Below are 72,089 nucleotides of genomic sequence, written 5' to 3'. Positions count from 1 at the left end.
CACCACCTTCATTGTACCAGCATATTATACTGCACTTTAGAAACGCTGCATATTGTTTCTTCTTCTAAATTTCAGTATGACCAGTTTGGACAGTTCAAAAGGATTTATTTTATTTATTTATAATCTTTAAAATTTGGAATGAAATTACATTTTTTACTGAAACTTATCATTTTAAATTGTCTCTGTAAGAGCAGCCTTTCTCAAGACTTATTTCTTAAGAAATTATTTAGTGATTATTATGAAATATGATATTATTATGTAAGCTTTATTTAGTTATGAGTGAGAGATTTACTGTTTTGGCCAATGCCAAAACATTGTTAACTTCTGCCTACTTTTGAATGATAATATAATATAGTAAAAAATAATAAATAGTCATAAAAAGACTTGAAGAAGAGCAGTAGCATTTAGTAAATTTACTGTAGTCTTGAATTAATTAGTATTAAAGTCTATTTGTTTTATTATTTTTTAGTTAAGGAGCAATATTAAACACTTTTTAAAAATCTGATTTAAGGGTGCGTATCATTGCATTCAGGAGAAAAACAATTTTATCTCCATTTTGGTCTCCAGTTTTGTCTTTTTGTCCAAATTTGGGAATTCCAGTTGGACTTTGAAACATGTTACAATTTCACAATGAAGGGACCAACAGAAATTGTTCAGCATTTCTTGCAAATAAAGTTCTATTCAAAGTCAAGAAAGTTTATTTTATCTTTTTATGTAAAAGTATAATTTTATTCCAGCATGACAATATTTTTCATCTCCATACAGTAGCACTGTACAGTGGTTATGAATTATTAAATAATTCATTAAATAATTAATTAATTAAGTCTTTGGTTATTCAGTGGGGAATAATAAAGATAAAGCTGAAAGGAAAAAAGTGTTTTTAGAAGTGCGTCTCTAAGAGTTTAACTCTTTAATCTGCAGGCTGATTATTCGGTTGTTAAACATAAGACTTTGAATTTACTGCTATAAACGATTCAGTAACCACTGTGAAACTAATATGTGCAGAAAGTGGATCCACAAACAGTCCGAGAGAATTTAAGGCGTTAACAAAATGTAAGGCTGTGGAAGAACGTAAACTGTCATTCAGGGTGGTTTGGGGTGAAATGGTTGATTGTAGAGACTCTTTACAGTGATGGTGATAGGAACCAGGAATCGCCATGACTACAACACAAATATAGCCATTTTATTTACTATCCAAAACCACCAGTTCATATATGGAACATTGATGATGGTAAAATAGTGATGAATCGGGAGAAATAAGTTAACTTTGGGGACTATTTTGCCTTAGAACACCCTACATGTATCCCTCCACCATGAATGGATAAACATTTTAACTTTCCAAAACTGTCTCTCAAGACATCAGGCATCGTATTCATAACCACTTCATGTAATAACTTTCTGTGAGGGAGCTTTTAGAGGTAGACATCTGGTTCCTATCACCACCAATGTTTGCAATTCTGACTCTGTAAGTTTCTCTAGAACAGAGCATTTCACACCAAACCACTCTGAATGACTTCGTTTAACCACTTAATTATGCAGAAATTTTGAAAAGTCAGTGGAATTCCCCTTCAGCCCATAGAAGTCATAGGTATCAGATGCTGAAAGCATGTCTTTTTATATGAATTGTTTCTCATTTAAAAAAGCAGAGAGATTCTGTGAAAAGTGGAGATTCTAAACTTAGTTACAAGAGTGAAGAACTGTAATATGATTCCACATATATACGTATACGTATATAAAAAGAATTGTTCTGTGTTTTATTCATGTGGACATTCTGGACAAAATGGACCACTTCTTTTATAAGTTTTGTGGAGGTTTCTATAGAATTGGTTCTGTTGAATCTGACCATTTCTCTGAAGTTTTGGTCTGGCAGCTCCTGTTAGGCTAAGAGTGGATTTGTCTTGTCCTGTACAGTAAATTCCCCTTTAGTAAATTCTCGTTATCTCTACTATCATGAACCACAACCAGAAGCATGAAGCGATTTACCCCCGGCAGAACTTCACCGATTAGTCACATTCATAAAGCATCCTTCGGCTGGGTTGGCGACTCAGCAGTAGGTTTGATGTGGTTAAGATAAGTGAGTCATTTTTGAATTTAAGGAACCTCACTAACCACAACTACGTGCTCTGCGAAACTGACATTTGGAGAAATTGTAATTACTCTGAAATAGAACAAGCAGTGCAAGTACTGCTTATGGGCAGCTAGTGGAAAAAAAGTGGTGAAAGTATTCCTAGTTGAGAGAAAGTAAGTTTGTCCTTCTCGTTTTGAAATCATTGCCTCAAGTCCCCTCATTGTCCTCAGATCAGGGATCAGAGATGTGGACATCCCCTAAGAAACTAACCAAGCTAATTATTACGTGCACTATGTGTCCAGACTTGAAGTTGCACTGATAGCTTGTATAATCCCTATTCAAAAGCACTGAACAATAGAATGGGAGGCCCTGAAGCAGCTGCACATGTGGCCCAAGTGTGGGCTAGAGGGGTATAAAGCTCCCCCCGCAGGGAAACTGTGTTCTCTGGAGTGATGGAGCTCCATCCAATACCTTTGGGATGAGTTTGAGTGATCCAGAACTGACCATCCAACGTCAGTACCAAATCCTCACAGCAATGTTCCAACATCTAGTATAAAGCCTGCCCAGAAGAGTGGAGGCTGTTACTGCAGCAACCCATACAGAGAAGGAGCACAGATTTTTTTCTGGACTAAACTGCATTAGCACGACAGTTTAGTCCAGGACTAGGCTTAATCCGTGTCCATGAAACTGGCCCCTCAGTTGTAAAGAAACATAATAAGAAATGTTTCCCACTTAAATATAGACCATTCTACCAAATTAGTTTGAACGGCAATCGTATAGTAAAACAAAATAATAATAATGAGGTTTTAAGATCTTAGATATTAAGGATTATGTTATAATCTAAGATATTAATTGAGACATTAATAATCTAAATATATTGCTGCTGTCAAGTCAAAACCTTGTATTTCCACTGTTACTTTTTTCCAGTTTTCGAAATAATGCAACATCTTGTCTGTTTTTTTTTACGTCTTCCCTGCTTTAGTCATGTGATTTTTGCTTAAGTTTTTCCATGTGCTTTGTTGTTATTTTGGTCTCCTCCCTGGTCTTGCCCCTGGTAATTGTGTTCATCTGTCTTTAGTCTGTAGCTCCGCCCTTTCGTTTTTCAGGTGTTCCTTGTTTCCCTCTGTGTATTTATTGTTTGGTACAGTCTTTGTCTTGTAAAGACTGTACCTTATTTTCTGTTCCTTGGTTTCTGTTTTTGTTACTTTATGCTTTTGTTTCTTTTCTTGACATCTGTTATTCTCTGTTTTTGTTAATTTTGTTTTGAAATAAAGCAACTCGCATGTGTGTCTTCACCTCTACGCCTCCTTCGTGACACATAACAGTGAAAATGCCTGTACATTGTTTGTAAATTTCATAAGGAATGGACCAAATGAATTGGCCAACAAAATAATTGGAAAAAAGTCTGGTTCTGCTGACTTACATTAAAAGTATGTTTTTTCCTTCTCCTGTAAAGTTGACATTTTGGAGATACGAGGTTTTGCTTTGACAGCAGCGATATACATTATATATTTAAACAGAATTTTATATTTATATATAAGTCAAAATGTAAATAAAAACAGAATGCAATGATTTGCAAATGTCATAGACCCATATTTTATTCATAATAGAACACAGAACACATATCAGATGTTGAAAGTGAGACATTTTACCATTTCATGAAAAATATTAACTAAATTAGAACTTGATGGCAGCAACGCATCTGACAAAAGTTGGGCCGGGGCAACAAAAGGCTGGAAAAGTAAGTAGTACTAATAAAAAACAGCTGGAAGAGCAATTTGCAACTAACTCACATGACTGGGTATATAAAGAGTATTTTAGAGAGGCAGAGTCTCTCAGAAGCAAAGATGGGCAGAGGTTCACCAATCTGTGAAAAACTGCATCTAAAAATGGTGGAACAATTTCAGAAAAATGTTCCTCAACATAAAATTGTGAAGACTTTGGATATCCCACCATGTACAGAACATAATATCATCAAAAGATTCAGAGAATCTGGAGAAATCCCTGTACGCAAAGGACGAGGCCGTTGGTCAATATTGGATGCTTGTGATATTCAGGCCCTCAGGCAGCACTGCATTAAAAACAGGCTTGATTCTGTACTGGAAATCACTGCATGGGCTCAGGACACTTCCAGAAATCATTGTCTGCGAACACAATCCATAAATGCAAGTTAAAGCTGTATCATGCAAAGAAGTCGTATGTCAACACGGTCCAGAAATGCCGTCGTCTTCTCTGGGCCAAAGCTCATTTACAATGGACTGAGGCAAAATGAAAAACTGTTCTGTGGTCAGATGAATCAAAATTGGAAATTCTTTTTGGAAACCACAGACACTGTGTCCAGTGGACTCAAGAGTAGGGGGACTATCCAGCTTGTTGCTAGTGCACAGTTCAAAACCCATCATCTCTGATGGTACTGGGTTGCATTAGTGCCTATGGTGTGGGCAGCTCACACATCTGGAAAGGCACCATCAATGCTGAACATTATATCATTATTGTCGGAAGAAAACCCCATACCTCCAAAATGGTAGCTTTACAGGAAGAAGGAAAAACTATATTACCTTTAACGTAAGTCAGTAGAACCAGACATTTTCCCAAGTCATTTTGAGCCGTTTCTTTTAGACCATTCTTCATGAAATTTACACACAATGTAAAGGGCCGACATTGTCAGATTACGTCAAAAAATGATAAATGACCAAAATGGAGCTACGAGGTTTTCTTCCTCTCCCAAAACTCCAGCAATTGGTCTCCACACTTCCAAGACGTTAACAGACTGTTGTTAAAAGAAGAGTGGATGCTACACAATGGCAGACATGGCCCCGTCCCAACGTTTTTGAGATCTGCCATCAAGTTCCAAAGGAGTTAAGATTTTTCTGAAGTACTCAAACACATTCAGTGATGTTGAGGTCTGGACTCTGGGGTGGTCAGTCCATTGTTCAGCTTCTTTGTTTGATGTGTCTGTCTCCTTTTCTCAGTGAGGTTCTTCTTGACAGCTACACATCCTTTCAGACCCACAGCGCTGAGTCGTCTTCTCACAGTGGAAGGATGGACAGAAACACCTGTGGATGTTTTCAGATCTGAAGCAGCTTGATTTTCTCCTCTCTCTCAAAGATGAAAGCTTTAAGTGCTGTTTATCTGATGGGGGCGGTTTTGGTGTCTACCAGGTCTTCCAGGTGGTTGTTAAAAGGCCCATTTGCTCCAGTTCTTTTTTTGTTTTCACTTGTCTTTCTCTGACTTTCTCTTTTTTTATGCAAGTGAATCGTCTTATATCTAATCTCCTCAGAAACATCACCTGAAGCATGTAAGTGGAACTTGTACTTAATGGCTGTTTTGCCTGTAAATTAAATTAATGAAGGGTGGTCTCTGATTTTGTCCTGTACTATCTTTCAGTTTCAGAATTACAGAGCATACTGGCTGATCTCCACCTGCATTAAATCATAGTAATTCCAGTGATATAAAATCAACATTTCTGAAAAAATCCCTATGTTGCATAACCTGTTTAAAAGCAAACACTTGCCCGCAAGTACAGAAAACTTCCCAAGAACACGTGAGAAAAAAGAAGGCCAATAAAATGTACACAGTATGAGATAAAAGGTTTTTGCTGTACTTTAGATTATTGCATTTGTTGAAACGTGATCTCAGGGCCCTTACGCTAACTATATTTGTCACATGACATAAGATGCAGAAATTCCATCTCATCTTATTGGTCATCCTAAAAAGTAAAGGGAAAAAAGAAAGGGCCGTTTCCTTAATTAAAGGGTATTTTTTTTTTAAATAAAAAAAAAACACAGTTAAAAAATGAAAACATAAATGAGTTCGTGCAATTTGTAAAATAATTTTGTGGGTTTTTTCACTTTTTCTGTGTGAAATTTAAGCTTCTAGGCTGTTATTTGGAGCAAAAATGAGCTCTGAAAAAAACAAGGGTCTTAAGTGGTTCTTGGCCTTGATGTACATTTCTAGGAAAAACCTTCAGAACCTTTTCACCTACTGAAAGGCTTCTTAAGGAACGCTAAATAACTCATCCAGTTTTGGTTTTAAACTGGCATAAAAGCATTTAAGCAACATCACACAGGGGTGAACTCAGCTGTGTGAACTGTAAACTGGTATTTTAACATTCACCAAAACATTAAATTGTGATTTGCTTATTAGCTTGTTAGCTAACTGGATTATCTTCAGTTCCCTCTCTCCCTCTCTAGAGAGAGGAGCGTGGGAAAAGATTACATACAGAAACCATCAATACCCACAACATTCGAGTGAATGCAGTAAAACAGTCCCAGAGAGGCTTGATGTTGCCATCATCTCCAAACAGACGATGGAAACAATAGTACTATGGAAAATATTACATCATTGATTTATCAGTTTATTAGATTTCCCAAAGCCATGGTTCAATAGAGCCTTGATTGAATAATTAATGGTAGTTACTGAATAATTCGTATTAGTTACTGTATAATTTATAGTAGATACTGAATAATTATTAGTAGTTACTGAATAATTTGTAGTGGATACTGAATAATTATTAGTAGTTATGAAATAATTCATAGTAGTTACTTAATAATTCATTGTAGATACTGAACAATTCATAGTAGTTACTGAATAATTCATAGTGGATACTGAATAATTATTAGTAGTTATGAAATAATTCGTAGTAGATACTGAAGAATTTATAGTAGTTACTGAATATTTTATAGTAGTTACTGAATAATTCATAGTAGTGAATAATTTCTAGTACATACTGAATAATTCATAGTAGCTACTGAATAATTCATAGCAGATAGCAGATACTGAATAATTCATGATACCTAATGAATAATCTATAGCAGATATTGGATAGTTTGTAGCAGTTACTGAATAATTTATGGTAGTTATGAAATAATTTACAATGGACACTGAATGGTACGTATTAAGATTTAAATTAATCATGAGATTATATTAACATACTTTAAAGTTATACATTTGCTTGATACCGATACACCCCTAAAATCACAACACTTCAATAGAAATCTCTGTTGTCGACATTACTGAAAGTGTACTTCAATTGAACTTTTGAAACGAATTTCATAAGAAGCTTATCAGCACCTCAAGGGCAGAATATCAGGCTGGATATGTTATATGAGTGCATAAAGCAGTGGTTCAGTAGAGCATGACCTAGCAAAACATCTTAGGGGCCCTCCAGAGCCTCTGTCTGCCTGAGAAGTGTGTAAGAGAATTTTAAAAAAGGCACAGTACTGAGGAACTCCATCCCACTGTGGAGCAGGGTGGAGGCAGCGGTAGGTTATGGGGAATTTTAAAAATGATTTGATGAATTCTTAGTAAAGTAATAGAGTCAAATATTGCCAATGATTGGTCATGTTAGTGGACACATGCCAGGGTGAATTATAGTAGGAACTAACACTTTGTTTAAAAGAGACTGAATGGCATTGAATTATGCATTTAAACTCAAATCAAATCATGTTTATTGTCACATCATATTTACAAAGGAGTGAAGGTGAGTGAAAATAGGTAGTAGCCCCTCTGTAGTCCTTAAATACTGTATATATATATATATATATATATATATATATATATATATATATATATATATACCAGAATTTTTTCCAAGTCATTTTGGGCCATTTCTTTTTGTCCATTCATCATGAAATTTACGTACAATGTAAAGGACAACAGGCATTTTCAAATTATGTCAAAACCTGAAAACAAGCAAAAATGGAGATATGGATGGATGCGAAATACACATATACAAAATCAACACTAGTATTGCGAAATGTACAGTTGTACAGTAATAAGTTATGAAATGAAACTGTGATATGTACTGTTGTACACATCACCGTATGTGCAATTAGTGAGTCTAAGGTAGATAAATAAATGAGATGCTGGGAACACAGGGAAGAGAATATTGATATAGAAATCTTCCAGATCATACAAGATATGGATAGAAGATGTACAAGATGTCAATCTATATGTGTAAGTACAGATTTGTTAGATTGAAGGTACAGTAATAAGTAAAAAGTAAATACTTGAACACCTAAAAAGTAATACTTGAGTGTTTATGAACAGCTTATGTCAGTACCTGTACGACGTCATAAGATCTGTTATATGAAGTGAATTATATGTTGACATAAGGGATTTTGAACTAAAGTGATGGACATTTGTTCTATTTACAGCACTGTTTATGAAGCATCATTCCCAAGCAATGGAGCATATAAGACAGAGTTCTATTTAAGATCACCATATAATGGTTGTATACAATTCATACATTATTTAAAAGTACAGTTTGTATTAAGGGGACTAGCAGGCCTCAAAAATGATCAAAATGATAATTATGTAAGTTTAAAGGCATCAAAATCTTCTATAGAACTGTTAAAGGAGCTCTAAAATTGGCCTCTTCCTTATAAGCTCCATTACTTTGTTATGATGCTTCATAACAGTGTTATTAAATAGTTTAAGGCTGTTTATACAGTGTAATTTGCTTCATAAAACACTTGTACTAATGCATGTGTTATAAAGCTCATGTGTAGTTATCCATCAAATAAAGTGTTACCAACAGCCTGACACTGTAACAACAGAAGAACCTTTTTTTGTTGCCATATAGAACCATTTTTATTTATTTATTTTTGTATTGTATAGTGTTCTAATAAGAACCATATACAATATATTCTCCATTAGTCTGAAGAATCATTTCACCATGCAAATGGTTCTTTGAGCGTTCATGGTTAGATATAGAATCATTGTCTTTACTAAAGAACCCTTGAAGAACCATCTTTTATAAGAGGGTATAATATTGCCGTAATAATAATAATAATAATAATAATAATAATAATAATAATGTAGGGTACTTTTCATGCAAAAATAGAAGAAATACATTTGTTCTACAGTTGATTGTAATTCATTTTCTATTATATTATTATTCTATTATAGTTACTGTTTGGTAACAGTAATAGAACGAAAAAATGAACAAATGGAAGTTGAGTATTCATTTATACAGTACTATAGTAAATTATATACTTATAGTGATCTGTAATAGTTGTGAAGTAAACTATAGATTATATATATATCTATCTTATAGATCTATATAGATCTATATATGTATACACACACAAACACACACTATAATCTTTAGTTTACTTATATATCGTTTATATATAGGTTTAAGCATATCATCTGCGCCATCTGGTGGCCGTGCTTTTTAAAAATCCTTCACTGTTTGCGCGCTATCCGTTCAGAGATGAAACACATTTTCTAACCACATGGTTTCCCACCGCCCACCCCCCACCATAAAGAAACACACGTTACAACTGATGTTGATGAGTCTCTACAGAGAGTGTTATTTCCAGTTTCAGTCCATTTCAGTCTTAGAGCTGCAGACTTACTCGTCTTGTAGTCATCCACGCATTGAAGGTGCTCGTGGGAAATCCCTTCCATGGGATGCCTATAAAATAGGGCATCACATTACAGCCCTCTAAACTGCTCCAAGGCTCAGCACAGGAGAACAGGACGAGAAGACCGAAGAGATCATGACACTCTCACTAACCATGTCCAGTGAGTACAGTCAGCTTTGTCCGCTTTTTCTCAGCTCCACTCAGAGCTGTAGTGCTGTTTGAGTGGAATGGCTGCTTTAGGATAAACATTCGTTTAAGTGTGTTTACAGCTTAATAAACAAACAAATAAATGAATAAATAAATAAATAAATAAATAAATAAATAAAGACTGTTTTGCTCTGTGCGCGCGCAGACACGGCTGTGTGTCTGGTCGCTGTTGCGCTTCTCTGCGGAGGAGCTTTGGCGACTCCATTACGCAGCAGCGCGCCGCCGGGGCCGGACGCAACGCTCTGCACCAAACACGCCAGATCTCTTCTGCTCAGGCTGAGGAGCGTCCTGGATTCAGTAAGTAATCGGAATGAGGCCGCAGTGATGAAGCAGCCAGTGTTTTTACAGTTCAGACCTGTTGCGCTGGATGTTAATGGGATTTTACGCACTCAGGCGCTGGAGGAACAGAGTGGAAGCGACGCTTTGTTCCACGGCTTTAACTGCACGGATCTGCGCGCTGAACTGAGGCCGGACAGCCAGACGGTCGCCGTGTGCCAGCCCGACCAGGTACGCCTTATTAATTAGAAGACGTATTATCCAGTATCAGCGATAGATAATTCAGTAACTGCAACGAAAGCAATGCGTATGTTATATAGTTATACGACGAATTGAAGTGTGGACCTACATACTGACCCTTTGGGTTTAGGCATGATAAGGCACGTTAACCGTGAGTTAACTTGAGTAACAACCTTATAACAGCTTGAGAGGATAACATTACAGGACAACAGCCTGATAAAATCACAGCTTTAGACAATAACTGCCTAATAGGACGAGAGCCAGATAAAATAACAGCCATATAGGAGGACAGTCTGATAAAATCACAGCCTGATAAAATAACAGAAAAACGTTTGATGAAATATAAGATTTAGACAATAACAGCCTTATAAGACACAGCCTGATCACAGCCTGATCAAATAGCAGCTTTAGGCAATTACAGCCTTATAGGACAACAGCCTTCTAAAATAACAGCCTTAGAGGATGACAGCCTGATAAAATGACAGCATTATATAAAAACAGCCTTATAGAACAATAGCCTGATAAAATAACAGCCTTATAGCACAACAGCCTGATAAAATTACAGATCTACATAATAACAGCTTTATAATACAACAGCCTATAAAATAACAGCCTCATTATAAAACAGCCTGATAAAATAACAGTTTTAGATAATAAGAGTCTTATAGCACAACAACAGCTTTAGATAAGAAGAGCTGTTGTATAGGATGAAAGCCTGATAGCACAGCATTCTTAAATAAGAGCTTTAATACAGCCTGATAGAATAAGAGCCATATCAGCTGAGCACTTTAAAGGACATTGCCTCCAAAAGAAAAACCTTTAAGATTAAGTGTTCTTTCAGCCTGAATTTTCATAATTCTTGTGGGACTATCCCTCTGACAGAGATAATATGTGTCTATGTGTGTTGTTTTATATCTTTAATACCCTTTTCCTTTGAGTGATGTGGCTTTTTCATCACACTGTGTTCTGTGTGTTGTCTACAGTATGTGACATGTTCTGACCAAAGCAGCTCTTCATTCAGCGAGGTGAGACCACTTTTCATCAACTAACAGTTTTTAATGTGATGACAGTCACACATTCATACAAAAGACATAATGAGGCATAAAAACATAAAGGCTTTGTTTCATTTTTACCCCAAACTTATCATTCAGTTATTAATCTTAAGTGATATTATTCAGTAATGACTATGAATACATATTGTAAGTATGGAATTATGGACATGTGGACCAACATACGGTCCATTAGGGTCTAATATAGTGTAATAATAGTCAATCATATCACATCACACACTGCTCGAATGCAAGTTAAAGACCTCACAGGAGGTTTGGGCTTGTCTGTATTGTGCTGACTCTCATCTCTCCGCAGCCTGAATGTCTGAAGAACGTCAGAGGAGACCTGCAGTATTACCAGCTGATGCTGAGAGACTACGTGAAGTCTCTGGATCAGAAGCAGAAATCTCGATCCATCGCTGAGCTCACCTCCATTACCAAACTGATACAAACCCTTCAGGAGGTATAAGACTGCACTGCCATTCTAAATGCATTATAGATAGCCTATAGGGGAATTCCACCAATTATCCAAGATTTCATTGAAATGTAAACAGTCATTCAGAGTGGTTTTGTGTGAAATAGTTGGTTGTAGAGGCTCAGGTTTCTTTACAGTGGTGGTAATAGGAACCAGAGTTCACCATGACTACAACACAAATCTGAAAAAAGTGTTTCTTTGGGGGCTATTCGGCCTTAAGTCTGCATGTACCCCTTCATCATGATTGCATTATAAGAATAAGTTTTAGGCCAAAACTTTCTCAAAACTAAAACATCTCATTTAAATTCATGGCATTTGGGAGACGTACAAATCAAGAGCTACGTACAATTAACATTAACACAGGTAGTGTTAGGAGTCTTGCCCAAGGACTCTTATTAGTATAGCATAGGATGGCTGCCCAGGCAGAGCACTGAACCGAACACTGAACTGAACAGTCTACAGCATAGAGAGCAGAGGTATTACTACACTGTACCAACCACAAGCAGTGCATTTATAACCATTTCATGTAGTAACTTTCTGTGAGGGAGCTATTAGAGGTGGACATCTGGTTCCTATCAACACCATTGTGAACAAATCTGACTCTAGTTTCTATAGAACAGAGCATCAAAGAGATGTACAAAACACTGAGCCCAAGCTTTGCCGACCATATCTGTAGCGGACAGTCGATTACCACAGAAACTAATTCCAACATTTCCCTGAACAGAAACCCTGAAACATTCATCAAAGAAGTCAGTGAGTTGCTGCTTTGAGTCAGAGGGCTTTCTGTTCTTTTACTAGATATAGAGAAATGCTTCAAGATTACTCTTTGTGGTTATCAGTACAGTACAGATGCAGTAGATCGAGATGTGGTCAAAACTGAAGTAGTACTTTAACCCCTTCAGATGGCCAGGGCTCGTCACCAGGCCCAACGTTATTACACACTTCTATAACCTAAGAATAGCTCAGCCAGTTTGCATGACGTCCCTGTTGCTACTCAATAATAAGCCTTAGTATGTAATAAACCTGGGATTATAAGAACTTTACCTCTTTAGCTTCTACGTCCGCATGAAGGCTTATCATTCTGTAGCCACATGACTGAGGATAGTGATAGTTACACTCTTCAAAGATCGTTCTTCATGCGTTCTTTAGTAAAGAAAGTGGTACTGTATAGAGCCATGAGCACTCAAAGAACTATTTGCATGCTTAAATGTTTTGTGGTATGGTTCATCAGATTGATTGGAATTATGTTGTATATATCACAATGTCAAGCTTGTATACACTAGCAGAACCCTTTTTGGGGTCATCATATAGAATGCATTCTCCATGAATTTAAAGAACCAGTTCTTTGAGTGTTCATGGTTCTATACAGAAGAACCACCGTATTCACTAAAGAACCTAAAGTGTGTAAGACTGAGATCCATGAAGATTAAAGAGTTAATGATGATGGTACATTTGGTGAATATATATATATATATATATATATATATATATATATATATATATATAGGGAGAGAGAGAGAGATAGATAGATAGATAGATAGATAGATAGATAGATAGATAGATAGATAGATGAATATTGTTTGTTTGTGTGATGATTATGAATATGTTTTGCGACCCTCATCCATGCGCTCTGTTCCTGATAGGAATGTCCACTACTGCCAAAAACCGAGGAGCCCCCAACGACAGTAAGTGTCTCTCTCTGTTCATCCTCAGAAAAGTAGATTGGACTTACACAGAGGGGAAAATGACGTTTAGTTGATTTACAGAAGTGAAAAGTTGAAGTTAACACATCCTCTGTAGAGATCACACTGGCATTTTACTGTCATATAAAATGTGCCATAACTGTTGCACAGGCCATATTTTATTAGATTTTTTTCCTCAACATGTTAAACAAATAAACAGTGATTAAAATGTGCAGAAGTGTGAAAATCAACAAAACATGAAATATGTCCTGGGTGCCCAAACTTTTACATATGACTGCGTATTGTCACTATTCAAAAAAAAAAGTGGCGACTTTACAGGAGAAGGCAAAACCATTGTTTACTTTTAATGTTAATAAATGTAAGTAGCTTTATTTTACTTTAGCTTCATTTATTAAGTGGCTTTGGACAAGATTTTTTTCAGGTTTTGTCCTAATTTGAAAATTCCTGTTATCCTTTATATTGTGTGTAAATTTGATGAAGAATGGACCAAAAGAAACAGCCCAAAATGACTTGGAAAAAATTCTGGTTCCATTGACTAAAGTATTTTTTTTCCTGCTCCTGTAAAATTACCATTTTGGAGATACAAGGTTTTCTTCCAACAACAGCGGAAGAATGTATATATATATATGTTGTTTCCAGTACAGTTGTGAACATGTTGGTAAGAATTAGATGAGCACAGGTTTAGTTCCTGACTTCAGCCATCAGATGAATTTGTTCAATTACGTCAGCAGCTAGAAATGTGCTGCCATACATCAAATCACAATGGACAGTATATTTGTATGTATTGTTTTTATTTTTTAACAAATAAACACCTACTGTCCGAATAAATAGCTTTACATATTTTCTCAGATGCCTTCTGTGCAGTACTGTATACACCGGTATGTACGTGTGAGCTCTCATTTAACCCTTTTTTCTTCATCCATATCAGACCTGGGTAGCCAAAGACCCGTTCTATGACCGCATGGATCTGTGCAAGCAGCTGAAGGGTTTCCACATCCGCACCATCACCATCAACAGAGTGCTCGGCTACATCAGCACTGGGGAGTACAAGAAATAAGCCTGCATTGTCACTACTATCATCATCATCATCATCATCATCCTAAATCTCATTTCCTAACGTTCTTTATTTTAACCCTAACCATGACTATGTGAAAGATCCAACTCTGCACTACTGTTTTCTCCACATATCGTTCATCCATTTCAGCCCTGTAATGCTACAAGAACTGCTCGGTATGCAAAAAACTTTTGCATAGAAAATAATGTATAAGCTAGCTACGTCTCCGCGGAGATGGAGACGCTGTGGTGCCTTGATGTATTTATCTTTTTCCATGGTGGTTATTTAAATTATTTCTATTTATTGTAATAGAAAACTATTTATTTTTCATGGTGCATGATGTACCTTCTTATTTATTGACTATTTATAATAAATGTCTGTTTGCAATAATTAAAATGTGTAAGCTTTCTGTGAAAGAAAAAAAAAACGTTTTGGTATGAGGGGATACTATAAAGCCCTTGTGATGCTTTTGGTAAACATAACCAGGCCAGTTGTTGGTGCTTATTAGCACATTATTAAGCAGTTACTAAGGTGAAATAAGCATTTTACAGAGCATGTTTATTTGTATTTCCAGCATAATCTTTAGATGTTAGGGGTCCATTATTATGCCCTTTACCAAGACAATAGCTGGTAATTAACTTATCAAGCCAATAGCTTGATTAAGCACTCAACTGGCTGCTTATTACTACATTATTAAGCAGTAACTACAGTAATTTTAGAATTTTTCCAGAGCTTTTTTAATTTATACGTTATATGGTGTTGTAATGTTCAAGTCTTAACACCATGAATTATTGTTCTCTGCTGTGTCTCAGGATGAAGGGAACTTTCTTTCTTTATTTATTTATTTCCATAATACACAAACTAAAGTGCTCTGGAAATTCCTTCTAACTACTACTTAATAATATAGTGATAAGCAGCATGATGGCTTGATAAGGCTTAATAAGAGCACTACAATGCTTAGTTCATCTTAATTACTACTGCAGTAATAAGCAGCCAGTTGATCTTATTAGCTGGCTATTTTAGTTTACCAGCTATTGTCTATTTTATAAGGCTTAGTAAAGACAGAAGAGCAGACAGATAAAATGTTATGCGAAAGAATATCGCTGCTGTTGGAACAAAACCTCGTATCTCCAAAATAGTAACTTTACAGGAGAAGCAAAAAACCTTCTTTACTTTTAATGTAAGTCAATGGAACCAGAATTTTGTCCAAGTTGTTTTGGGCTGTTTCTTTTTGTCCATCCATTGTGAAATTTATACACAAAGTGAAGAGCAACAGGCATTTTCAGATTCTGGCAAAAACTGAAAAACGACAAAAATAGAGACACAAATGGAGTTTTGTTCCTACAGCAGCAATATACTGTATAATAAAAAAACAAAACTGTCCTGGAATAAAATGATTATTTTATCGTTGTTATTGCTTAATGATGTACTAATTAGCTAAATTAAATGCACGAAAGAAGAGACAAAATTCACAACACAAAACCAAAGCACACGTCATACAGTCACCACAAGCTGAATCAGTTTCGCTTCACTTTAGACTCACCACAGAACACAATGAACTCCACATAAGCAGCAGAACTGCTCACAACGTTTTTATTTTTAGAAATAACGCATTCAGTCACAGCCATGTCGTCACATATAAACAGTCCAAATAAAAATGAACCCTGAGCTTCCCTGTATGTGTGAAGTTGTGTAAAAAGCTTTGTTGACCAGGTTGCCAGAGACAGCTTTATGAATGTACATGATTTGCATTGAGCTGAATAGATTACAGAACAACTACTTAAAGGGCCCATATTCAACGTTTTGGTACTCAATTTGATCCTTATTACATCAGTGCTTTTGGGTCAAACAGTGTTAATTCTTTTCATTAATGACAGTTTTCCATCCTCTCTTTATCCCTAATAATGACAGACTGTGCCTGTAGGACTGATGTATGTAAATGAACTGGCAACTTTAACAGTGTTTACATACAACCTACCACATCAGACCCTCTTTTTCAAAAAGACAAAGACGTTTAGTTTTTCCCACATGGGCTCTTTAAGAGTGTAACAGTCCATTCATGGTTTTATTGCTAACAATACAGGAATGCACCATAATTGATGTGTAATACAGTACGAAAAGTATTAAGTGTTGAAATTTTAGGGTAAAATTTTACCAATCCCATATTTTGGTTTTCTTTTTAGAAAAAACAGTGCTACAAAAGTTGATATGCTATTCATTCATACAAGTGAACGAACTAAATCTGAGACCAAATCAGACAAGAGCTTGAAATATTTGTCCGAACCTGAAGGGGCCCGAATACTCACATTAGGTTCCATAGGGTTCCATGAAGCCTGCGCTCAGAAGAAAATGGACGAAACAGCACAGCATGGAAAATTTATCTAGCTTAATTTTGGACAGCAGATTCATTTATCATATTGAAATATTTGATTTTTTTTCTTGATTCTATCTCTCTGTGATCTACTGAAGTCAGGACTTTGGGCCAGTTTGGGTCAGTTTTGGACCAAACGGTGTTATTCTCGAGTCAAAACTTGATGTGGTTCAGGTCGGGATTCCATCAGGTTCGGCTGTGGTTCGGATCGGAAGTTCACAGGCTGTATTTGGGTTCGGACCAAAATTTCAGGCCAGATTAAAGCTCTACACCAGACTGCGCAGCAGTAAAAACTAAAGCTCTAGCAACTCACTCCCTTTCACTGCTAGGAACGCTACTCGGACTCTGTCTAAAAATTCCCTCTATTTTACACTTTACAAAAGAAGAAAAGGAAAGAAAATGTACAGAACAGAAAAACAAAAATATACAGATCAGCTTCTAGAGGCAGCATTTCCCTCACAGGCATCTCCACCCTCAAAACAGGTGTTAAAAAACAGCACGTAGTGCATAGTGTCCAGTTAAGGACATTTTGTGCTATTTAGTGGTCTGATTGAACACACAGTCACAGTTATTGTAGGCAATGATACCGTCCTGCTGTAATTTTTAATTATTTCTCCCCCAGAGCTCATTGAAATGAGCGAGGAAATTGTATGGAATGTGTAAGAAAAATGTTTTATCTTTTTGCCATGATTTTGTCGAAAAAAACAAAAGCAAAGACTCGAATCTGTCAATACAGAATGTAATTTCATTGTTAATTTTTCTAATTAATTATGTAAGTAAATATGTACAGTAGTGTGCAAACGTCAGAGCCCACCTTCACAGAAGGCTTAATATGCATCTGATAATAAATATATCAGATGTTTCAGTACTAGTGTGTCCACTCTTCACCTTTATTCCAGCTTCCATTATTTTCAGGAGACTCACTTTCAGTTTCTCAGAGAATCTGCAGAAACACCTCCAAAGTTCAGTCTTAGAAGTTGGTTTTGCACACAGTCTCAATAATCCCAATTACAAATGTAGGCTCCTAAAACATCACTCCACATCTCAGATGTCCAGTTTCAGTGTTTCTAGTGCAAATATTCATTTTAGTTTCCTTTTCTCAGTGAGGTTCTTCTTGTCAGCTACACATCCTTTCAGACCCACAGCGCTGAGTTGTCTTCTCACAGTGGAAGGATGGACAGAAACACCTGTGGATGTTTTCAGATCTGAAGCAGCTTGATTTTCTCCTCTCTCTCAAAGATGAAAACTTTAAGTGCTGTTTATCTGATGGGGGCAGTTTGGGTGTCTACCAAGTCTTCCAGGTGGTTGTTAGGAGTCCCAGGCTCTCTGCAACCTTTAATCATTAAAGGTTTAGGAACGTTTGGGATTATTGTCCCCCCATCAATTTTCCCATCAAGAACATACTAGCTGATATTGGACCCGCAGATTTATCAGTATTAGCGATATTCAAGTTTTGGAAGCTCTTTGTTTATTTTCCTTTGACTCTCTCCTTCCTTATGCAAGTGGATTATTTTATATCTAATCTCGCCTGAAAAATGAAGAACTGGTACTCAATGGCAGTTTGAAGTAAATAAAGGGGAATCTGACTTTTGCACAGAACTGTATGTAACTATATTCAAAAAGAAAGCGAAAGTAATGTTATTATAATGAAAGTAATTTAATAGCATAAACTAGATTATATCATATGTTCATCTGGCCTCAAAAAAATATGTTAACATAGTGGTAAAACAGAAAATATGCTGTTAATTAACACGTTTTGAGAGTGTATAATGATTTACATGATTTACAATAAAAAACAAAGTACATGTTACCAGTGCTCTTTTGTGCCACTGTTGGGAACTCATTGGTCCTTGAGATGAAGTCTTTGAGTTAACTCTCCAGGTCGCGACCCAAAAATATAACCCTAGTGTAATAAGTAAACATGATTAGGTTTTCCTCTGAGTCTGAGTCACCACAATGTTCGTAAACACAAAGAGTTTCACTTTTCCATTTGGGGAAAAAAAACAAGAACATACAATGAGAAAACAGCCATGTCATGATGGAAGCATATAACAAAGTACACAGCATATAACAAAGTACACAGAGAAAATATTCACTCAAGTAGAGTTCTAATGGCTTGCTTTGGAGCACCGTGTCACAGTAGGTAATTACAGCTGCACAATATCCCTCATATGAGGATGAATTCAACTGGCCCGCCTTTGGGATTATTGTCTTCCCATCAATTTTCCCTTCATGAATATACTGGCTAATAACAGACATTTATCAGTATCAGCAATATTTTTTTTACTGGCTTAAAAATGTAACGATTCAAGCTTATACACCCATAATTACAAAGACTGCACCCTCAGTGCAGGCTGAACAGGTAAATTAGGGTCCAGGCGATATGAAATTTCTGTGGCCGATATCGAAACGGATTGAAAGGAGTGTAAAAAATTCCAATAACCGATATTATTGGCCGATATCATTGAGACTTTAATTTTATAACTCAGCAGTTTTAAACAGTGCTTTACTGACTGGTATGACTGTTCTGAGTGGTCTTTTCTAAATACAAACAGCTGAGACCAACAGTCTTAAATATTGTAGATACCCAGCATTCTTTGCAATTTTGGCTTCTGTTAATTACCTCTTGTTTTCATATATTTCATTATTTCTTTTCATAATGAAAAAAGGTTTTTTATAACTTCTTATTCTTTTGCAGGGGTTAGATTTAGAGACATTTTTATGTTTTTTATTTTGTTATTATTGTAAGATGGTGTTTTTGTGTTCTGATCATCCAGTTCAGTCCGTCTTGCGGTGAGACAGTTCACCAGAAGGTGCCTCGTGTTGGGTCGTTCGCAGTTACAGACAGGAGGTTCGATTTCTGCCACGTTTTCATCAATATTGTCCAACTGATGTGACAGAGAGATTTTAATCTGAAAACAAAACCCCACCCATTATGGCTAGAATAATGAAAACATGTATCCAATCCTAAAGTTTAGCATTACCATGTTGCGATTACATGTTATAATACAAAAAACACCTTTCTATAAAGAGAACTAGCTATGATAAAACCATAGCTAATAACAGAAACCAAACCTGCAAAGGATTGTGGGAAGCTACACTATATGTGAAAGTCATTGTGAGTTCCTGCTGTTTAAGAAATGTGAAAGCTGAGGATTGGCAGTCATACTGGAATTTTATTTTACAACATATTGGCTGATATTATTGGTTATCCAAATTTTTACCTCCTTAAAATCGATATCAGTATCGGTCAGTATAAATGTCATATCGATCAGACCCTAACCAAAAGGAATGATTCGACTGACCTTCCTCAAATAGTGGTCAAAATGAAATGAGTGAAAGTTGGTCAGGATGATTAAGAAGGGACCGTTTTGAAACAGGGCGGTTTACCAGTGGTTGAGTGACCCATGTTGGAGACACAAACAAGCTTCAAGTTTAAGGTTTGAGGACGCTGGACGGAAGTGATCAGACCTCAGTTCATCAATGATCTGTCCACTTTTTGCATCCACCGGACTCATCAAGGGGAATTACTTATTTTTAAGCATGTCTGGGGAGAGAAGAGAGAGAAAGGCATAGAGGTAAAACTTACAAAATCATGCATACAATGTGAGAGATGGACATTTATTTATGCTACTCAAATAAAATCCCAGAGAAAAAAGTATTTTACATTGTAATGAATAAGAAAACTAAATCCTAGAAGCGTTATTTGTTTATTGCACACAGTTAGCATAGGTGGTCATCTTACTGTTTGGTTTATTTAGTGAAACTCAGAAATTTGTCATATTTATTTTTTTAATATTTCTTTATACACTTCAGCTTAGATGTCACCATTTCAGATGCAATATCAGCTGTTTTTGACTGCACTTGACTGTTGCACAGTCAGTCAAACCCTAGTATTTAACCCCTTCTTTTAATGTTCAAATCCTAACGCATATTTTTCAGTAATGGAATACCTTATTATACGTAGAGTTATTGTCAAGTTATAGGAGCAAGAAATGGATATATGGACCCACGATGCTTCCTTGAATGTTAAAGCTTAAGGGAACACCATATTTTCTTTCTAAGTAGGTTGATCTTGCTGTTGTGGGTAAACAACATACATGTGCAAAGTCTGTCCTGTGAATAACTTTTCAATGTTCTCAGCCGATGGATTTTACCAAAATTTGAAGTGCATCGGGTGGTCCTAATCTTGGGTCACACATACATAAGCAGTGCCCTCACCAATCACAAGGCTGTGTTCGCCAACAGTCTCTCTGTGTTTGAGCTGGAGAAACTTGCAGAGCAAAAGCTAACAACCAAGCGAAAGCTAGTGAAGCAAACCTAACTGAGATATCAAGCTGGCTCATCACTCACCCTGAAGTAAGCTGATGACTTCGTTAGGCACGTCGTTGTGGTTGAGTTTCATAAGGAGGTGCGTGACTCCAGCTTCTCCTTTGGGCTGCCTTCTCCTCCACAAGTCCAGCATGTTGAACTTCATCATCGTCAGGTCCTGCTCCTTGGACTCAATCAGGTCTTCCAGGACAAGCTTGGTCAAGTCCAGGTAGCTGATGGCTACTGTCTTCCACTCCTTCCCCATGCATTTAGCCACCAACATCAGCTGCTGGTCTGTCATGTCTTTGGTTGCTCTGGGACCGTCTGAGGAGAAGGTGACGAGTTCCGTCCAAGTGATGCACAATTTAAAAGAACGGAAAAAGATGAAAAAGAAAATTTAACCTTAAATGTGGAGTATATGTTCAGTGTAAAGTGCACAGATAACCAGACAAACAAATTCTCAGTGTTCAAATTCCCCAAATCACTACTTGGCTGTTCATCATGTTCTGTCACAGGGAGTCAGTGAGGAAACATATTGGCCCACAAATAAAACACTTACTTTGCAATGATAAAACATGAGTGCATTAAAGTCAGCATTGATGCAGAAATCACAATACATTTTCCTTGTGTCCTCCTTGTGTCCAAAAGTTTGTAGACACCCCTTCTAATTAGTGAATTCAGCTACTTTAAGGTGCACCCATTGCTGACATGGGAGTTCAAGGTCACCTAAGGTCACCATGCTCACTGTCAAGCGTGGGCTAGAGGGGTATAAAGCCCCCTAGCAGTGGAACTGTGTTCTCTGGAGTGATGGAGCTCCATCCAATACTTTTGGGATGAGTTGGAGATAGGGCTGCCCACCGCTCCGGGCAAGTGTGCTCACTGCCCCCTAGTGTGTATGTGGTGTTTCACTGCACAGATGGGTTAAACTGTGGGGGTGAAATTTCCCCATTCTAGGACTAATAAGGGTCACTTAAACATATGAGCTAATATACATATAAAATGTACATATATTTTTCCTCCAGATGCGACAGATTCTTAAAAGTTGTCAGAATGCATGTCTATTAGAAACCCCCAACATGATCTTTCAGAGCACTTGTTTTGGGGAAATGTGTCTTCTAACTAATGATTTATGATTTTAAATTGCTTTAAGTATGTTGTGATCCTCTATTCCAGCATGAGGCAATTACTTCCACAGAGGATATTAATCAAGATTTTAATAAGCTCAATCTGTCATTATAATTTTAAGGACAAAATTTGCATTCTTATATTTCCTCTGACACCCTTATATAATCATCAGAGCACAGTTAAGTGCTTATAAATATGCAAAATTCTAAGTGATAATCCGTCTTAGAACATTAATATGCGCATTTAAAAAATAAACAAATACAAGGGTAAAAACAAACTAATAATTTTTTGATAAGGCAGTGAAATCTGTTTCTAGTCACCACTTACATCAGGTCCATGTCCATTTTTATAGACTCATTTAATACCACTGCGTATAATGTACATTTCTGACCTCCGAATGCCCAGACAGTGTTAGTGAGTTAGCCAACAAACAAATTCAAACGGTCACCTGACTCATCGCCCCATCGAGCTCTTTTATTGGCCAGCTCCTCCTCTGATGTGCTGCTGCTTCGTTTCCGATCTGTCAAGAAGACGCCAGGAATGCGCCAGTCACTCCACAGGAATTTGCACTGTACAGCATTCGGTCACAATATAGAGCTTACTTTCTCATCTACTGTGTGATTTCACACCTGAACATGGCCTCACCTGTTTTAGAATATAAAGGCTGTCAGTTAGTCTGTACTTACTCTCTCTTCGCTTCTGAGTTTTTTCAGCACTGTTGTCCACACAGTCTCCTGTAAAGCAATCCGAATAAAAAGCCTCAAGTAAGAATATGAGGAAAAGCACAAAGCCCAGGCACATGTATTATTACTCCTTGGTTTAATTTACACTGCAGAAATTCTTTAAATGAAGTGAAAGCAAAGCAAAAAAAATAGAGATGGCACCCATCTGATAACTTGTATCAGTAGCTGGCTGATAGCAGCAGAAAATACTGCATGATATTTTAGAACGGAAGAAAAGAATGAATCTGATTCTGTAACAAATGTAGCCTAGAAAAGAAAAGAACTGCTTGCAGCACAATAACCTAAAGCAAAGTAGGCAGATAGGTGGTAACAACAATAACTACATGAGAATTTCACAAGATAGCAGTAGCCGTATAGTCTGTTATCATGAGAACAAGTGCTAGCAGCACGGTAAGACGTTTTTGTCATATTGCTGTTATTGGAAAAAAACCTCGTATCTCCAAAATGGTAACTTTACAGGAGAAGGAAAAAACATACTTTACTTTTAATGTAAGTCAATGGAACCAGACTTTTTTCCAAGTCATTTTCGGTCATTTCTGTAGGTTCATTCTTTATGAAATTTACAATAGGCAGTTTCAAATTATGTCAAAAACTGAAAAATGACAAAAATGGAGATACAAGGTTTTCTTCCGACAGCAGCGACATATTCATAAACCTGTGCTGTTTGCACATTTCACTGCATAGCAGTATTTAACGCAGATTTATTTAATATATATTTATTACTACAGCTACAGTGATGGTACTTTGTACTATTGGATTTACACAGCTAGCTAATGTCTAGGGCAGGGATGTCCAAACTTTGTGTCTTGAGGGGCAACGTTTGTGGTGGGCCAAGGGTCAAACAGACAAAACACAACATGCAAAATACACATAAAGAAGGCAGGTAGGTTTCAAATCCATTTTTTTATGTCCAGAATTTTATAACATTACACTATATTTTGCTACTAAAATACTTCAAAAATTGAATTTTAAAAGCAAAATAAAATGTATTGTTATATATAGTATATAAATATATCCTCTCATTAGGGGAGGGGGTGTGATTACGGTAGCTATCTGAGAGGCCAAATCAAACGTCCTTACAGGCCAACTTTGGGCAGCCATGATCTTTGAGATCTGCACCCAATTATCACTGGTGTGTTTTCACTGTTCATACTGGGTTTAATATTAACGTTAACAATGTTTTTATATAACAATCTTTGCTTTGTATGTTGCAGTTTTTCTGTTATTGATTAGTTACTGTTAGTCTTATTCAAAAAGCAGCCCTGGCTGAAACACTCCTTATAGCTTCACAGTAAATGGGTGGAGCTAAAGTGTTGCAAGCCAAATTCGTCTGTTACATCAAAGCAAAAACATTCTTCGCAGCTTATATTTTTCATTAACAGACTGTCTGGGCTGGGGAGTGAACGGTACGTTTTAAATCTGCAATGTTTACATATGACATCAAATTATTGTATTCCAAGAAAATGAGAAATATTCAGTTTTTTCATTTAAAATCAAACCTGTCCTATCCCATTTTTATAGTGCAGGTTCTGTGGGTCTCCAGGACTCGAACCTTCATCACAGAGAACACTGACTTACTCTCCCGAATGGTAGCTGACCACACAGTTTGCTCAGAGTCGGCCTCCATCAGGGAGAGCTTGAATGGAGGACGCTGCTCAAAGAATGCCTCGAAGTAACCCTTCATCTTCACCACCGCTAAGGTGAACTGGATATCCTGCACAGACACACAGAGAACTGTTCAGAAAAGCAGACAACACAGGTGAAACAAGTAAATGTAATGTAAGAGGAAAGCAGCAGCGAAGATAAACACAATGATGCATCATAATGGATCCATCTAAGAGCAGAGGCTTAACTGTCTCGACAGCAGAGATTTGATTGGGAATTGATTATAATGAGTTTGTGCTGTTTTTTTTGGCCAGAATGAAATTCTGCTTTTTCAGAATGACATAAAGGCTAATTTCAAATGTAAGATTACAAAAGAGCTTTAATTGCAATGTATTGTATTCAGCTACTGTGTAAATGGGAGAGGGGAATCCTCAGCGCCATCCAGACCTTCTGGAAAAAACTACTTATTTCTGTAAAATAAAAAAAGTCTGTAATTTTCCATTTATTTTTAGATAATTATATAATTTTTATATAATAATATAATAATCAGCTCCACTTACTATATAGGTGCACTCTGTAGTTCTACAATTACAGACTGTAGTCCATCTGTTTCTCTGCATACTTTGTTAGCCCCCTTTTACCCTGTTCTTCAGTGGTCAGGACCCCCATTGACCCTCACAGAGCAGGTACTATTTGGCTGGTGGATCATTCTCAGCACTGCAGTAACACTGACGTAGTGTGTGTTGCGCTGGTCTGAGTGGATCAGACACAGCAGCGCTGCTGGAGTTTTTAAACACCTCAGTGTCACTGCTGGACTGAGAATAGTCCACCAACCAAGAATATCCAGCCAACAGCATCCTGTGGGCAGCATCCTGTGACCACTGATGAAGCACTAGAGGATGACCAACACAAACTGTGCAGCAGCAGATGAGCTATCGTCTCTGACTTTACATCTACAGGGTGGACTGACAAGGTAGGAGTGTCTAATAGAGTGGACAGTGAGTGGAGAGTCCTCTCTGCTTCTGTATTCTTTGTGGAGAAATTGTAGCTTCTCTTGATGCTCAGAATGAATTGAGATAATAAATGTCTTGTCTAATGCTCATCATCGAAACTGGGAAATAGATTAACACGGCCAACAATTTCATTGCTGATCTGATCTGATAAGTGTTACACTTTGACAGTTAATTTTATTTTATACTCTTATTTAATCTTTTTTTGTCCACAACGTTCAACGTTCTCTTTTGAGCCTTTTCAGCCAAAATGTTTTGGTGGCTGAAATTTCAGTGCATTCCTAGCTGTGAGGTCAGAGATCTACACCCCTAGTTTTAGCGTAATCAGTTCTGTGAGCTATTGGCAGGGTTGGTTAGTGTAGACACCTCTGGGGTGATGTCCCCCTCTGAGTCGCTGATCAGACGGTACTTTCTGTTCTCTTCCAGCAGCTTCTGGCATATGGGCGGCTTCTCTATCTTCATGTACCTCTTCTTCGAGGTCCTCACCTCCTTCCGAATGTCCTGCAACACAAAGAAACAATACATTCAAAATGTGCACCCATTGTTGACACACATCATATGTTCATAGCTTGTATAACATCCATAGAAAAGCATTGAGTGATAGAATGGGATGCCCTGGAGCAGCCACACATAGCAGTCTAAGGACACTGTGCCCAACACCAAGCGTGGACTAGAGGTATAAAACCCCCCCAGCATTGGGCTGTGAAACAGCGACCTGAGTTTTATAACTTTATCTGCACAAAATCAAACTTATGCCTGCTGTTTTTCTTTTTTTATAAAGGCGCAGAAAAAGCATGACAAATACTAATATCTAATCATTTTGGAAATAATTTTGGAACATATATAACCTTTTTATAATAGGCTTAAAGTGCCCAGATCCTACATTTCTTTGCATTTTATTTTTCCTCATTGAGGTCCACTTATAAAGTTAGTGTTCTTTTATGCATCAAAAACAGTCATAACTCATTTTCATGACTTTAGATTTAAACACGCTTTTTGTTACTGCTCCTTTATGACTGATTTATTTAAATGAGCTCTGTTTTGATTGGCTGTCCTATTTTTGTGTCTGATTCAAAAAGCTGAAACACTCCTTATAACTTCAGCGGGAATGGGCAGGGCTAAACTGCAAAAGCAAAAAAGCTACAAAAGCTTTTGATACTGACGACCACAGTCTTCTTTTGGGATACTTGTCCAATCTCAGTGTGTGGTACTGGGTAGCCATAAATCAGATTTAACTCCTATAACCAAAGGAGTCCCACAAGGCTCAATTGTAAAAAATCATATATTTATGTATCACCTCAGACTGCAAAGTGCACTTGTGCACAGATGAAACGATTTTATACTGTTTATGCAGTATGCACCGAATCTGCTCATGCAGCAGTAGAAAAACTCCAGTGCTCACTTAACGCCTTATAGACTGCTCTATGCAAACACAAAGTAGTTTTAAATGCCAAGAAAACTAAGCTTATCCTGTTTTACAGATCTTCAAATATTGATTTGAATACAGTCACTATTACTACCCTGACAGGATCCAGCACAGAGTCTAAGTACTGAGGCATTCACTACAGGAGTGTCTAAAACTCGGCTTGCTGTGTTTCTCAGTCATTTCAAACTTATGGTCTCTAGTCACCTTCAGACAGCCGGTAATTGGTTTAGTTGAGTTGAACTTTTCCTTCTCTTTTTTTAATTTAATTTATTAAATTTTTTCCCAAGCATTTTATTTTATTTTATTTTATATTACTATTACTGTTTATTTTCATTCATTTCTATTACTTTTTATAATCTTTTTATTTGACCATTTCAAATTTTAGTTTTATTTTATTTTTCCCCTTCTTAGTTAAATCTTAATTGTTCTCTTCATTCTTCTGCCATTTGTCTTGTTTGATTTTACTGTTGATTTGTTTATGTAGTTCTGGTCATTTTAGTTTAACCTGACTAAATTCCATTTTAATTTCTATTATAATCCCCTTTGTTATATATGCTCAGCTGCTTTCAAATCAGGGTCATCCTCAAAGCATTTTCAAGTAAAAATGAAGGTTGATTGATTGACTGACTGATTTATTGATTAATTGACTGATTGAATAATGGATTGATTGATTGATAGAAACATGTTGTGGACAATTCCATTTTTCATGACATGGGCCCTTCAATGGAGCATTAGGCTAGGTTTTGGATGGGCTTCCTCCAGCAGAGCCTTCAAAGAAGAGGTGTGGCTTAGCTTTTCTGACACAATTTAATGCGTTAATGCTCATTTGCCTTTGTTCTAATGTATTTGTATTATTCACCAGATAATATACTAAAAAGACAGCAATAGTCTTTGTAAAGTCTACACTACACTATTGAGGGGATGCCAGGAAATTCAACATGAGGGTTTCTGTTTTCAAAGAAACTTCAAACTTTAGCCTTACAGCAAATCAGCACAGAGCGGTAAAAGTGACCGCAGGAAAAAAACACTCCGCTGCGTGACGCTGTCCGGCAGCCTGCATCATCCCCCCCCGCTCTGAACCTTCCCCACATTTAGGTTTGGTGCGAAAACCACAAAGAGCACACTAATCACTCATCCACAGCTGCGTCTGGTTACAGAGCTTATTCATCAAAAGATTTACGCTCATGTCAAAATGTTCATAAACATCTTAGCATATTCATCAATCAAGTGTGCTGCATCATACTGTGACAATGAATGAAGGCTGATGACATTTAGCAGGTGATTTACAGAGGCAGGTGACAGTAGTATTAGTAAGCACTGCTCTGGTCTCCATCTGAGTATTTTACAGTAAAAGCGTCCATGCAAATCTGGAATTAGCCACAGAACTCGCATGAGGTCAAATGAAAAATTTCTACCTAGGGCAGAGCGGTGAAGATCAAATTCAGTTTTATGACAAATACTCCCTGAATAACAGTGTAGTTTTTCTTACAATTGATGAGCCCATGCTTTCTGAGTGCTGGCATTACAATATATGTATAGGGGTAGTCGTGGGTTGGAGCTGGAGCCTAGTGATCGGAAGGTCGCTAGGTCAATACCCTCGAGCTGACAGGACATGACTCAAGGCACCTAACGCCCAACTGCTCCCTGGGTGCTGTGGATAGGGCTGCCGACCGCTCTGGGCGTTCACTAGTGTGTATGTGGATGTTTCACTGCCCAGATGGGTTAAATGCTGAGGTGAATTTCCAGGATGTATCGAACAAGAAGTGGTAATCAAATCTCACAGTTTTTGAACAGAGTAACAGCTGAAATGTAATGGAAAACATATTCATGTTTCTCTAATAAACATATTATTAGGTGTAATACTCCCTCATTTTTATTAATCATTTAATAATAAATTACCTTTTGGTGTCTAGATTATAATATCTGCAGTATTTTTTTAACAAAATAACACCAAATGTTAAAAAGACATTTGATTTCAAACTTTTTTAACTGCAGTGTAAGCTGTATGACTAACAAGGGCCAAGACAATGAAAAGCAATATCACGGAATACCATCACAGTATAGCGGTGTAGACAATGCTGTGTCTGATCCTCTCGTACCAGCACAACACACCACCACCACCACAGTGTCACTGCAGTGCTGAGAATGATCCACCACCCAAATAACACCTGCTCTGTGGTGGTCCTGTGGGGGTCCTGACCACGGAAGAACAGGGTAACAAAGTATGCAGAGAAACGGATGGAACCACAAAGTGCTCCTATAGTACAGTAAGTGGAGATATATATATATATATATATATATAGAGAGAGAGAGAGAGAGAGAGAGAGAGAGAAAGAGAGAGAGAGAGAGAGAAAGAGATAGATACATGTATATATAGATACATATATATATACATATATACATACAGCTCCTTATGCTATGTTTCTCCCAGCATAATTACACCATTCCTCACTTGTGACGCGTCATTCGCGAACGAGTCACCCTTTAAGAAGCTGACTCGCATTGAGGAGCCTTTTTGTCTTAAATCAAGACCTACGAATGGTTTATTATTCCCAGCACTTGCTTTCGTGTTAGTTAGTTCTTCGCCATGTTTCCAAGTGTGCCTCGCTAGTTATTCTGATTTTTGACTTTGACCTGCCTTGTTAGTTGATGACTGGTTGATGGTTTTGCCTGCATTTTTCTCATCTGCTTGTCTTGTGAGTCCCGGCTCTCAAAATTGATCAAGTCAATTATGAACATCTAACTTTTTTTGTTTTATAACAAATATAATGCAATTTTCGTTAATTAGGCAAGGCAAGTTAATTTACATAGCACCTTTTATACACAAAGTGCTTTAGAAATGAGAAAATAAGACAGAGATCATTCAAGTTAGAATTTAAAATGTTGAATGAGAAAAAATAAATTAAATTAAAAATTAAATAAGCAACCGTCTAAGCGTTGGCTCTGTCATCAGGAGATGGCGAGTTCAATCCCTGGTCTTGCTACAGCCATCCGTTGCTCGGGAGTCCAAGAGAGCACAACTGGCCTCACTCTTGCTGGGTGGGTATGATGGCCCCCCTTCTCCCCCATCACTCAGCGTGATGCTAGTCAGCTTAGGTGTCTCTCAGCTGACGTAACAGATCTGGCGGTTGGCACTTTCCTCCGGGTGTGTTTGGCCGTCCAGTGACGTTGCGTAAGCGGCAGTTCGAAAAGATGCGGAGACGCTTCACAGATCTCGGAGGAAGCCTGTGCTAGCCTTCTCACTCCTAGCACTGGTAGTATAGTGTAATTGGGGGCGTCTAATTAGTGGGTGGAATTGGAGATGACTAAATTGGGGAGAAAATTGGGGAAAAAAAAAACATTTTTCCTTATTTTAATTTTAATTAAATAAGGATAATAGAGTGGTGTTAGAGGAGAGAACTACAGAAGAGCTAAGAGCAGCAAATAGGAACGTTTTCAGGCTGGATTTAAAGTGTCCAGTGTCAGGGCTCTTCTAATGCTCTCTGTCAATTGGTTCCATTTAAGAGCAGCACAGTAGCTAAACGCTGCTTCTCCTTGTTTAGTCTTTACCTCCGGCAGGACTAATTAACTAGTTCCTAACGATTGGCTCATAACGCTGCAGTAGATCAGATAAATACGCTGCTCCTGCACTATCAAGCCATTTATAGAAAGTAGAAATAGAAAGTAGACAAAGGTTTTATTAAAAAACAAATGATAGTGAGCTGAGCCAAATGATCTGACTCATTGAACAGAGCCGCAATGCCCATCAGTAACCGTCACAGCCCTAATGCTGTGTTCACTGCAAAAACTCATATGACAATGAATATAAAACAAAGACAGCTCTGCTTGTGAATATGAATGACACAAATGCCCACATACACCCACACACACTGAGGAAATACACTGGATCACACCAGACAACAGCAGAGGAGGAGGGTCTAAAACTGTTACCAAATCATCACAGCACAGCTTGACGACTGAGTGTTTTTCCACTATGATGAGTCCGTAATTGATCGCGTCATCATTACATCATCACACAACAGTGTGTTACACTTTTAGAGTTAACATTTGTGCTTTGAGCCACTAATTCTCAAATGTGATTACAGACAAACTGTTTTTCCTCTCAAACTGATCTTTCCCAATAACAGCATTTTATTGTACTTTATAGCCTTTTAACATATTTTCATAACATATAAGTCAATTTTTGGCAATTAAGTTAAACTTAACTACTCATATCGTGTAAAACCAAATTTTCCTTGATTTTTTGGAATTAAAGAGTTCGATGTAGTGTGCAAACGCTTTTAATGTTACCACACCATCACTCCCCAGTCCATAAGGTCCATCTATGGAAACTAAGCTGCAAAAACAGCCCATTTTGAATTCACTGTTTTTGTGATGTCATGAAAAACCAAAACATTTATCTAAATCTATCTATTTAACATACAACACTCTCGTTGCATCAATAAATAAGGAATAAGGAATAAGGAATGTTTCAACCTGAATGAGGCACAATACAGGGCAGCCAATCAGAACAGAGCTCATTTCCATATGCCATTCTAAGGGATAAAGAGAGTAACATGGAAAATGGTTGTGTCAAAACTTATTATGACCATTTTGGCACCTAAAACCACAAAAATGTTCTAAGTGGACTTCTTACAATGTACAATATGGGCTTCTTAAGCCTACTATGAAAATGTTACATTCTTAAATCTCCAAAATGATTATATATTAGCATTTTTCATGCTTGTCTGTGCCTTTAAATGATCCAATTCTTTAATTTATTTGTTTAATTTAAATAATTCACGTAAAACATCATATATGTCATATTGCACACTACTGAATAGGATGAAGCGTGCTGCCTTACATTGATGTCAGAGTCGTTGTTAGAAGTCAGGTAGACCCTGAAGGAGTACGAGTCCGGCTGGCCCACCTCCTTATAGACCAGGACGACCCCGTGGTGCTCTGCTGGCTTAGTGGTCTGAACGATGGGCCCGACAGGAGACAGAGAGGACACGCTCCACTTTATGTGGTTGCGAGAGTGGTCCACCGATGGTTCGATGAGACCCTGATTGTTCTTTACATGAAGGACACTGAATTTGACCTCACTCTCCCGGTCTAATGAACACAGAGGAAGACAATAAGGTTAAAGGAGAGGAGAGAGAAACAGAACATGCTCAGAAAAAGACTACAATCCCAAGAATAACCCAGTTAAAGTTATAATCAAAATACAATTAATAAAGCCATTTTTGTTTGAACGACATTCAGGGAACGCCTCCATTAAAGTTTTCAAATTCTTGTTGTAACTGTTCTTCCACACTCTTAAAGCAAAGGTTCTTCAAGGGTTCTTTAGTAAAGAATGGTTCTATATAAAACCTTTTTGAAAAGGGTTCTATATAGCACCCAAAACAGTTCAACTATTGTTACAAGCTTGACATCATACCAACAGAAGAACCCTTATGGGGCTATATAGAATCCTTTTCATCTGCAGCACATTCTCCATCAATCCAAAGAACCATTTCACCATGCAAAGAACCCGTCAATCACGCAAAGGGTTCTTTGAGTGTTCATGGTTCTATATAGAACCATTAAATTTACTAAAGACCCCTTGAAGGACCATCTTTTTTAAGAGTGAGCACTATAAACCAGAACAGAGAGATACACATATATATCGTTTATATACTAATGTACTAATTGTGTAGAATTTAGATGTACTAATGTGAGACGTAAAATAAAGTGAAGCTACAAAAATAAAGCAGTTATATTCCACAAAATTAAGATGACCTAAATGACTTTAAAAATGATTAGCACTTGGAATCTTTTTATTCTGTTCTGTGCTTTTTTCAACTTTATAAATTATCATACAAACATTTAAAATCGAAATGTAAATGTAGAAAACTTTAAATTATAAAATCATACAGGCACTCAGGAACTTTTATGCATAATATTTGTGCATTTTATGTATTTTAATAATGATATAGTAATAATATAATCTTTTTCAGAATTCAAATACATAATTACTGGCCAAATAGCTTCTTTAATTATTATTTTCTCAGGTGTCTAAAACTCTTTCATACTGTATATTTATTAATATTATATATAATTTGTAACTGTAGAACTACAAAGTGCTCCTATATGGTAAGTGGAGCTGATAAAATGGACAAGTGCAGATACAAGGAGGTATCTGCACTTGTATATATATATATATATATATAATATATATATATATCGCTTCTGTCGGAAGAAAACCTCGTATCTCCAAAATTATAACTTTACAGGAGAAGGAAAAAACCTACTTTACTTTTAATGTATGTCAATGGAACCAGACATTTTTCCAAGTCATTTTGGGTCATTTCTCTTAGTCCATTCATCATGACATTTACATACAATGTAAAGGACAACAACAGGTATTTTCAAATTGTGTCAGAAATTGAAAAACGTCAAAAATGGAGATACGAGGTTTTGTTCCGACAGCAGCAATATATATATATATATATATATATATATATATATATATATATATATATATATATATATATATATATATATAAATATTTAATATAATATTACATATTATATAATATATATAATATATAAATATATACAGCTCCTATTGCTATGTTGCTGCCAGTCTAATTACACCACTCTACATGATTTCACTAGTGATGTGTCGTTCACAAACGAGTATAAGTATACAGAGGAAGGCAGGAAAAGCAGGAAAGGTATATTATTGTTGGCTGTCATTGGCTGTAAATGCTGAGCCTGTACCTGCCAGGCAGAGTGAATGAGGGAACTGAATGGACTTGAGGATGGACGGGTCACAGTCCACATCAAAAATAGGCCCGGCAAACTTCCATGAATCATTCAGGTAGGTACCGAACTTGCTCCAGGAAAGAATACAGTAGCGGATCTGCACCTTCTGAGAGACCTCGAAAACCAGGCCTGTCAACGAGCACTCGTACACCCCCTCGTCCTCCAGCATCAGCCTGGCATGGAGCACAAACAGACTCACAGTAAAGGAGAAATACACAGAATGTTTTAAATACACACTGAAGATATATGACCCTTATAACTAGGACCCAACAAAGCTAACTGGGAAACTGTGCCTTATACCAACACCAAAAGAACCAGATATATCATTTAACACTAAAATTTTGCAAGAACAGACAAAGACATTTGTGTACAGATAACTTCCAAGATACACACAGATAAAATGAGCAGCAAGGGTTTTTTTCTGTGGAAAAGACAGAGATGGAGATGCTGAGTGCAGTACTTACAGAAGCCGACCTTTGGAGATTTTCCTGGGTGTGACAAGTTCATACTGAGGCCTCTGCAAGGGAAGTAAACACTGCTTTAAAGGCAGTAACTACTAAAACTGCTTAGTGTTTCTGTGTGTTTTGTGTTTGTGTCAGTTTATGTTCGCTGCATTATCAAAATGAGTTTTATTAACGCCCCCTATTGAACATGTAACAAATTACACCATTTTTCACCAAACTGGCATCTAGTATATAAAAAAAAAGAAATATTTTACATAGAGAGTTTAGTGTGTGTCAGGTATAATTTTTTTTTTTTAGTGAATCTAAATAAAGTAAAACATGATCACTCCCTCGCTGACAAGAGCTGACCAAAAAGTAGTTTGCAGTTTTCAAACTTGCTTGCCAGATTGGGCAGGACCCCTCGGAATAGCATTTTATGTTACTTATTAGGACAATAATTTTACTCTTTCAAGTTTCATTAATAAATACAAATTACATTAATGAAAAATAATTACAATCACAGCAATAATGATGATAATATTTTAAAAAAAAGTAATCTATTCATCATTAAAGAGGAACACATATCTTAAGCTTTCCTCATTCTTGTAATATGTTCAAATATTCAAAATTACATTTGATAGAATATCTGAAAATGAAAAATAATAAAATAATTAAAAAATAATAAATAAAGTAATATTTTTCATGTACATATCTGCTGATACTGATATATAAACATTAATAAAATGTAGAAACTAAATCCACCTGGGCCAGCACTATAAATAAATATACAAATGAAGTCAAATGAATGAAATGCAGATATTTTGGTGCAGTAACCCAGCGTCACCTACATTCTGTTCTTCTGGAGTACAATAATTATATTATCAAATATTGGTTTGAAAAATATTGGTCCAATCTAAATGTCTGTCCAACGTCCTAATAATTTTTTAAGCAAGTATCTGCGATACAATATCAACGTCCATCCCTAATATTATTATGGCCATATTTTAAAGTGCATGTTCTTATGTTAATTCACAATAACCTGAACTCAAACACTCTTGTCATAAAAAAAAATAAATAGGAATACAGTCATATGTATCCTCTACAGCCCATGTGTCAAACACAAGGCCCGTGGGCATGATAGGGCCCCTGACACAATCCTATCCGGCCTGCAAAAGTATTTTAATTTTCTATTACTATCAGCCCATTTCACAATGCACTGCACTACAGTCCCCAGCATGCACTGCAACGTAATGTGCTCCGACTCTCCTGCCCCCACAACAATCTATGGGACAGTGGTTTCGCATCAACTCTACACAATTCCACACCAGTCATGTCACCAAACGTAGCTGCAGTTTAGCCAATATAAACACTTAACGTCAGCTCAGCAGCTCAGAAACTGAGCCCAAGTCTTAATGAATGTGCAGTAAAGAAAGGATTCCAGGTGTCTAGTTTAAGCAGATAGGTAGGTTTAAGAGACTGACACCTGGGGATATTTAAATTTTGAATATTTCAAGTATTCATATAATATTTCAAGGTCTACTACATGTGACCATATTTTAATGCTAAAGTTTTTGCATATTTTAAAACTGCATATAAACAGTGGCCAGTTCAGGTTACAGTGCAACATTAATTAAAAATGAAATAAAAAGAAAAAAATTTCTCTGGCCCACAGATTTGTTGAGATTCTTTAATATGGCCCCTTTAGTGATTGAGTCTGACACCCCTGCTCTACAGAGAACACACTTCTGCACATTTTAATACACAGTTACTGTTAACTTACTGACTTTAATCTATTGGAGAAATAACAATTAAACGTTCCAATTAGGTTTTATTGGGAATGGGCTTTGTGAAATCATCACACACTTTCAGAATTTAATCCACAACTCATCCATACACTCACCTGAAGAGCTTGACATTTTTCACAGCAGTGTTTCAAGGAGTTTTCTAAGAACAGGAGAAAGGTGACAAAACACACTCAGAATTCACAAAATGCTTAACAGTATTAATATCTAGATGCTATTTTTGCTCAAAGAGAGCACAACCCATAATTTTCAACGATATTCCTCAAAGCCCTCCAGCCAGCAATTATAATAAAATAAAAATAATATTATAATTATGAAAAAAAGAGAATTTACCACTGTCTGTGGCCTTGGGCTCCTTGTCTGTTTCTGGAAAGAAAAATAAAAACAAAAACACAGCCACCCTTTACTGAGATGAAGCAATGCCAAATCACAGTCGAATAACACATGACTTTGTGACTTTGTTAAATGTGACCAAACTTTCAGAAAAGATCTCATGATCTCTCCGCTGCACCCATAATGATTAAAAAAGTGCAAAGTTGAAAGACATGACAAGTACGTATATTTAACGCTTACCCTGACTGAATTGCTTAGCACATGACTCCCCGTTTTCTGTAAGGGAAAAACACATGAATAAGGCAAAAAATGTGAAATTGTGAAATGTGAAGAGGTTGTAGACCTGTATTCAGCTGAAAACAGTACAAAAACAAGAATTTTAATGCATCAACTAAATAAGCCCATATATATCACTGTTGTCGGAAGAAAACCTCATATTTTTGACGTTTTTCAGTTTCTTACATCATTTGAAAACACCTTTTACCCTTTACATTGTATGTAAATTTCATGATAAATGGATTACAAGAAATGACCTAAAATGACTTTGCCTGGTTCCATTGACTTACATTAAAGGTAAAGTATGATTTTTCCTTCTCATGTAAAGTTACCATTTTGGGGATACGAGGTTTTCTTCCGATATATATGTTAGAAAAATATTAACCCTTGTGTGCTGTTGGGGTCTGTGGGACCCATCTTAAATGTTAACCAAAAGAAAAATGATGCAATTTATTATTATTTCAACCTCAGATTCCTTGGTCTTTGCTCATTTTCTGTGAAAAACATATAAACATATAACCCATTTTCAGTGCCTTCACACTGTTCACCCCCTACACATTTATATTACACATGTGGTGTTGGGTGAACCCGCGGGGAATAAAAGTGTGGAGGTGCTGTGTCCTTCACTCTGTTCTCCTCCTACATGGCCTGCTGTTAGTGTGTGTGTGTGCATGTGTTTGTATATATATATATGTGTGTGTATGTGTGTGTGTGTTTGTGTGTGTGTGTGTGTGAGGGTGGACAACATGGACAGACAGCTGACTGGCTACGGCTGCTAAAGGAGAACCCTACACTGGACACTTGAAATATTTTAAACATCTGGTATTTTTACATAAATTGTTATGGCTGTATTGATTTAAAAACCAAGAATGCAGTGGGTCCACCAGACCACTGAGTAACACATCAACACCACACAAGGGTTAAATATATAAAATTATTTTGATGATAAGTCTTGTCCCAATATGATGGAACCTGTGTTATGGAAACATTAAATGTCATTAGAAAAAAACAGGAAGGGCTTGTATGGCCATCTCAAAGAGTCCACATTGAAATCTCTTTTTACAGCTTCATTCGTTGCACAATGACTGTGTCACCGGTGTTACTCATGAAATGTTAAGTTGTTTCAACACTAGCATAAAATAACCTGAATGTAATATTTGTAATTCTCCACACGCAATGTAACGTGTCAGTGGACGATATTTTAGAAAAGCTCAGATTTCACGTGTCGCACAAGGATTGCGTCAGTGGTGTCACTCATGAAACATTTAGCACTTTCAAAATTGAAATAAGATAACAACCTAAATGTAATATCTGTGACTTTCTACATCGAGTGTGACTATGAAACTAAGGTGTCACTTGACAATACCGTAGAAAAGTCCAGATTATAGTAATTTTGTCAGTGGCGTTACAGTCATCTGTGTCACAGCTTTACTAAGGGTCAACTAAAAAGGCTGTTTTTCACTTGAATTACATTTCAACATTCATACCCTGTTTGTCACACATTTACAGAACAACTCAGCAGCTTTTTCATGAGTAAACAAGAGTAAACAAAGGAAACTAATTCCCAGTCAAGTCTGGTGCCTTGTTTGGGAAGTAGAACTTCACCCTGTGGTTTTCTGGAGTTGGACTCACCAATACAAAACCAACTAATGAGGTAAATTTACAAACTTAAGGATCAAAACTCACAGGAGTGACTTCACAGATGCTGAAAAAAATTTGATGTGAAGCAAGGTAAATTTACTTTGGTAATTAATTTGTTTTTGTCAGTGGTGCTACAGAGACACAAAATGTCCTTAAAAAACAGGAAGGTATTTTTAAAACTGGAAATGTGCCATAAACTTTGCACAGGCCACATACCTTATTTTTTCATTATGTTAAATTTAGTAAATAAACAGTAATTGTGCATTAAAATGTGCATCACTTAGAAAATTAACAACGCATGTCATTTGACCAGGAGTGCCCAAACTTTTGCACACAACAATATATGTGTGAGTGTAAAACCTAATAAATGAATCCTGATCAAAATAACTGCATTTGATAATAATACAGTGTTTCATTTTGTCTTACATTTTGAAAATCCACAAAACCCAAAATTTAAATTGTAAAAGTGCTACAGGGACATAAAATGTACTTAAAAAACAGGAAGGTGTTTTTGAAAGGCCTTTTGCATGAATATCTCAAAGGAAGAAAGACTAACTCTGAGAAGTCCACGATTAGTAAATTATCTTTTAACATTTCTGATAAATTTGGCTAAAATACTAACAGCTTCATGTGTCACACAAAGATTGTGCCAGCAGTGTCAGTTATTAAACATTATGGAATTTTAAAACTGAAATAAAATAATAGTATGAATGCAATATTTGTGATTTTCTGGCTCTGGAACTAAAGTAATAGTGGATATTTTAGAAAAGCTCAGATTTTTGTCATTTTGTCAGTGGTGTTACAGTCAGTAGAGCTCAATTTCACATCAACATTCATACCCTGATTGTCACCACAATGATAGAACAACCCAGGTGCTTCATGAGCAAAGAAAAGTAAAGGAAAGTTATCAAGTGTGGCATCACAAATGTGTCCAGGCTCTAATTCCCAGTAAAGACTGACGTTTATATTAGAAGCTGAAAGGTATTCCTAAAGCATTCCAGGCTCCAGGTGTTCCTACTGCACCACTTCCCTTCTTACATGTGGCGCTGTGGCTTAGTTGGTTAAAGCGCCTGTCTAGTAAACAGGAGATCCTGGGTTCGAATCCCAGCAGTGCCTTGCTTGTTGAGCAGAACTTCAACTTGTGGTTTTCTCGGGTTGAACTCACCAATACAAATCCAATTAATAAAGCAAATTTACACAGTGAAGGACAAACCTCCCAACAGGCTTTAATGTACATATGACAATACATAATTTTTAAACTTTCAACTAAACTACCACAATATACACTAACACTACATTAAAAAGCATGTCACAGGAGTAACCCAACAGATGTTGAAGTACTGATTTATGTAAAACAATTGTTTATATGCTTTTTTGTTTAGGTTTAAATTGAAACAAAAGCATTAAAATGATTGCCCGTCTCAAGTTTATAAAGATAACATTTATAAAGATACACATTGTCAGTGGACGATATTGCAGAGAAGCTCAGATTTTAGCAATGTAGTCAGTGGTGTTACAATCAAAGAATGGCTCAGGTTCTTCTTCCTGAGTAAAGAAAAGTAAACAAAGGAAACCTATCAAGGCGGTGTCACCGATAAAGACGGGTGCTCATGTGAGAAGCTGACAGGCGTTTTTAAAGCAAGAATGCCCGCACAAGGTGTGGCGCCGTGGCTTAGTTGGTTAAAGCGCCTGTCTAGTAAACAGGAGATCCTGGGTTCGAATCCCAGCGGTGCCTTTTTTTCTATTATGTTAAAATCTATATAATGGTTTTCTGGAGTTGGACAGAAGAGCAAAAGAGGTCCCACTTAATATTTTCTCTAATAATTGTGTAGTTACATGTGAACAACATATGCAACAACAATGTAACTACTAATGATTGTTACAGATGGAATATAGAAGTACAGCTTATGTTGTTAACATATGTAATTAAACATGTGTATACTTGTGTAAACGTGTAAACTTCAGTTTTGCCTCATGTAATTACACAAGTGTATCTTAATAATTGTAACAGTCTCTGTCATGAATTACACAAGGCTAGTAATACAAATGTAATTACATTTGTAATCAGACTGGAACAGCAGTTTTCCAGCAGTAAAAGGAAGTATGTAATAACTTACATTAAGACATTACTTACACTGTATCTGCCAGCTTTCCTAACATTTAGCTAATATTTATGTTGCTAGAGCTGTGACATTGTTAAGTCCCTTTATCTTAAAATGCAACTTTTATGACATCAATTAAATGTGTTGCAATACCTCTAAAGCAACGTCTATATTACCAATCCATTATTACACAATACCTACATAACAACTACACAGGAACTGTCCACTTATTTTAAAGTGTAACTTTAACAATACACTACAGGAAAATTCCTGTGTAGTTATTATATAGGTACACTGTAATTACAGAATGGTATAAATTAATGTGATATAATTAGGTTACCTTGTTACAACATAGTTATTTCACAGTAATTATGTAAAACATAAATGTAATGTTATGTAAAACATACTTCCTTTAAAAAAGACTTCTGCTGTGAAGTGTATCAAAAAGATACACTTGTGTAATTAAATGAGGCAAAACTGAAGTTGATACACATGTGTAATTAAATAGGCTTTACTTCTGTAATCTATCTGTAACAGTGACTAAATCATCAATAGTTACACTGTTGTTGCATATGTTTTCAAGTGTAACTACACACAGTTATTAGAGACACAATATAAAGTGGGAACGCAAAAGAAAAGCAAAGAACCGGTCTAACAAGATGGTTAAGGCAATAAGCTTAAAAGCATGCAATGTACATACAGCAAATCTCAACAATATGTATCAATTTGACCCTGCAATTTTGAAAGATCCTATCAAGCTGGAAGTGCACTATGTAATTCGATTTTATCTGAATGGAAAGTACAAAAATAATCTGTTCATTTCTTTAGTTTACAACATTAAACTGCAACCATAGAAAAATAAAGAAATATGGCATGTAGATTACTGTACATTGAACACTGATATGCTCTGTGCAAACTACACAGGCTAAACAATAAGAGTTTTACATGAGAAGTCAGCTTGTAGTTCTGCTGAATGTTCTCGCTGTACCAGTTTGATGGCATAGAGCCAAATGTGTTCCCTCTATGAGAAGGGTCATTTAAAGGTCACCAGAAGAGCACATGGTGACCTCCATTAAAAAGCAACAACAGTCGGTCTTTGTTTTTTTGGTTACCATTTAAACCAAATGGTTGATCACTTACAAAGAAGCTGAGCTTGAACAGTGACCTGAGTTTAAAGAATTAAGCTAAATGAATAATTTGGGTAAATCAAGGTTTAATAATACGTAATAAGGCGTAATAATGACTTTTGGCACGTCAATGTATGTTAGTTTTAAAGGCACAGCAACAAAAACAGCCTGTTTAATTCCACAGGATAAAGAAAGGTTGGAAAACAGTCGTGTAAAACTGCATTATGACTGTTTTTGGTATTTAAAACCTTAGAAATATTATAAGTGGACCTCAGCGGGAAAAAATAAGTACTGTAGGATATGAACCCTTTAACAGAGAGATTAACAGATCTAGATATTGGAAGACAGACAGAGAGTGAAGTGAGTAAACAGTGCAGAACTAAAGTGATACACTAAAAGGAGAGAGTCTGTCCATACTAACCTGACTCCCTTTCTTCTTCCTCCTCTTCCTCAGCCTCTTCCTCCGAGCTCTCACCCGATGACGATTCTGTACTGTCTGCAAACAAAAAGATCAAGGCATTCAAAACCTGTCCTGAAACACTCTGAGTGTACACGTCTAAAGCTGAATGATATTATTTAACTTGTCTAAATGATGTAAATGATCAATTGGAGTGCAATAAAAGAATGTGAAGAATATGACTAAACACCAACATCAGCATTTGAAGTGAATATATGCCATACCTGAGCTGGTATTTCCATTTTCAATTTCAATACCTGTTTTAGGAAACAGAAAAAAAGACTTAAGCAAAGTAATACATTCAGTAGATTAACTGAATGCAAGCCTAGAGCGAAATCCAGACTACATTTACAAACTGGAATACACTGATTTGAATCCTCAGTGCAGAATTTATAAGTGCATTTAATCCTTTACTGCATAAGTAATGAAATGCACTTTAATAACACCAGAAATCAGAATATTTGACCAAAAATACGAATATGAATTCTATAATTGATGTTTTAATTTTAATTTCTATCCACATGTGAGATTCACATACTTCATGTATGTTCATGTCAATAGCTGAGCACAATTACAGAAAAGGTGCAGAATCACACACTTTCATTTTCCATTGAGTGTTTAATACATCATGAACTACATTTTGTTCACATTACAAGCCTCATTTGTCAAATCCGATTTTTTGCTCAAATCCGATCTCTCTGACAGAATGATTCAAATCTGTCCTTAATGTGAACGAACCGGCGTCCTGAAATGACCCACATGCGCACATCCTCTTCAGTAACGTCACGTGAATGAATCCCGTGCACCATCGGCAAACAGACTAACGAGCAGAACGAGCTTCACTGAGAAGATAATTAACTCTGATCAGCTCTCAGCTTCATTATTAGATCGAGACGAAGGAGAAAAAGGTGAGATGTGTTGCTTTTCCATTGGTCACAGGCTTTAACTTCTGTTCGGCGCTGCTGCCATCGTAACGCTGAATGATGGTGCACGCGCAGTGGAAAAAAAAGCACATGAATTCCGATCTGAGCGTCACATTAAGGTCGAACGGCCATGAATCGGATACATATCCAATCTAGGACCACATATGAAAGGCTACGTTCACATTACCAGGTTGAAGTGGCACAAATCCTTCTTTTTGCCCTAATGTGACTCAGATCTGATGTTTTCAGGGCTGGGTAGACCAGCAAATCTGATCTTTTCAAATCCGACCTGAGCCACTTTCATATGTGGTCCTAGATTGGATATGTATCCGATTCGTGGCCATGTGACCTTAATGTGACACTCGGATCGGAATTCATGTGTTTTTTTTCCACTGTGCGTGTGCCATCATTCAGCGTTACCATGGCAGCTGCGCAAAACAGAAGCTAAAGCCTGTAAACGGTGGAAAAGCAACACATCTCACCTTGTTCTCCTTCGTCTCGCTCTAATAAAGAAGCTGAGAGCTGATCAGAGTTAATTATCTTCTCAGCGAAGCTCATTCTGCTCGTTAGTTTGTGCTGATGATGCATGTGACGCACGTGATTCATTCACGTGACGTTACTGAGTAAGATGTGCGCATGCAGATCATCTCAGGACGCCGGTTCGTTCATATTAAGGACAGATTTGAATCACTTACCTAAACGAGCATGAACCATACTGTCAGAGAGATCGGATTTGAACAAAAAATCGGATTTGAGCGACAAGGCTTGTAATGTGAATGTAGCTAAAGTGGCTCAGGTTGGATTTGAAAAGATCAGATTTGTGTGTCCACACAGCCCCGAAAACATCAGATCTGAGTCACATTGGGGCAAAAAATCTGATTTGTGCCACTTCAACCTGGTAATGTGAATGAGCCTTTGCCAGTGTTGCCACGTTCTCAATTTTCAAGCCAAAATAGTTTGTCTGAAATGTTTAAGTTTCTGGTGGGCCGTGTTTAAGCAAACTTTGGTTCGGTGTATATTTGCTGGATCTAGCAACCCTGTCCGCCGTAGGGGACACTACAATTCAATCATACCCATTGAAATGTTGTATAAATCGACCACTGACTGCATGTGCATATGCTGAGACGAGCAATACATATATATATATATATATATATATATTCATCACAGTACTCTCTTCTGAGCACAGTGTAGGTGTCAGCAGTATTTCTAGAACAGTGGCCAGTTGCATGTTTCATGAAAACACAAAGAAATGACATGTAAAGAGCCTGCAAAAACAACCAACCAAAAGCTGACTGGCTGTTAAACTGTACTGCTTTTATCTAATATTTATCAATGTTTGTGTTTTGTTTTGATGGTGCAATTTGTCTGTTCCATCCTGTTAGCAATACTGGGAAAACAAAACAATGTGACATATATTTTGCATCATCAAATGCATTTTAGCCAAACCGCCCACCCATAGGAAACTACATTTTTCATTTCATAATTTTCATTTATAAGCAGACTTACAAGCAAAAACCTATAGAATCCAGGAAAATCTGAGTCACAGCATTAATGCGCTGGGAAACAGTGGTTTTAAATGCCTGTTCTGGGGGCATTTCTGTTTTTCCCTAATCCAATACACGCAGTTCAATTCATCATTTAATTACCAAGACCAAGAGATGAGTCAGCTGAACGGAAAATGCTCCGTCACGGGTTCCTCAATGCAGGTAACCACTGTGGTGAAGGTAGTCGACCTGGCATGGTGACCTACTTCGCTTTTCATGGCTACACTAAATTTCGCAGGACATAAAAAGTGTCGACTCTGGTGGGACTCGAACCCACAACCTTTGAATTGCCTCACTCAGACAGCTAGAAGTCCAATGCGCTATCCATTGCGCCACAGAGCCCACCCACTGCAACTCCACAGAGCAAGCAGTGTTTCCTCCCCCCCTCAGGGGGAGCATTCAGGGAGGTGGGGTGTTGGTATGTGGGGGGAGGGGTGTTATTCTAACATATACAGACTTGTCTCAGTATTCTTTTTACTTAATTTGGTATTCAAATAAAGCCTATATGGTTCAAAATAAAAAAAAGTTGGGTATCTAGAAGACTAGACTAGAAGATTTTTAATAAAACATCACACTCTTAAAAAAGATGGTTCTTCAAGAGTTCTTCAGCATAGACAAGGGTTCTACATAGCTTTAAAAACGGTTGTTCTATTGCAGGAGTCTTTAATTAAAATTCAATTAGGTCCAGTTAGGGTAAATAATCCTCAAGCAAAGGTCCGGTAACATCATAATGTCTAACTTGCATCATGATTTAGTGCCATATACTGTATAGTGAAGCAGCCTAGTAGTTATATCAACATCTTATGTAGTCGACAACTGAATATCAAATCAAATACAATTCATTAATATTTCAACAATATTTACTGTCAGTTTTCTCTTTTTAGATCACGTCATGTAAAATAATTTCGCTCTGACTTACTTTCTTCTCCGACTGCTGTTTCTCGCCTCGTCCCTGCCCTGCGTGTGCGTCACTCATTCAAGTCACAGTGCTCATTGTAATGCACAGATCTGATTGGCTGAGTAGCATCACGTGTGATATTTACAACGCATGCGATTGGTCTGTGAGTCTCCCGGGCCGCTAAACCAGTACCATAAAGGCTAGAAAAGTTACGCTGATTAAAATAGGCCCACCCCGTCGAAATGAAATAATTCTCCACAGTTTATCGGTTACAGGTCCAGGTCCGCATAGGACAGCGTCTAGGTCCGGACTCAGACCGCGGTCCGCCTATTAGTGACCTGTGTCCTATTGCATACAAGCTTGATATCGTAACAACAGCAGAACCCTTTTTGGTGCTATATAAAACCATTTTCAAAAAGGTTCTATACAGAACCATATACAACACATTTTCCATCAATCTGAAGAACCATTTCACCATGCAAAGAACCACCAAGCATGCAAATGATGATGAATTAAATTGAATTAAAAGGTAAAATTAACTATATGATTTATTTTAATTAAGTTTTCATGTAATAATATTTATCTGTGTCCTGACTGAGTATTCAGGCCTAGTCTGAACCAAGTAGAAATGAACAGTGTGAATTAAAAAAAAAAGATTTCCAGTATGATTTGCCTTTCCAAGATTTACTGTAAATGTATTCAAAATGTATTTATTTACTTTTATATGTATTGATATGGAACACATAAATATATATTTTAAATACAATGTACTACATGTTCAGCCACCACTACTTTTTCAAAGTATTTTGCCCAGCCCTGTTGGTAATATTCCTCTTACAGGAGTTGCAGCGACGGGGTTTTCAGGAGGACAGTGGGACAGGCCCCTGTCTAATACCCCAGAACTTACTTAAATTAGACTCCTTAGACCAGAAAAGGATCCGGGAAATCATCCCTCCACCACTCATTTCTACACCAGCGTCATTATTACTGTGCAACAACGGACACATGGAGCTGTCCCAATTTTTCTCTGGCCCAGTTTTCATCTTCAGGTGCTAAACGTACTCATTATGAGCTCATCTGTGTCCAGTCTCTCACGCCCACATACTAATCTGAGAACTCTTCACCTCCTTCATGTAGGACCATGAAATGGATTTTACTTTTCAAATGAGTTGTGGCCAGAATTGACCATATACACAATTCTGAGAAAGTCCCACCTCCCTTGGTGATTGTTGCTACATCCAACAGGCTACTTGGTAGCATCATTACTGCTTGTGCTAACAGATTAACCCCTTAAAATCTCAGGCTTATTACATACTGCACTGAAAAGATGGTTTTTCAAGGGTTCTTTAGTGAAGAAGATGGTATATAAAACCATAAATGCTCAAAGAATCCCTTTGCATGTTTAAAGGGTTCTCTGCATTGTAAAATGGTTCTTTAGGTTGATGGAGAATGTTCTACATAGAACTTTTTTGAAAAGGGTTCTGCTGTTGTTATGATGTCAAGCTTGTGACAATAAAACACTTTTGTCGCTGTATAGAACTATTTCCAGACAGGTTCTATGTAGAGCCATCCACAGCACAATCTGAAGAACCCTTTCACAATGCAAAGAACCATTCAATCATGCAAAGGGTTCATTGAACCACTTTCTTCACTAAGGAACCCTTGGATAACTATCTTTTAAGTGAGTAAAGCTTATTATTCTGTAATTACAGGGACTTCAATGGGAGCTGGTTTAGTTGGTCACCCATCACTGTATATTACAGTCACTTCATTAACCTCATAACTTTGTTACGTATGATAATGAACATATCATAACGCAGCACTGTTTAATGCAAAAACCTTTGCTTTATAAGTACTTTTGGTCACCAATTTACCACCACAAGTCTTATTTAGCACCAATCCAGCAGCACCCTCTTCTCACACCGGGGCTGAATCTCAAATGGTTCCCAGCTCGCTACATAGTGCACTACGTAGGAGTTTAAATACTGGATCCTGCAGCCCATCAGTGAATAATACAGCTAAGAAATAGTCATTTGGGACTTAGACACATCCATACTCAACACATAGTGCACTATTTGGCTGTAGAGGCTAGAATTCCTAAACTTCCATAGTTAGCACACTATTTAGGGAGTATGGAGCCATTTCATGTTTGATGCTCTACTTAAGGTAGATCTGACTGAAATAGGGACTTTTCTGCACATTTTAATGCATAGTTATGGTTTATTTGCTAAATTTAGCATATTTGGAAAAATGTAATTAATAAGTGGCCTGTGCACATTTTACATTTTATATTTTTTTTTAATAAAAAGAATTTGTGCATTAAAATTTGCTTAAAAATATCATGTTTTAAGTTATAAAAGATGTGTTAACTTATTTTCACTTAGACAATCAAGAAAATGTCTTATTTGACATGGGGTGTTCAAAATTTAGCACATGCTGAACAGACAATGTTTCAGTTAGTTTTAATTTATAATTATATAATAAGCAGCAGATAAGACGACATAGTGCAGTTTAGTTTCAGAGATGCTTCATTCTGACTAATTACTGAACACATTTAAATGGTATGAGTGGTGCAGATCTCAAAAGAAGACACCAGGAAGTACATGGTTAAAGCAATAAGTGAGGTTACAGTGCCCTCTGCTGGAGAAACTGAGCTGCAACAACGTAAACAGGCCTTACCTTTCAGATCTGAAGGGGGGATGTCTCCAGTTCTGCAAAGAGAAAAACAAAAATCAGTTCAGAGGACACATTAAAGAAAAAATAATTTGACCAGATTCAAACTTAGTCTTAAGGTTACACTGAGTTTTCTCAGCTCTAATTCACCAAATCTCCAAATAAGCAATTTTTTGGTACCATAAAAGTATTAAAATGTGATAACCAGCCCTAATCAGGTATTTCAGAGCAGAGAAAACAGAGCTGTCCAGTGCTGTGGTCAAATCAGAAGCACAGCAGTGAAGCCACTCTTGGATGAAGTTACAGCAATCACGCAGAGCTATTATTTGAGCTAAATCTGTGCACTCTAGTAAAAGAAGGGCGGTTATTTTTGGACTTAGCAAGAAGTCTGAGTTTAGAGGCCGGCTTCCAGAGTTGTGTGGTCAGTCTTCAGGATAGCTTACAACAAACTATCTATGGTTAGAATCAAAACAAATCAAAAATGCCTGTAATGTTTCTATCGCCTACTTGTTTTCTTCTTTATCATCACAGCAATATGACTCAGTGCTCTAGATAATATTAGGGCTAAGCGTTTCATTATTTTTATGTTGAAATCACAATTTGAAATAGAGCTGCAATTTTAATTATATCCCACATTCAAAGCTGCCTTACAAAGTTTACAGATGATAATTTTGGCCCAAAAGGCAGAGCCCACAAACTGTCAGTTTGACATTATAGAGGATGTGCTGGTCTTCTTGAGCAAAAAATGGAGCTTAATAGAAAATGATCTCATTTAAATCACAATGTTGGTCAGAAAAGTCACAATTAGAAATTTCCCCAAACAGTTCAGGCCTATATAATATGCAATCAAAGCCCTTCAAGCACAGCTGCCCAAATGTTGTTAATCATTATCATGCCTTTTCCAATACTGATTTCATAGAAGGCTCTAATATAAAAATGAGTCCTCTAACCAATCATGTCCCCTCAGTGTACTGACCAATTACAGTGCCATATGAGTGTTTCTGCGGGTGTTCAAGGAATCACGATATTTATGTAATCTAGAAGTGAATCTTGATTTTTCGGAGTGAGGCCTTCAGTTTGGGCCATAATGTAGAAACTGTTATTATGTATTATGAAACCTATGAATGTTTTAACCCACACTTATAATAAAATGATGTAAAATAATTCCATAAAATAACAGTATTACTACAGTTCTTATAGAGTTTAAACACAGCAAGCTGGACAATTCAGTGAGATTCAAATGAACTACATTCACATACATGTAATCTTCAGGCCTTCACTGAAGGTGTGGAAGGCTCTGAAGGTTCCACTCTGATGTTATTCATCAAAAGTGAACTAATTTGGTCTAAATAATCTTTAATCATATCACATTAAGGATTTAGCAGTGTGTTTATTAAGGAGTCCATATCATGAAACAAACTCTTGCTTTTGTTGAAGTAGTTTGTAAACAGAGCAAAAGTTTCTAAATGCACAATTCTTTCAGCCCCAAAAACAGGCTGTTTTGGATTGACTGTGTTAAGTCTTGGGTTCACATGACTTTTAAAGTCTTAACAGGATATAACAGACTGGGCATCTCACACTATCAAACTGGTTTCAGTAGATTTTTTGGGGGGACTGAAATATCGAGGATCACACATTAAACCACTTTGGATCACACACTACTCAACTTTTAAGTTGTAGCTGAACCAAACTGAACTCACTGAACTCGAGCAAACTCAAGTGTTCTCCTGTTACTAGGAGACGCAAGTAAACAAACATGAAGTGGCTCATGCTGTTCTCTGCACGGCTTCTCTGCTGTTTGCACTGGCACAGTAAAGAAGCAGCAGGTAAACATATTAAAAATGTGATTAATATGGTCATTTTTTAAATGTACGAGTTTTAAATGTAAATGTTTAAATGTTTAAATGTTTAAATGTTAAATGTTAAATTGTGCTCGTGCCTTAAACTCTGCTCCACACGTAAGTGACTTTCCGCCATTTTTCTTTGTTTACTTGCTGTATTTTCTTCTTTCACACTCTCAGTTTTCATTGGCTGTTGCACAAATCTGTTCCGATTGAATCATTGATCAATTTACACTAGATTACACTCAGAGCCAAAAAAATTCAAACATGTTTGATAAACTCCAACTGAACTGAATCAGAACAGAGCTACACAGCCCATTTACATAGGTCAGTCTCAAAGGCACAGTAACAAAAACAGCCTGTTATTTCTGAAGGATAAAAAGTTATGACTGATACATAAAGCCAACCAAACATCATAACTGGACCCTTCAATATATTTCAAGGCATTTCTGAATCCCAATTTGTAGCAATATGATCACAATACCAGTGTTTGTCCATATGGTGCAGCCCTACCTTTAATCCATCTGATTAGCTCTTTGAGGGGGAATTCCACCCATTTTTTAAATTTCTGTCTAGTTAAATGTTTAAGATTTAAATAGTAATTCAGAGTGGTCTAGCTGTTAAACCTAGACCAGTTAACAAATCTTCATACATATGCAATTTGTGACAGCAAACATATAATTTTTACTTCATATACATTACATTTATAACCAACTACACAAACGTGCATTAGCACAGAATATCAATTCACACTGAACCACCATTTGAACCACAAGCATTAGGGCAGCAACCCACCACTTTCTGAGTTCAGGATGTTTAAATCAAAAAGAAAATCTCAGCTCTCTCTAAACTGCTCCGAACTAAAAAAAAACTCATTAGCGTAACCAATCGAAATCTCCATTTTAGCTGACAGATGGAACATTTCCAAAACAGCCTTCGTGATATCCTGTTCATTAAGAGGAGCTGCAGCAAATCCAGTAAAAATGTTTTTACTGTGATGCACTTGGTCACAGTTTATGTTACACTATATGAATTTACTAAATGCTACTAAACCTCCACATGTATTTAGGTCCACATCAAACAACTAATTAGTGGTCTGGCATGAATCGTAGCTCTCAGCCCGCTTTTTCAGCCTGCCAGCAGTTTCTATGCAGAAACAGTACAGAAATGCAAAATCTATGCTACAATATACAGTCTAGGCTAATAAACAAATCAACAAATCTAGTTTTAGCTCCTTGACAGGTTGATTAAAATCCCTTGAGTAGGTTATTGTTGTGAACACACAGGGTCTCCTCCTCTTTCTATCACGCTACATTATCTGGTAAGAAAGCCAGCAACAGTCAAAGCAGCAAGTCAAAATTTTATTATTAATTTCTTTATGTCATCTACATAAAGTTTATATGAGTAACAAATGGACAATACAGATGTTTATATTATGTGAAAAAGCAACAGAAAGCAGCAACCGTTCTTGCTTCACGACACGTGTGCGTCACGTCCGGTGTAAAATAACAAGCGTCGTAGAGTGGTTCCGGATTAACACGCGTGCCGCGTCACATCTAGTGTGAAATGGGCGTAAGTGAACCCTGCTTCAGTTTGCTGCTCGTGGGAATACATTTTTATGATCATCCAAACCAGACGAGAGAATTCAACACCAGAACAGCTTTTCTCAGAGCACATCAGCGCTGTACTATCCGCACATCTGTCTGCTTAACATTTCCCTCTTTACAGATGCTCATATCATTCTTTCAGCACAAGCTGCTGTTAATAATGTGGACGAACAATAAAATAATAGCATATAACATAAACATGTTATACATGTTTACATACATACATGTTACAAACCCTAACATGTTTTATACAGCATAAAACAGATATGCTTTTGATTTTGGCCCGTGGATCCTGGAGCGTATTTTTTGGCCAAGCATCAGCCACCAAGAAGCAGACATCAAGGAACGTTTATTAATATTGCTTTGATTGTGATAGACATATTCATTAAGCATCTCTGTTTTATATTTTTCTATTCTCATGGTGGCGAATGTGAGAGTCACAGAGCGCTTGTATCCATGCAAAATTTAGGACCAATAAACAAACAGCCACATGTACAATCTGGTGCTCCTTGGCTGTAAACTACATAAAAAGGATACAATATCCCAAAAAACCCAAACTCTGGTGCTGACTTTAGAAAATGAACTGGGTTTGAAAACAGTCCGATGTTCTTTAGAGATAGCAAAGTTAGACATCTGAGGCTGGACTAGAGGTGGGTGATACGGCAAAATTTTTATGATACACCATGGGTGTTAAACCCAACCACTTAAAGGGCCATATTAAAAATAGGCACTGAATAATTAAATGATTAAAAATAATTTTAAACAAAAACTAATTGTTTTACATAAAACAATAGGCTACATCTGCTGCAAATCACTGTTAAACCTCTTTAAATGTCCCCAGTGGACAGCAGGTTTTTTAAAACTGCCCATTCGCTTGAACCGACAAGTGGCATCTTATTTTTTTTGTTTTGTTTTGTTTTTGTGGTACTGTCCCATAGATCGTTGTTGGGAAGGGGGTGGGAGCACATGTTATGTTGCAGTGCATGTTGGGAACTGTAGTGCAGCTCATAGTGAAATGGGCCAATATTAATCGCAAATTAAAATAATTTTTCAGGCCGAATAGGATTGAATTCAGTTATTTATAACATTTCACATACTGTGCTGCTCAAAATCCAATTAAACAGGACTAATTATGCTCTCATTGTAATCAAACATGCAGTTGGTAAGTGGTTTTACAACAATGACAATACCCACAATATCCTCAGAAAAGCATACTGTGACATACAGTAATGTAATTTATCACTGTAATGATAAATATTGTCATCTTGCCCAGCTCTGGGCTGCATTGAGGGAATAAAGGTAAAAACAAACACTGACCCTGTTCATAAATAGTTTTACAAAGACTTATTAGCATGACGAGGTAGTTTTGGATAGTCAGTCAGTGGCCTAGTTGCATTTTGTCCCTCATTTTGTCAGCTGTGTTTTGTTTTTGTTTTTTTGACGGTGTGGTGCCACTCCTGTGCGTGATAATAGCTCCCTCTTGTGGAGAACCGGCTCAACACTTTATAATGACCTATGGATGCCCTGTTTATCAGTCACATCACAAACTAATCACTAAGCTGATTCACCAAGACTGTGAATTTTGAGCGATTTAGGTCACTGAATCGTGGCAGCCTTAACTGTGATATCACTCTCATCCAAATTAAAGTACCGTGATCTGAATTTGAGTTCATATCGCCCAGACCTACAGACGAGGACAATGAAAGTGAATTTGATGGATTGCAAAAAGGGGAAGGAAAAGAGAGATGAGAGACGGTGTGAGTGGAGAAGGAGGAAAGGAAACGGGCGGAGTGATCAGGCATTCCAAATGAAGGTGTGGGGGGGGAGTGATGAACAAAATATCTCCCAGCTGTGGATTCCTCACTCTAATTCACTCTCTCTACCTCTCTCTCTCTAAAGTCTAATACAATACAAATGTAACCAGGTCTTAGCACCACATCTGTAAAAGCACACAGTGCCTCTCTTTCTTTTCACACTCACTCGTCCGCGCACTTCTCGCTCTGTCAGTTAAGGCACAACAACAGGAAGTGGGAGAGCTGCCAGTATCTCTCGCCCCGAGCGCTCTGACCCATTTCCACACCAGCTGCACTGCCCAACCTGCGAGGACCCCGCCTGAACTTAAGCAGGGTATTGTTTAAAAACCTCATATAATCACTAAACCTAAGCAAAAGAGCCACAGTTCACTTCAGGACACTACACACTACTGCCAGCGTTAAAGGAATAGTTCAGCAAAACATCTAGTCTAGTCCAGATGTAGTTAATCAACCAAGACATGTTTGGCATCTGAAGTTTTGTTTTTTTAGTTTTGCACTTCCTGCAACTAGGCTAAAGTAGCTAAAAAGCAATGGAAGCTTAGAAGCATTGATTAGCACAGTGGTAACAGCATGCCTTCATGTTTATAGATAACAGTATGCCATACAGTGCCAGAAACCACATAAGCTCCACATGGCTTGAGGTGAGTGATGATGCATGAGGTTAACGCAATGGTAACTGCTTATCATCAGTTTTCATAACTTCTTAGCTACATTTATGGATATGGCAGTGTTTAGTGTTATCAGGACAGTCAAAATAAAACTCATCACTCCAATATTCATTAAATCCTCACTGCAGACAACATCCTTTCGTAAGTTTGAAGCCTCTGCTACGGCTCTTCACATGTTCCTGGACAAATGAGATAAATGATATAAGAAATCTGACAAAGCTAAACTTGGCTTTTTATTTGAATTTCACGTTCCTTAAATGGTGCAGTAGTCACATTCAAGCGCCTGTACAGGTGACAGAATGCAAGTGCTGCTCCATTTAAGGTGGTATGGGAAATTTGAACAAAAAGTGGGCAAATAAAAAGCCAATTTCAGCCTTGCAGAAATTCACACAAGACTCAACATTCAGCACCTACATTTTTTCTATTTTTGCCAGAAAACAATATCGACAGGTTTGCTTTTATATTGATCAGTTTTGTTTTTACTAGTTTGCACAATAAAATATATAAGGTTTTCTTTCGTTGTTAAAAATGGTTCTTATTAAAAAATAAGGGGGCCCTACAGTAATAAGCCACTATTAACTAAACCACACATAAGCCTAAGGTTACCATGTCCAATGCCAAGCGTGGGCTAGAGGGGTATAAAGCCCCCAGCAATGGGCTGCAGAGCAGTGAAACTGCATTGTCTAGAGTGATGGAGCTCCAGCCAATACCTCTAGGATGAGTTGGAGTGGTGTTTGTGATCTAGAACTAATCTTCCAACATCAGTATCTCACCAGTGCTCCCACTGCTAAATGCAATCAAATCCTCACAGCAATGTTCCAACATTTGGTGTAAAGGCTTCCCTGAAGAGTAGAGACAGTTACTGCAACGGAGGGAATTTTTTGGAATTGGACATATATATATATATATGTATATGTATGTATGATTGTATATATATATATATATATATATATATATATACACACACAACAAATGGCCCAACACTATTAGTTAGCAGACTAGATTAGGGCCAAAATACTGCTCTCATAATCCACATTATGTGATCAAGAGGACATTGAGAGAGAGTACTTATGTCTCGTTTAAGCAAACAAGGCGAGGTGTCTGCGCAGACATGGAAATGTAGCACAGCGCACCATGTGGGCTTCAGCTTGGCTGGGACTCGCAGTCAAAGCCACTGGCTGATGTGTTTGCACATGTCAGCGTGCTGAAAAGAGAAAAGGAGAAAAGGCCTGCGGCTTAATAGTGGAAACAGTGTAAGTCAGTGGATGTCATGATGGAAACAACACCCGCAGAACAGGTTTAGCTTGTGAAGAAGTAGGCTACGCTTTTCTTCTTTTGTCAGCTTATCTCTTCCTTTTTTTTCAGTGGTGGTAAACATGCGCAGCTCGAGCCGACAGCGAATACAGCAAGACAGGATTGCTTTCGTTTTTACTCAACTGTTTTGAAAGAAGGTCTTTGATTGCTTATCAAACATTATTCAGGGTATTATATGTTTTACCAAGATTATTGCCGTGTCATCAGGTCTAGCCAGTCCAGTAGGTGCTGTTTATGGGTCCCTGTGTGTGTGTGTGTGTGTGTGTGTGTGTACCCTGCTTTCTAGAAAGGACTTCTTATTACAAGAAAAGAGGGAGATGGAGGGAGAAAGGACGGCCTCCTCACTTGTTGTCACAATATAGGGATTTTGACCTTGATACTGACACCAAGTGCAGTTTCACAATACTTAAAAGATGCCAAAACAATATTATGATGAAAAGTTAGACACCTGCCACCTGTGTGGTGAGTTTAAAGGGAATTTTTCACCAGTTTTTTTTAAATATCTGCATGATTCAGCCATTGAGACTTAAAACAGAGTGGTTTGGTGTGAAATGGTTGATTGTAGAGAGTCAGATTTCTTTACAGTGGTGGTGATAGGAACCAGGGGTCACCATGACTACAACACAAATATAGACATTTTATTCACTATCCAAAACCACATAATTATAGGGAAAATGCGCTTAAGTTGATAAACCACTCTTAACTATTACCATGTTATCTGCTGAGATCATACGTCATCACAGCTGATCAAACAATCTCAAGGACAGCTTCTATCAAGTCAGCCACTCATACAACATGACGGAAAAGCTAGTTTGGGCTGCCAATGGGAACGTGAAAAAAGCGTTTGCTATTTATTTCATGTATAAGAAATTTTTATCGTTGTTTTGTTGCATTTGTCAATCAAATGCGTAAACCCGCCCCCTAAGAAGTGTACCCTGTGTCTTTTTAGGCATGGAGTGCTGCGCATCTCATGTTTGATAGCATGAAACGCCCCTTAATGCTGCTTTCTAGGGCTGCAACTGTTAAATATTTCCATTTCTAAATATTCTATAGAATATTACTTTGAATATTCTGTAACAATAAGAAAAAAAAAGTTTCATTTTAATAACGGAATAGTTTTTTGCCCTGTTGCATAAATTGTATTATTATTATTTTTTTTAATAAAACGTAATACTACAAGTCAAAGAAAAGAACATCGCTATTATATAATTATTTCAAAGCAAGTTGCTGATCCTACCCAATCTGGCAACCCTGATCTGGCTCTAAGGTAGAGCTGAAAGATTAATCATTATTATTGAAATCACATTTTACAAGAGTGCTATTTTTAAATCACAGGAGTTGCACTTTTAATTACAGTCTACACTATGAAGAAGTTTTAAGTGGGGAGGTTTAACCTCATAACACAGAGCTTGTGAACTGCTTGTAGATGAGTTAGGCCAATCAGAAGCAACTAAATGCTCATATGCTGTGACATCACAACCACAACAAGCCAAAAAAGTGAACATGTTGGTGGTGTTGGTAAAAAAAAAGCATGGACATCGATTTAAAGAAAACAATTGCAATTTAAATCACAATACCGGTCAGAAAAATTTGATATTTTACCCAAATCGTTCAGCCTACTCTGAAGAGCAGTGAGTGGAGCTGGAGAGCAGCATCTTTTTAACCATCGTCTTAAAAATGAAAACACATTTTGGTGAACACTTATCAGTGAACAGAAGAGTAATACGCACTATAGAGGATGTGTTCACTTATTTTCACTTAGAAAATCAACAAAACATGCCATTTGACCAAGGGCGTCCCAGCTTTTGCATACGACTGTATGCTAATATCCATCACAATCAGCTTGAGTTATGTTCATTGTTTCTAAGAGTATAAGTTACAGAATAAAAATCTTCAGCTATACACTTTATATATCCTATTGGGCATAACCAAAGACAAATTAGTGCAATTTTGCTTACCTATGAGCAGAATTCAATGTCTACATACTCGTAGCCTCTTTAAATAGTATTGAAAATTAGAGTGTTTAATTGTTTATCATACTGTAGGATTGAAAAAACACTCGACTTTCAATACGTCATGCAACACTACTTCCCACATGCAAACACAGCCTGCTGGAGGCCAGGTATTTGTTTTCTGTGAGAGACAATGAGTCAGACAAGACCACAACATTTGCATGGACCTCCTACTTTGCTCATGTCTGTTAAAGGAAACTAAAACGGCCAGAGACTCGGCACACAGCCTACAGCCGACACTACACAGTACCAGTGCATGTTCACCCAAATCCAGACTGACCACCACAGCAAACACAGCACATGAAAGATAGCACTCAGGGACACAAAGGTGTCGGATGTCAGCTAGAATTACAATGCAAAGACGTGTGTGTATTCGAGTGCTGTAACACGGTCTCAAGTTTCCATCTGCCTGGAGGCAGGAATGAGTCAGACTGCTTTATTATTCGATAAATCAAACAGAGAGTCTAAGATGTTGTTCACTTCTCTATCTGGACTGCTCTGTCAATTAGCAAGCGGACCTCAGCCTCTAAAACCAGTGATACAGAACTACTACTAATAATAAAGTATTCAGAATTTACTATAAATGATTCATTATCTACTACAAATGAATCAGGAACTACTATAATGATTCAGTAACTACTACAAATTATTCAGTATCTACTATAAATGATTAAGTAAATGATATAAATGATTCAGCATCTACTATTAATGATTCAGGATCTACTATAAATGATTCAGTAACTACTATAGATGATTCAGCATCTACTATAAATGAATCACAACCTACTATGAAACTAATACACCTGCATAACATTATGACCACCTCCTTGTTTCTACGCTCATTGTCCATTTTATCAGCTCCACTTACTATATAGGTGCACTTCGTAGTTCTGCAATTACAGACAGTAGTCCATCTGTCTCTCTGCATACTTTGTTAGCCCCCTTTTACCCTGTTCTTCAGCAGTCAGGACCCCCATGGCCCCTCACAGAGCAGGTACTATTTGGGTGGTGGATCATTCTCAGCACTGCAGTAACACTGATGTGGTGGTGATGTGTTAGTGTGTGTTGTGCTGGTGTGAGTGGATCAGACTCAGCAGTGCTGCTGGAGTTTTTAAACACCTCAGTGTCACTGCTGGACTGAGAATAGTCCACCAACCAAAAACATCCAGCCAACAGCGTCCTGTGGGCAGCGTCCTGTGACCACTGATGAAGGACTAGAGGATGACCAACACAAACTGTGCAGCAGCAGATGAGCTATCATCTCTGGCTTTAAATGTACAAGGTGGATTGACAAGGTAGGAGTGTCTAATAGAGTGGACAGTGAGTGTTTAAAAACTCCAGCAGCACTGCTGCGTCTTTTTGTTGTTTGGAGCACTTTAGCTCCGCCCACTCTCACAGAACATATAAGGAGTGTTTCAGATCTGAGTGCTTTTTGAATGAAGCATAATACGACAGTCAATCAGAACAGAGCTCATTTACAGTCATTTATCACTCTTAAAGGCGCAGTAACAAAATCAGCCTGTTTAATTCTAAAGGTTAAAGAGAGCATAGAAAATAGTCATGTAAAAGGAATTACGATCAATTTTTGTACCTAAAAGAACATTTAAGTTATATGTGGGCCTGAAAGGAAAAAATAAAATACAAAAATAATTTAAGATACGGACCCTTTAAGCGTTACCAATATCACATGACTCTGATATTATTGTGAATCCCTACTTAAGAGTTTAAAGTGGCTAAAGAGATCATGTGAACTATACGGTTAATGTAAAGAAAAGCAGAGAAGTGGTACTATTACATGCAGTAATGAATGGAGGACACCGTCCCGACTTTCTGAGTAGGAATTCACAGCTGATGAGACGTTTTCTAAAACCTGTCTTAGTTAGAGGTCAGAAATTCTGAGTTAGGAGTTTTACTTACACACTGGATATTTTCAATGCATTTCCCCATATGTTCCCTTCAGTACCTGCCCATTAGTTTGTTTGGAGTCAATGGTAGTGATACACCACAGCATATTGTATTGTATTGTATCATATCAGATGCTATTGCAGTATTGCGACTGTTAGTGTGTTAGCTAGTGGCTAAAGCTTTAGGCCGGAACAAGATAAAGCCTGCTGGAGGCCAAGTATTTGTTTTTTGTGAGAGACAATGAGTCAGACAAGACCACAACATTTGCATGGACCTCCTACTTTGCTCAGGTCTGTTAAAGGAAACTAAAACAGCCAGAGACTCGGTACACAGCCTACAGCCGACACTACACAGTACCAGTGCATGTTCACCCAAATCCAGACTGACCACCACAGCAAACACAGCACATGAAAGATAGCACTCAGGGACACAAAGGTGTCGGATGTCAGCTAGAATTACAATGCAAAGACGTGTGTGTATTCGACTGAGTGCTGTAACATGGTCTCAAGTTTCCATCTGCCTGGAGGCAGGAATGAGTCAGACTGTTTTATTATTATTCGATAAATCAAACAGAGAGTCTAAGATGTTGTTCACTTGTCTATCTGGACTGCTCTGTCAATTAGAAAGCGGACCTCAGCCTCTAAAACCAGTGATACAGAACTACTACTAATAATAAAGTATTCAGAATTTACTATAAATGATTCATTATCTACTACAAATGAATCAGGAACTACTATAATGATTCAGTAACTACTACAAATTTTTCAGTATCTACTATAAATGATTGAGTAAATGATATAAATGATTCAGCATCTACTATTAATGATTCAGCATCTACTATAAATGATTCAGTAACTACTATAAATGATTCAGCATCTACTATCAATGAATCACAACCTACTATGAAACTAATACACTTGCATAACATTATGACCACCTCCTTGTTTCTACGCTCATTGTCCATTTTATCAGCTCCACTTACTATATAGGTGCACTTTGTAGTTCTGCAATTACAGACTGTAGTCCATCTGTCTCTCTGCATACTTTGTTAGCCCCCTTTTACATTGTTCTTCAGCGGTCAGGACCCCCATGGACCCTCACAGAGCAGGTACTATTTGGGTGGTGGATCATTCTCAGCACTGCAGTAACACTGATGTGGTGGTGGTGTGTTAGTGTGTGTTGTGCTGGTCTGAGTGGATCAGACTCAGCAGTGCTGCTGGAGTTTTTAAACATCTCAGTGTCACTGCTGGACTGAGAATAGTCCACCAACCAAAAACATCCAGCCAACAGCGTCCTGTGGGCAGCGTACACAAACTGTGCAGCAGCAGATGAGCTATCATCTCTGGCTTTAAATGTACAAGGTGGATTGACAAGGTAGGAGTGTCTAATAGAGTGGACAGTGAGTGTTTAAAAACTCCAGCAGCACTGCTGCGTCTTTTTGTTGTTTGGAGCACTTTAGCTCCGCCCACTCTCACAGAACATATAAGGAGTGTTTCAGATCTGAGTGCTTTTTGAATGAAGCATAATACGACAGTCAATCAGAACAGAGCTCATTTACAGTCATTTATCACTCTTAAAGGCGCAGTAACAAAATCAGCCTGTTTAATTCTAAAGGTTAAAGAGAGCATAGAAAATAGTCATGTAAAAGGAATTACGATCAATTTTTGTACCTAAAAGAACATTTAAGTTATATGTGGGCCTGAAAGGAAAAAATAAAATACAAAAATAATTTAAGATACGGACCCTTTAAGCGTTACCAATATCACATGACTCTGATATTATTGTGAATCCCTACTTAAGAGTTTAAAGTGGCTAAAGAGATCATGTGAACTATATGGTTAATGTAAAGAAAAGCAGAGAAGTGGTACTATTACATGCAGTATTGAGTGGAGGACACTGTCCCGACTTTCTGAGTAGGAATTCACAGCTGATGAGACGTTTTCTAAAACCTGTCTTAGTTAGAGGTCAGAAATTCTGAGTTAGGAGTTTTACTTACACACTGGATATTTTCAATGCATTTCCCCATATGTTCCCTTCAGTACCTGCCCATTAGTTTGTTTGGAGTCAGCGCTAGTGATACACCACAGCATATTGTATTGTATTGTATCATATCAGATGCTATTGCAGTATTGCGACTGTTAGTGTGTTAGCTAGTGGCTAAAGCTTTAGGCTGGAACAAGATAAAGCACATCTTTTGTTTCAAATATTATCCTTGCATAATGTTGAATGCTCTAATAAACTAAAATGGAAACATTGACCTTGTAATGTAAGGCACATTTTCAGTTACTCCCTATTTTTGTTGTATTAAAATATTATAGACTCAAGACACCACTGAGTTGAATTACGAATGTTACAATCCTAGTCAACAGGTTTTCCGCTCTTTTGCTCAGTTCAGGGAAGTGTGGTTATCAGTCGTATGCAAAAGATGTGACAAGACTGAAATTTCTTTGTAGAGACTCTCTTTACAGTGGTGATGATAGGAACCAGAGGTCGCCAAGACTACAGCACAAATATAGACATTTTATTTACCATCCAAAACCACCAATGAACCTACACGTGTCTTCTGAGCTTTAATATGTAATGTTGATGATGGTAAAAAAAAAAGTTCTTTGGATACTATTTTGTCATTCACTCAATATGTCAATTATTTAATATTTTGAGAACATATATCAGTATTGTGAGTCAATCTTTGAGAACATAAGTCATTATTTGAAGACACTAAGCCAAATCTTTGAGAAAATAAGTTAGAATTTGTGGTATTAAGTCGACATTTGAGAATATGAGATTTTTTTTTTCTAGAAACTAAGTCAGAGAACAGAAACAGAAAGGATTTAAAAAAAACAGGTTTAGGATAAAATCTCTAAACAGTGTCTCAGATATCAGGCAGCAGAAACATTGCCAGGTCATGTAATATCTTCCTGTGAGGAAGCAATTAGAGGTGGACGTCTGGTTTCACCACCACTGGGACCACTGCGAAGCATTTCACATCGAATTATTTCTTCCCCTTTATCTGCATAACCTATCATCAACGATGTTCCTTATCAGCTACAGTAAAATTCCATTATCTGCATGCATTTCATATGAACCTTGGATATGTGGCCTATAGGCGCCTGGCAATCATAGGCCTACAGTACTGTGTAATGTTTACTTATTTGTTTGTTTTTATTCCAGTGTTTTCTGTACAAATACATGCTAAACGCCCAGATACGTTTGCCTTACGACCTGCATGTACCTCTTCAGTACGAATGGATCCTTCTCAAAACTATCCCAAAACAATGTCTCAGGCATCAGGAAGTGTATTCATAACCATTTTACATAATCATTCTCTGTTTAGATCTTATCCATTTAATTATACAGAAATTTTGAAAAGTTGGTGGAGTTCCCTTGTATTTGGACTATTCCTTCATTCTGAGTATGAAATATAACACTTGTGCTGCTCTTGAACCTGCAGCCTCGACATCTTCACCACTGTTGGGTCTGATGATTGCTCAGAATTCAGTTCTTCAACGTTCAAAACAAAAGAGCACATGGCACTGCACGGTGGAGTCATGGTTTATCGCTTATTACAAGTTAATAATGACCCCTTGGTTTGTTATTAAGCCATGGTTGTCCACACGAGAGGACACTGGTTACATTACAATGTGTGGAGGGTGATGGAAGTGTAGCTATCCGTTTAGAGGTAACAGACAAAGACATCATGGCGCATCTCTTGCACTTTCACTTTGTCCAAACCAAAAATAAGTCGTAAGTCGTTCGTGGTGGCTAACGTTCATTTCGGAATGAATAAACGGGGGTAAACGGGGTAAATGGGGCAGGTTGGCTTCGTGTAGCTGTTTATCAACCGCCATTAACCACTTCACACAGTTACAGGCTAACTTTGAGTTGAAAAGAAATAAACATCAGCTCAGCGCGAGGCTGGAGTGGCTTCTTGTTCGAATTTTTCCGTTCCACCGTTCGACCGAGGCGCCAGAATGTAACTGCTGTACCATGTAAGGTGGAACGGAAAAATTCGAGCAAGAAGCTGGCGAATAAGAAACTGACCTCAGCTCGGTTGCTTAGTTTAGTAGTCCCCATCTCTACTTACCCATCTTCAGCCTGCTTTGCTTCTCCAAAATTAGCCATGTCTCCTACCATCGTCCAAACACGAACTGGCTGGGTTTAACTGGCGCCACCGTTGCGGAGATGTTTCCTCAGGTTGAAGATGAATTTAACAACCAGGAGCATTCAAAACCCAGCAAGGTGAGCTCTCACACCAGCATCCACCTAAAGCTGTTCTTATCACGAACACTCGGCTTCTCGGCTTTGTGTGCATCTAACCCGCCTCCTCAACACACTGTAGATCCGCTCTCCTCACAAGGAAGGATTTCGAGCACGTTGGCAACTTGGAGTAAAAACGCTGCACAATACGACGCGTACAACTTACAACTGCTTCACCTTCATCGCCCAATCAAAACAATGTTGCCAGCTCGAGGCAAGGGGCGGAGTTAAAAGGCCCGCGCTTTTCCCCACAACAACCCATCAGCAGTTTCCCTCTCCTGTAACTGCAGGCCGGGAGTCACAGCTTCAGGGTCCAGGTTAAATAACCTTTGTTGTTTAGAGAAGTCCAATACCTGGAAGCCAATTTCCTCCTGGTGTTTGTCTCTCCGTCTGACTTAGTATCTCAAAACAATGACGCATTCTCTTGAATTACTCCAATTATGACTTACACATTTTGACTTAGTATCTAAAAATAATGACTTATTTTCTCAAATTATAATTCACTATCTCAAACATATTAAATGAATGACTTATTTTCTCAAAGCCTTGAATTAGTGCCTCAAATTACTTAGATTTGACTTGGTATCTCAAAATACTGGCTTATTTTCTTAAAATATTAAATGAATAACTTATTTTCTCAAGGATTTGACTTAGTATCTCAAAATACTGACATTTCATTTATTTGTTGAAGGATTCAGCTTAGTATCTTAAAATAATGACTTATTTTCTTAAAGATTTGGCCTAGTATCTTTAAAAAAGACCTTTTTTAGCACATTTTGACTTAGTATTTCAAAATGCTGACATATTTTCTCAAAATATTAAATGAATACCTTATTTCTTCAAAAATTTCCCTTAGTATCTCACAATACTGACTTATTTTCCCAAAATATTAAATTAATAACTTATTTTCTCAAGGATTTGACTTAGTATCTATAAATAATGATTTATTTTTTGACTTAGTATCTAGAAAAAAATGCTTATTTTCTCAAATTTCAACTTAGTATCTTGAAATAATGGCCTATTTTTTCAAAATATAAAATGACTAAATTAGTACCTCGAATTATGACATATTTTCTCAAAGATTTGACTTTTCACAAATTTTGACTTACTATTTCAAAATACTGACTTATTTTCTCAAAATATTAAATGAATAACTTATTAGCTCAAGGATTTGACTCAGTATCTTAAAATGATGACTTATTTTATCAAAGTTTGACTTAGAGTCTTAAAACAATGACTTATTTTCTTACATTTTAACTTACTACATCAAAATACTGACTTATTTTTTGAAAATATTAAAGAAATGACTTCTTTAGTCTTTAAATAGTACCTTGAATTATGACTTATTTCTCAAAGAGTTGACCTGTTATTTTAAAATAATGATTAAGTTTCTCAGATTTTGACTTAGTATCCCATTTTACTGACTTATTTTCTCAAAATATTCAATGAATGACTTATTTTCTCTCATTTTCTTTGACCTACTATCTTATAATGAAGACTTATTTTCCAAAAAATACTTTTTTTCTTCAAAATTCACTTAGCATCTTGAAATAATAATGACATTTTCTCAAAGTCTTAAATTAGTACCTATAAACATGACTTACCTATTTATTTGACTTGGTATCTCAAAGTACTGATTTATTTTCTCAAAATATTGACTAGTATTTCGAAATAATGACTTTATTCTACTTACTTTAAGTTTTGACTTAGTATTTCAAAATAATTACTTGTATCAATATCTCAAATACTTTTGCAATATCACAATGTAATGACATATTCTTGAGATTTATCAGGTGTATCATAAGGGGTAACACAGAAATGTGCAACGCTCGGCGTTCACAGAACTGACACTGACAACAAGTGCAAAAGGTTAATAAAGAGTATAAAATCAAGTGAAACTAACTGACCCAAAATTCTTATAATACACTGGAAAAAATTCAAAAGTACACTAACCTATATCAACACAATGCAGCTTTTCACTTTTCTTTTAGCCTCTTTTTAGACTCTGCAGGACTTTGTGACAGAACAGATCTCACTTCTGTTCTCTGTGACAGAACAGATCTCACTTCTGTGGTGGAGCCCTAAAACTGCTGAGTCATCTCACTACGTCCAGAGCCTAACTGACAGTTTATTCTCCAGTTCTCCAAATCACTCACTCTGATATCTGTGAAAGCGCAGTAGAAAGAGATAAAGGCCTATCCACACCAGAGCATACTGTACACGTGGTTCTTCAGGTCAAGCTCTAAGGTTGACAATGATATTAGAAGTTAGGCCTTAACAGGGCCTAAAAACACAGAACTGTACATCTCTGTTCATCACTGCCCGAAATGTCATCATCTTAGAATGAGAATCGTCAGCTACAGTCCCAGACGCCCTGATTTAGGACGTTTTTGGCGGGAATGTGTCCTGTGGCCAAGTTTGAGCAGCTAGTTCTTCACTTTCAACACTAGGTGTTGCTACACTACAAGCTGTACGTTCCAACCAAAGTGAAACCCACAGTCTTCATTCATAATCAAAAAAGAAATATGATGTTTTGGTTATCCATAGAGTTCATACTATTTCAGTGTTAACACATCATACATATATACATTTACAACTATATATATGTATATATATATATATATATATATATATATATATATATATATATATATATATATGTATATGTTGTAAATGTTTTTAACAGAGTTGTTTTCCCAGTAAGTCAATATTCCGAGTCAAATCGATTTATTTGTAATTCTATATTCCTTCCAGTGGGCTTTTGTAGACAACTAGGGTATGGAGCATGCACCATGTATTCATACAGTGGGCCTGTCTTTTGACATAAGGCTAAATATTTACTCTTATTTGCATGTATGTGTGTAATTATTGTCATATAGAAATATGTAAGTAATGCATATATAATATGAATGCATACAACATATACAGTACAGTGCAAGAGTTATAGGGCATCTAGGAAAATGATTGTGAAGGTACATATTTGGGCATTTAGCATTTATTTGTTCAAAAGCACTAACATAAAGGATAAAAGCAAACAAATAAATAAACAGGACACAGTACTGTAGGCCTACGACTGTCAGGCACATATAGGCCGAGTTTCATATGAAGTGCATGCCAATCATATGCATGTATATACAGAACATAAATTGCCTCATACAATGAGACTGGAATACCATTTACTGGAAAATCAGTTTCTGAAATTCCGATGGGATTCAGATTTTGAAAGAAGACTGTAGTAATACAACAAGAAATCTATAATAGCGATCTATAATAATGTCACCACTGTATAATATTCCTACTCCACTGTTTTATGCTTGTGTAGCATGCTGTATTAATCTACAGGTTGAGTCAAAAAGATTCATCTGATTTCAAAGTGCCATATTTTTCCAACCGTGAGGCGCACATACCAATTGAAAAAGGGGGTCATAGAGTTTCTGACTGTCAGTGGAAGATGGCTCCCTTCAGTCTATGAGGAGATGAGACCCCTGAGCAGAAAGCATTCTGCGTTCTCCACTTCAATAAGAGTGAATCCGTCATAACTGTGCAGTGTGATTTTCATCAGCAGTGAAGCTCCAACAGCTCAGAGCGTTCGTCGTTGGTTCCACAACACTGGATGATCTCCGAAATCACACTGAAAGAGCGAGACATGCTCAATCCAGTATGGGATGAATTTGACTATGGTGTTGATGTTGTCCGTACAGCTGGAGGAGGTTCATACTGAGCACTTGTAAAATTACATAATAAACATTATGCTCATTTAAACCATTTACAGTTTACTGCATTGTTCTGTAATGATTTACAAGTGAAATGAATCATTTTGAAATGATAAATTATCTATAAATAATGTATTATAATGAAATGATAATAAATCTTTTGAATCACCCTGTATAAGTATAACTGGCTGAACTTACTGTAAGACTCTTCAGGAATCCTGTAGAAATTCCTGCAGCATTCCTGTAGTTTATAAGGAACAACCCTGATGACAGATTCTGCTGTTAAAGGGGAAGTAGTAGCATCAAGGCTTAATAACATGCCAAGGGGTCATTATTAACTTGTAATAAGCAATAAACCATGACTCCACCGTGCAGTGCCATGTGCTCTTCCAACGTTGAAGAACAGAATTCTGAGCAATCATCAGACCCAATGGTGGTGAAGATGTCGAGGCTGCAGGTTCAAGAGCAGCACAAATGTTATATTTCATACTCAGAATGAAGGAATAGTCTTAATACAGGGGAACTCCACCAACTTTTCAAAATTTCTGTATAATTGAATAGATAAGATGTAAACAGAAAATGATTACGTAAAATGGTTATGAATACACTTCCTGATGCCTGAGACATTGTTTTGGGATAGTTTTGAGAAGGATCTATTCGGACTGAAGAGGTACATGCAGGTCGGAAGATATATATATTTGGTCATTTAGCTTGTATTTGTTTAAAAAACATTGGAAAAAACAAACAAATAAGTAAACAGTACACAGTACTGTGGGCCTACGACTGTCAGGCGCCTATAGGTCACGTATCCAAGTTTCATGTGAAATGCATGCAGATAATGGAAAGCAAATGTATTCTTAATACAAGATTTCATATACAGAACACAAATAACCTCACACAGTGAGACTGGACTGGTGTTTACTACTGTAATCATTTCATCTCTGTATAATATTCATACACCACTGTCTTACAGTAAGCTATAATGCATGTGTTGCATGCTGTATTAATGTATAACTGTGTGAATTTACTGTAAGACTCTTTAGGAATCCTGTAGAAATTCCTGCAGGATTCCTGTAGCTGATAAGGAAGATCCCTAATGATAGGTTCTGCAGTTAAAGTGGACGTGGTGTCATGTGAAATGCTTCATTCCAGTGACAGTGGAGGTGATAGGAACCAGACATCCATCTCTAAAAGCTCCCTCATATCTGAGTCTTTACAATCAACCGTTTTACACCAAACCACACTGAATGGCTGCATCTTAACAATTGAATGATGTAGAAAAATTGGTGGAATTCCCCTTTTAATCAAATTAGACCAGAGTAAGGTGATTTGGCCTCCCTCTGAGAAGCCTGCAGTACAATCTTAGGCCACAGTGGGTCACATAGGCACAAATACAGTGCGGCCTTTTATATTTCCATCCACTTCTTCAGTCATAGTGCTGCTGATGATAATGTAGTTGAGGACAGAAAATAAAACCCAGAGAAAATCCATAATTGAGCCACTCTGTGCACAGTGACGCCCCCCTCTCTCTCTGTGGAGGACTGAGAGTAAGAGTTGGGCGAGGACAGGATCAAGGGCTTTCCTATCGATCACATACTTGGTCAGAGTGGATGAGTGAATCTACTCTCCATCTCTCTCTCTCTCTCTCTCTCTGGGGGTTTAGACTGTGTGTGAGGTGGGCAGGAAGAGACTATTAACTCATGAAAGGCTATTAGCTCACTATTTTTAACCCAATAGTCAATAGTCAATAACCTGAACCAAATGTCTTCATAAAGACCACATGAATAAAATATATGACAATAAAATATTGCATTATATAGCACTGTACAAATGTCAGAGCGCACCCTTTATTTATTTCATTTCCAGCCAAAATGGCCATTAAGTACAAGATGAAAGCTGTAAGTGCTGTTTATCAGATGGTGACAGTCTTGGTGGTCTAGCAGCTCTTGCACGGTTGTGGATTGTCTTAAAGCTTTCATCTTTGAGAGAGAGGAGAAAATCAAGCTGCTTGAGACCTGAAAACATCCACAGGTGTTTCTGTCCATCCTTCCACTGTGAGAAGACGACTCAGCGCTATGGGTCTGAAAGGATGTGTAGCTGTCAAGAAGAACCTCACTGAGAAAAGGAGACGGACACATCAAACAAAGAAGCTGAGCAATGGACTGACCACCCCAGAGTCCAGACCTCAACATCACTGAATGTGTTTGATTACTTCAGAAAATCATCAACCAACTTCTAAGACTGAACTTTGGAGGTGTGTCTGCAGATTTCTTTGAGAAACTGAAAGTGAGTCTCCCGAAAATAATGGAAGCTGGAATAAAGGAAATGAAAACTTCGATATATTTAATTGTTGACGCCTCTGTGTAATTTTCTGTTATATGTTTTTCCTACTTTTTTCCCCCAAAACTGAAAAATAAATCACTTAATTTAAAATACTTGATAGCCTTTTGAATTGAAATGTAATAAATGAAGGGTGGTCTCAGGACTGCATATTAACATTGTTATATATTGATGTATCATATTCCACATGAATAAAAATCTAGTACACAAAGACAAAAATCAACTGAAAATGCTCTGTTTTTTTTTTATTTATCATTTTATTTGTTTACTTTCTCAGTGTAGTTTCAACAGTTATCAATAGTCTGCTGTTGCTGTTGTGACTGAACTGGCAACTTAATAGAAGAAAGAAAAAAATGCACTTTAAGGAGCGTTCATGTAATGAGATTGTATTCCAATCATTTTGCTAGTCCAGTGTTCATCATAGTCACACAATGTTGTGTATGAAAAAAGTTACATAACATTGACAATATCATACTGTGTACTATACTATGTATACTATATGTATACTATACTATACTTATACTATACTGTATACTATACTATACTATGCACTATACTATACTGTATACTATACTATGCTGCTTATATTATACTGTATACTATACTATAAGTGTGTGAAGGAGTGCTATCGCAGGTCCTTCCTTCCTGCTGCTGTTAGACTGTACAACCAGCACTGCTCCCTGTAGAGCCCCCCTACTCCCCCCATTAGACTTCACACACCTACAGCAGGTAAACTGTGAATTCATCACCATATCTGTGTGCAATATAATCAAATAAATGAGACGTCAGCTCAACTCGAAATGATAAAGTAACTGATTACATGGCTTTTCTTGAGTTGACTCAACGTGAGGACAGAGGAGTCTTTACAATACAAGCTTCTTAGTTGAGTCAAATGTTCTCTGCATTTTCTAGTTCTGCATCTCAGTGAGGTAAATAAAAGGAACTTGTTTTTTTTATACTCAACTTCCCCACCAGCCAGGACTCTTTCCATCACACAATCCTGCTAGACAAGTTTCCTCTTGGGTGAACACTTATGGATGGCTATGGCATCGCTCGGGCTCAAACTCACAACCTCCTGTTGGGGTGACGGCTTACTCAACTGCACCACTCAGAAGCACATGAAGCAAGTCAGATTTTGTGTCTATATATAGACACAAATATAATATATAAATATTTGTTGTTTTAACTGTAAAGCATGGTGTCATCTCATGTGGTACAACTGTATAATAATTCATCCCAACATCAGGAGATCTTGAGTTTGAATCCCAGCAATACCACAGCTGTCCATATCCAGAAGCCCCAGAGGAAAATATGCCAGATGGGACTGTGTGATAGAAGAAGTCCCAGCTAGTGGGAAATTTTATCTGATTAGTGCTGTCAAAACAAAACCTTATATCTCCATTTTTATCGTTTTTCAGTTTTTGTCCTAATTTGAAAATGCCTGCTGTCGTTTATATTGTATGTAAATTTAATGATAAATGAATCTAAAGAAATGACCCAAAATGACCTGGAAAAATGTCTGGTTCCATTGACTTACAGTAAAAGTAAAGCATGTTTTTTCCTTCTCCTGTAAAGTTACCATTTTGGAGATATGAGGCTGTTATTAGGGTTAAAAACACTGGATATAATAATAATATAGGGTGACATAAGCATGTACTGCAGTGCATGTTAGTCTCTGTGCGCTCGTCCCACAAGTTTAGTGACTTTACTGTTCGTTTTATCATTGCTTAGTGATATAAAGAGTGAGTGGGCAAGAAAGAGAGAAAAAGAAGGAAAAGCTGAGAGCAGAGAATCCTTACGGGAGAGCTCAGACTCCAAGGACAATCAAGAGCGGAGGATCGATATCCTGCAGACAGAGAGCAGCTCTCAGTGACACGTTCACATTATCCCTCCCACATCTCAGCCCCAGACAGCTGATCCCAATTCAGCATCTCTTCTGTTATTGTATTTTGAGCTGAAACTATATACCACACAACCAGACTAGGGCTGTCGCGATAACTCAGTTTAACTGGACTTTTAAAAAATAATAGTTCTTTAACCTCTTTCTGCAGACCCCCAGCTGCTGTTCCAATTTATATAATGTAACTCTGTTATCCGATGAACTACCAGTGACTACGAATACTGTTGTCTCTCCAAGTGTGATTTGTCGTGACTCTGTGTTGACCTGCTAGCAAGCAATGAGGGGCCAAAAGGGAGGGGTGAGACCCCCCTGCTGTGAAAAACTACTCACACCTCTCCACAAAGCTGACCATGCTGAGATAAAATGGACAACTGCAGATTTCTTCCCATCAATTCTGTATAACTGAAACAATGAAAAACAGCATTTAAAGACAATAAAACACTTTTGTAATTGTTGACTTGCTTCTCTCCTACAATGCCAAAAATCTATTTTAAAAACATGCTTTGCACTTTTGGTCAAACACAAGCATGTATGTATGGTCAAACACATTCAAGTTAAACTTCTCACTTTTCACTGTCTGGCACTAAAATCCTTTTGCTTTAAGTGACTCTATGCTGTAATTATGTTTATTTTATTATAATAAATGACTGAACATTATAGTAATTATGGTA

General features: G+C 37.2%; 2 protein-coding genes and 3 non-coding genes across 5 annotated transcripts; 3 read left to right on the top strand and 2 right to left on the bottom strand.

Annotated features, from left to right (window-relative positions):
* Nucleotides 1–9,594: 9,594 nt before the first annotated feature.
* Nucleotides 9,595–14,448, top strand: il12a (interleukin 12a). The gene is made up of 7 exons (XM_036556863.1): nucleotides 9,595–9,601; nucleotides 9,794–9,945; nucleotides 10,042–10,155; nucleotides 11,148–11,189; nucleotides 11,530–11,676; nucleotides 13,332–13,373; nucleotides 14,320–14,448. Exons 1-7 carry the CDS (start codon nucleotides 9,595–9,597, stop codon nucleotides 14,446–14,448), a joined length of 633 nt encoding a protein of 210 aa, XP_036412756.1.
* A 3,588-nt stretch (nucleotides 14,449–18,036) lies between these two features.
* si:dkeyp-97b10.3 (NACHT, LRR and PYD domains-containing protein 1 homolog) lies at nucleotides 18,037–63,655 on the bottom strand. Its single transcript, XM_036556537.1, has 16 exons — nucleotides 63,293–63,655; nucleotides 48,054–48,085; nucleotides 42,231–42,263; nucleotides 41,971–42,045; nucleotides 36,644–36,679; nucleotides 36,404–36,436; nucleotides 36,169–36,212; nucleotides 34,290–34,342; nucleotides 33,781–33,998; nucleotides 31,880–32,130; nucleotides 25,977–26,111; nucleotides 24,574–24,709; nucleotides 22,939–22,986; nucleotides 22,701–22,772; nucleotides 21,170–21,451; nucleotides 18,037–20,363 (listed from the first exon to the last, which is right to left on the bottom strand). The coding sequence occupies exons 1-16, from the start codon at nucleotides 63,340–63,342 to the stop codon at nucleotides 20,344–20,346; spliced, it is 1,518 nt and encodes a 505-aa protein (XP_036412430.1). The 5' UTR covers nucleotides 63,343–63,655; the 3' UTR covers nucleotides 18,037–20,343.
* On the top strand, nucleotides 39,363–39,436 carry trnat-agu. Its single transcript has one exon. It is a non-coding gene; the product is annotated as a tRNA-Thr (tRNA).
* trnat-agu lies at nucleotides 39,982–40,055 on the top strand. Its single transcript has one exon. It is a non-coding gene; the product is annotated as a tRNA-Thr (tRNA).
* trnar-ucu lies at nucleotides 44,729–44,818 on the bottom strand. The gene is given in 2 exon segments: nucleotides 44,729–44,764; nucleotides 44,782–44,818. It is a non-coding gene; the product is annotated as a tRNA-Arg (tRNA).
* Nucleotides 63,656–72,089: the final 8,434 nt, after the last annotated feature.

Source organism: Colossoma macropomum, unplaced genomic scaffold (assembly GCF_904425465.1).
Source record: "Colossoma macropomum unplaced genomic scaffold, Colossoma_macropomum, whole genome shotgun sequence".
Classification (NCBI taxonomy): Eukaryota; Metazoa; Chordata; class Actinopteri; order Characiformes; family Serrasalmidae; genus Colossoma; species Colossoma macropomum.
Note: the sequence above shows the minus strand (reverse complement) of the source record. Positions and strands in the feature narration are given on the sequence as shown.

What these genes read in the sequence shown, in the direction of transcription:
- il12a (XM_036556863.1), top strand. An exon ending in TGAGGAGCGTCCTGGATTCA is followed by an intron (nt 9,946 to 10,041) that starts GTAAGTAATCGG and finishes TTACGCACTCAG; the next exon opens with GCGCTGGAGGAACAGAGTGG. An exon ending in CCGAGGAGCCCCCAACGACA is followed by an intron (nt 13,374 to 14,319) that starts GTAAGTGTCTCT and finishes CATCCATATCAG; the next exon opens with ACCTGGGTAGCCAAAGACCC.
- si:dkeyp-97b10.3 (XM_036556537.1), bottom strand. Translation starts at nt 63,342, where the DNA reads ATGGTAGGAGACATGGCTAATTTTGGAGAAGCAAAGCAGGCTGAAGAT. An exon ending in AAATGGAAATACCAGCTCAG is followed by an intron (nt 42,046 to 42,230) that starts GTATGGCATATA and finishes TTTTGTTTGCAG; the next exon opens with ACAGTACAGAATCGTCATCG. An exon ending in AGTCATCAGCTTACTTCAGG is followed by an intron (nt 20,364 to 21,169) that starts GTGAGTGATGAG and finishes TTCTCTCCCCAG; the next exon opens with ACATGCTTAAAAATAAGTAA.